The sequence below is a fragment of the Haliotis rubra genome, unplaced genomic scaffold, assembly GCF_003918875.1.
Source record: "Haliotis rubra isolate DU_JTF1 unplaced genomic scaffold, ASM391887v1 Scf102, whole genome shotgun sequence".
NCBI classification, from domain to species: Eukaryota; Metazoa; Mollusca; class Gastropoda; order Lepetellida; family Haliotidae; genus Haliotis; species Haliotis rubra.
In genome coordinates, this window is record NW_025764915.1 from 1,200,446 (window position 1) to 1,272,534 (window position 72,089).

The following is a 72,089-nucleotide window of genomic DNA, read 5'->3' on the forward strand; positions in this document are numbered from 1 at the left end:
GCGTGTGTATGTGTATGTGCGACTGCTTGTACTAGCCCAGACTTAAGCTGGTTTTATAGTGCTAGCCCACTGAGATACCATGCCGCAGTGAAGCATGAATACCCCACTCAGACACATTATACCGACTCTGAGCCGACCAGTCCTTGTTGTACCCATTAATGCCGAGCGCCAGGCAGGGACCAACAAGTACCATATTTTAACGTCTTTTGGTATGACGCGGTCGGGGATCGAACCCACGACCTTCCGCGCTTCATTTAGGGCTTTAGCATTGCAGAGAGGGCAAAGTAGTACGTAAAATAGTGTGGTTCAAGGATTGAGACAGACTAGGGGAAATAATTTGTCTCTCACACACACACACACACACACACACACACACACACACACACACACACACACACACACACACACACACACACACACACACACACACACACAAACAACCAAACAACCCCCACACACACACACACACCCCTTTTCCCCATCCCGTAAACAGTAATAACAATGTCTTCTGTGTTAAAAGTCGAGTCAGCTACTTTGAGAGATAAGGAATGTCATTTGATTGTGACGTCATTTAAACAGATGACACTCACAGTGGTCCATTATGCTTTATGCTGGAATTGCATAACAACGAGATCTGTGTACATGTATGATTTGGTATTAGCAATATGTGAAATTCAGTACAGTTATTTATATCAGAATCTGGTTTTCACTCATACTTTTCTTTGTAATTGATATCCATATAAACGAAAAGAGCAGTCATTTGATATGTGTCACGCATGTGCAACAATATCTAACGCAGTTACATTTTTAAGTATGACTGCTGAGGGGTGAACACGACGACCATTTTGAAATCCAGTCTTGCCACCGATGATATTCTTAAAGATTCTTTTAATCAGTTGTATATTCATGTACTTTTAACCATTGTTGTCAAAACTCTTTAGGAAAAGCGTCAACAGTATAATACCTTGCATTAGCTCATGTACTATGCTTCCTATGGAAGTCAAACATGTATAACCAACCCTTCACGAATATACATGATCGAGGCACTATCCTCACACTGAATTGACCGAAATTTCACACACAACGTTTTTCCAATGTCATACTCAGCTGGTGTCAGCCGAAATTGTTCTCGTGTTGATGCAAGTTCCACCATAGCAGCTCTTACATTAGCTCATGTGCGGTACGACGTCACGTGACGCGATTGGAACGAGCTGGGCGCCATATTGAAACTGACAGACATACTCCTCACAACTTCAGTGTGCTCTTACGTAGATAAAATGATCATTCAAGTAAAACTTATCTATGTGAGAGGTCAAAACACGAATCGCTGGAGTCCTTTTTTAATGAAGAAACATTAGCCATGTTTGGACTGATAGTGGTGATGGAGATACGATATACATTCGACCAACAAACAGGGGTTCCATCACGTATCTCTGATTTGATTTTCTAACTGCTTGTACAGAAAACAGGAGCTCTTTGTGGTTCAAGAGTTACCATTAATACGTGGTGATGAGGTTTTTAGGCGTTACAACTTCAATGATTTGGTAGAATAAACATGTTATTGCGATAAAGTAGTATTAAAGGCGTGGAAGTTTACAACGCTTTGTTACAACACGGGTCTGTTGTTTGTATGCCTAAGAGAAATGCAATGTTCATCCGCTGTTCTGGAATTGGTTTCAACATTTTTTTGATTTATCAATTGTTTAATAAGGTTGTACATGCTGTGTGGTTTAATACTGAAGGCAAAGTCTGTCTTGATGTTTGTCTTGTGGGAATATTGGGAACATGTTGGGAAGATGAATCTGTCCTGGTATTTCATATGTGCAAATAGTTAATCCATTATGGCTCTTGGTTTCACAGCCAACTGTCTGGTCAAATGTTGGTCCCAAACAGCGGATCAGTTTTCACACTGGACCTTCTGTCGCCAGTGTAAATAGTTTTCTGTGAACGTTACCACCGTTACATTGTGCTGGGGGAGTAGATGGGGTTATGGGGTTGCAAATATCCCAGATGTGGCGAAGATCGGACTGCTGATGGACATAACTAAATGTGACGTGGTGTATCTGTGTATATCACTGCAGCAAAATACATGTCTTTACATCCCCGATGCAAGGTATATACCGTTACATCCCTGAAGGGAGGGCGGGGTAGCTTGGTGGTCAAAGCGTTCGCTCGTCACACCGAAGACCGGATTCGATTTCCTTAAACTGTGTGAAGCCCATTTCTGGTATCCCCTGCCGTGATGTTGCCGGAATATCGCTGAAAGCGTCGTAAAACCATGCTCACTCACTCACCCACCAACTCACTCACTCACTCAATGTACATCACTGAAACAAGGTATATGCCTTTATATCACTGAAACAAGGCATATTCCTTTACATCACTGAAACAAGGCATATGCCTTTACATCACTGAAACAAGGTATATACCTTTACATCACTGAAACAAAGTATATGCCTTTACATCACTGAAAGAACATGTATGCCTTTACATCACTGAAACAAGGCATATGCCTTTACATCCCTGAAACAAGGTGTATACCTTTACATCACTGAAACAAAGTAAATGCCTTTATATCACTGAAGGAAGATACATGTACATGCCTTTACATCTCTGAAACAAGGCATATTCTTTTATATCACTGAAACAAAGTATATGCCTTTACATCACTGAAACAAAGTATATGCCTTTACATCACTGAAACAAAGTATATGCCTTTATATCACTGAAGGAAGATAAATGTATATGCCTTTACATCACTGAAACAAGGCATATGCCTTTACATCCCTGAAACAAGGTGTATACCTTTACATCACTGAAACAAAGTATATGCCTTTATATCACTGAAGGAAGATAAATGTACATGCCTTTACATCTCTGAAACAAGGCATATTCTTTTACATCCTGAAACAAAGTATATGCCTTTACATCACTGAAACAAGGTATATGCCTTTATATCACTGAAACAAGGTATATGCCTTTACATCACTGAAACAAGGCATATGCCTTTACATCCCTGAAACAAGGTGTATACCTTTACATCACTGAAACAAAGTATATGCCTTTATATCACTGAAGGAAGATAAATGTAACATGCCTTTACATCTCTGAAACAAGGCATATTCTTTTACATCACTGAAACAAGGTATATGCCTTTACATCACTGAAACAAAGTATATGCCTTTACATCTCTGAAACAAGGCATATTCTTTTACATCCTGAAACAAAGTATATGCCTTTACATCTCTGAAACAAGGTATATGCCTTTACATCACTGTATATGCCTTTACATCACTGAAGGAAACAAATGTATATGCCTTTACATCTCTGAAACAAGGCATATTCTTTTACATCACTGAAACAAAGTATATGCCTTTACATCACTGAAACAAAGTATATGCCTTTACATCTCTGAAACAAGGCATATTCTTTTACATCACTGAAACAAAGTATATGCCTTTACATCTCTGAAACAAGGTATATGCCTTTACATCACTGAAACAAAGTATATGCCTTTACATCACTGAAACAAGGTATATGCCTTTACATCACTGAAACAAGGTATATGCCTTTACATCACTGAAACAAGGCATATACCTTTACATAACTGAAACAAGGCATATGCCTTTATATCACTGAAGGAAGAAAGTGTACATGCCTTTACATCTCTGAAACAAGGCATATTCTTTTACATCACTGAAACAAAGTATATGCCTTTACATCACTGAAACAAAGTATATGCCTTTACATCTCTGAAACAAGGCATATTCTTTTACATCCTGAAACAAAGTATATGCCTTTACATCTCTGAAACAAGGTGTATGCCTTTACATCTCTACAAAAAGGCATATGCCTTAAAATCTCTGAAACAAGGCATATTCCTTTACATCACTGAAACAAGGCATATGCCTTTACATCACTGAAACAAAGTATATGCCTTTACATCTCTTAAACAAGGTGTATGCCTTTATATCACTGAAACAAGGCATATGCCTTTACATCACTGAAACAAAGTATATGCCTTTACATCTCTTAAACAAGGTGTATGCCTTTATATCACTGAAACAAGGTGTATGCCTTTATATCACTGAAGGAAGATACATGTATATGCCTTTACATCTCTGAAACAAGGTGTATGCCTTTACATCCTGAAACAAAGTGTATGCCTTTACATCTCTTAAACAAGGTGTATGCCTTTACATCCTGAAACAAAGTGTATGCCTTTACATCTCTTAAACAAGGTGTATGCCTTTACATCTCTTAAACAAAGTGTATGCCTTTACATCTCTGTAACAAAGTGTATGCCTTTACATCTCTGAAACAAGGTGTATGCCTTTACATCTCTGTAGCAAAGTGTATGCCTTTACATCTCTTAAACAAAGTGTATGCCTTTACATCTCTGAAACAAAGTGTATGCCTTTACATCTCTGTAACAAAGTATATGCCTTTACATCTCTGATACAAGGTGTATGCCTTTACATCCTGAAACAAAGTGTATGCCTTTACATCTCTGAAACAAAGTGTATGCCTTTACATCTCTGAATTATGTTATGTTTATCATTGTAGCGTGACACGTATGTGTATATCATTGCAGTATGACACGTGTGTACATATCGTCATAACAATATGCCTGTATATATCATCTTAGTAAGGAACGCGCGTTTTATATTTCAAACTCAATGGGTATAAGTGTATATCATGGCTGCTATCTGTCTGTCTATCCACCGTCTTCATAATTGAACCCATCCCCTTTTGAAATGACTTAAGACCACATTGAAGATTATTTTTTTTTGCGGAGCCAATCGGGGTTTCAGGGGGTTCGAACCCCCTGAACCCCCTCCTTTCAAAATTCCTGGATCCGCCCATGCAAATAATCCTCAGCTATTTACAACAAATATTGTCCAGTTGTCTAAAGCAACACAATTTCGCACACCGTCGTCGCACCAAACTGCATCCTCATCTACTCGCTCGTCAAACTGACATGTCCTGATATACGTGAAAAGCTGTTAAAAGCAGCGTTAAACTTACTCACTCGCGTGTTCTTAGTTGATGTCTTTACTCTTAAACATATAGGGGATTATGAAATGTAAATGTTCAGTAAGGGTTGACGACAAACATCCTGCCCGACACCAAGGTCCGTACACCGTAACACTACAACGCATCCAATAGTTTGCACGTGGCACTTTCACTTGCGCCATTCACGTGCGAATTCTTCATTTTGACTCTTTCAAAGGTCGATTAATGTCTGTGGATCATTATTTTTGACAATCTTGCTGATTCTGCTCGTCAAACAGCGATTGTTTCATTTCATGCATTTTGAGTGAGTGAGTGAGTGAGTGAGTTCCAACAATATAACGGCGGGGACACCAGAAACGGGCTTCATGTGTAGAATCGAACCCAGATCCTCGTCGTGACGAGCGAACGTGACAGAGCGAACCACTGGACTACCCCACCGCCCCTCTTTGTGTATGAACCAGCGGTACGGCGTCAGTAACGCTCAGTGTATATAGGTAGAAGTCGGCCTGCAATGGCCAATACGCTGTATGTTGCAGTCAGGGATCACCAGACAATGGAACAGGTACCAACACATTCTATATGTTGACAATCGACCTCGATCAGTGCGGTATCGAATAATCCGAAACCCGGATCTACGAAATCGAACTCAGATATCGAATCAAAGTGTTGCAAACTTTTATCGGGTACTGGAGTACGAGTAGATATCGTCTTCAATGAAGTTCATCTGCTGGACGACCACGTGCTGTGTCGCCCTCTACGCATCGTCACACTGCCAACACACGTCAACGGTGTGCACAACGTCGAAACTGGATACTGTCGCTGGGCACGTGTCATTTCTTTCAGATGAATCCTGATTCACTTTGGACTTCCTTAAATGGCGTGTTTGTGCCTGGCTACGTCAACTTGTAAGTCGATACAATGTCAACCTGAGACAGAGTTAGCTGTGGCCGGGATATGGTGTGGGACTGCCTCATTCCGACTGCAGAAACTCTACGCCATATTGTACAAGGAGCGAGTGAGTTTAGTTTTATGCAGATTTTAGCAATATTCCAGCAATGCCACGGCGGGGAACACCAGAAATAGGCTGAACACATTGTACCCATGTGGGGAATCGAACTCGGATGACGAGCGAACGCTTTAACCATTAGGCTACCCCACCGCCCCTATTGTACAAGGAAGGGTCCTGGACGTTACAGTCGGGACAATGCAAGGTGAGGGTCAGTGTTTCAGGGGTCACGTGTCAGGGTGCTAAGGCTCGTGTGCTCCATGCACGAATCTTTAACGCTCACCTTCAAATATTCATATAAATCTACATCTGGGACGTGAGAAGGAAACCTGTGGACGCCGACGACCCTGGGTCAGACGACGCACCAGGCGGTTATACAGGCTCCATCAAAGGATACAATTTTTTTGATTTTAATGATTTTTTGTGAAATCGTGGTGGTATTACACACAACAGAATAAAAATAAACTCATGTGAGAGATTGTCCATCTTACCCCAGTCGTCCTTCATCATCGTTGGCAATCATAGTATTTACTGTCATACTTCACCACTTCCCAGTTCGTTCATTATTAACATGCTATTACTAGAAATAAATATCGCTTACAAAAGTTGGAAAACTGTCAGTTAATTCCCACCATCTACTCCCATCCACTCTACTTTTCGATCACCAATGTCTTAAACGGTCCTCCCACAATAACCGATGTAGCAACCTAGCCATAACGCTATAACGTCACTGAATTATCTAATCCATGACTTAATTTTTTGATGATGATGATTCAGCATTGTTACCACGCCGTCGTATAGTACGTAGTACGTCAGGCAACAAGCAAACACTGCCTTTTTCATACTACTGGTTGGTTGGTTGGTTGTTTAACGCCCCACTCAGCAATATTCAAGCTACAAGGCGGCTGTATGTAAATAATCGAGTGATCAACATCATGAGCATCGATCTGCGCAATTGGATACGATGACATGTGTCAACCAAGTCGGCGAGACTGACCACCCGATCCCGTTAGTCGCCTCTCACGACAAGCATGGATAACTGAAGATTAATTCTTACCCGGGTATTTACAAGGTAACGGAACTGTTCAAGCGGGCCAGATTTTGTTGTCCTAGTGTGGTCATATTACGGAGGATGTTTTGTAGTCGAATGAGTGTGGTTCCGAAAAATATTACCGTTACTGTTGAACAAAAGCATTTAGTCAAAAGTCAGCGACCCTGGATGCTACTGGTAGGACAGGGCATATGCTTATGATTGTATATAGGTAGCATATGGTGTCATCACTGATTTCCAGCGGTACGTTTATACAGTTGTCACTACTGCCTTGCTTTTAACGCCTGACCGCCTCCGTGGTGTAGTGGTTAGAGCGTCCACCCGGAGAGCGGAAGGTCGCGGGTTCGATCCCCGACCGCGTCATACCAAAAGACGTTAAAATATGGTACTTGTTGGTCCCTGCCTGGCGCTCGGCATTAATGGGTACAACAAGGACTGGTCGGCTCGGAGTCAGTATACCGTGTCTGAGTGGGGTATTCATGCTTAACTGCGGCATGGTATCTCAGTGGGCAAGCACCATAAAACCAGCTTGAGTCTGGGCTAGTACAAGCAGCCGCACATACACACGCATGCACGTCGTCATATGAGAGAAATATTCTCAAGCACGACGTTAAACCCAATTTCACCTCACCTCACCTTTAGCGCCTAACATAATCTGGTGGATAACCAATGCTTACTTTCGGGTGCTGACGTTATGTGTATAACTTGTGGCCGTGACGCGTCGTCAACTTCTGAGCAATTACTGTTACTTCGACTAAGCCATTACAACAATGGCCTGGTTGAACTAGCGTACTATTATACCCGGCAAGGCTGTTCACGATAACCGTTACCAGCCATTGGTATGTTTGCTCAATGTCCATATGCCAGAACTTAAGGCTGTCTTGGATGAACGATAGCTTCATGGGTGGTCATGTGGTCTTTGCGGGTCCGATTCGTTGAAAGACCCGGAATTATGTCCCTTCGCTGACAGGATCCGCTTGTAAGTTTGAACAAATATGATCATGCGCTGATTAGCCCCAGTCTCATCATTTTCTTTCAGTCTACTACATAAAGTAAGTTGTCGCCTTGCTACGACTGAAATCCCGGCAAATGCGACATTACACTCATTCAGTCTTTCACAAATAGACATAAAGTACAAAATAGAATCGGATATCGCCACTGCCCTCCTTCCTCTTTCAAAGAACGATCAATTAATAGAAATGTAGCATAAAACGTTTCTTGAACGGATCCTTAAGGAGGTAAGAACGAGTGAATAGAATCATACCCAGGCTAGAAGAAAAAATATATGAATACAAATAACCCAATAAAAATACTCTCAAAGTGGAGTTTAGAAGAAGTCTGACACATCGTGCCTCGTCCTTAACTTGTTTACAAAATCTGAACTCTCTGGTCCCATCCTCGATGTGGAGACTGTTGCACACTCAAAGAAAAACGTGCCATACTTAAGCAAACAAGATAATTGCTAAAAAGGGGTAGTGTTTAATTGTCGGCTGCAGAACCCTGTACGCGAAGACTGACTTTTGAAAGAAGTCATAACACCTTGCGACATGGGGTGTGACAAAGACGCGTACTCTCTCAACTATTCTCTATAGAAAACGCCGAGAAAACGCGTCGACCTTACACGGTGCTCGTTTGTCGAGAACTGGTGCTGCTAATGAGGTACGAGACGCGACTCGTACAACGGAAGACTGCTTCATTAATAACTGTGTCTATATAAAGTGTATTTGTACAAAGCTGAACTTGCACGTTAGTTTCTACATTCTTACAATAAGAACACGTGTTGAATGCCCCTCCCTTGTTTGAAGAGTATTGAGTTCATCTCGCTGAGAGTGACCTCCCTTGGAAGCACCTCTTCATTCGAGAGAAGGGGAGAAAGAAAGCTTTTAATTGTCACCCTACACGATGCTAAACGACGTTGACCGAGCCTAAGTAATTGTCATCGGATAATTCAATCCAGGGCAAACCTTGTGTCACCTTGATTAGTGGGTGGGGGCTGCTGAAAGTTTTCGATTCTGAGGTGCTCCTCTTATTAGTTGGTTTTGATTCCATCGAGTTTGAAATTCAAGAGAAATGTCGACAAAGGCGGTTTAGAGGAAGAGGTTTAACATTTACACAACTCAGTCGAGGAGCCTCAAAGCCACGAAGGAAGTTCTGCTAAATATTTGACTGCATTGTAAATTTTAAGATACCTTCTATGCTGTGCTGGGAAACCATGCCTAATAAGATCATCTCTCTGTTGCCGTGGTTTGTTGGTACAATGCCTACTGGTAAATCAATAAAGATATGGACATACGGTTGGTTGATAACAGCTCCTTTGTGAAAGGGTTCTGGTGTTTTAGATGTATTTCTTGTGAAATATTTAATTAAATTATACTTTAAGATGCTTTAGAATGAAACACTGTAACATACTGCAGCGGTTTGTGTCACACGCGTTTATGACGTGTTATCAGTTAACAAATATAGGAACCTGTGCTAACCAGAACATCAGATGATAAATTTGTTTTTGTGACATTATTACATATATTTTATGTAACACGGGTTCATGACATATCGTGAATATAGCTTCCTTGAGTGGCATTTTTAGAAGTTGGAGAGTCAGATAATGACAAACATTATGGATGAACAACTACTTTATTCAGGTTGTGCGACGTTTCGATACAGATTCTTGCATCGCTGTATGGTAGATATCGTTTGACAGCGATACAAGAATCTGTATCGAAACGTTGCACCACCTGAATAAAGAAGTTGTTCATCCATAAAGTTTGTCCTTATATCATGGATATAACATTAGAGAGCGTGCAACTAGTGCACAAGAACTTTTCATCAGAACGACAGTGTTAGGAAACCGTGGTCAAAGTGCCTCTCAAACTGGAGATTTACACAGCTACAGCGTATGAGTTAGTGGACATACGATTCGTAATTGGCTACACAGATGGAACCGACGTCCTCGTGTTGTCCAACCATTGACAGACTGTCACATCACTGCAAAACGTCTTGGTGTCAAGAGCTGACGCGCTGGACCAATCGTCGTTTGGCAAACGTTATGTTATCGGATGAATCAAGTTTTACTTCCTTGGCAGGAGCAATAGAGTGGCGTAGACGGAATGGACGTTTTCGTGCCATTAAGGTTAGACAGAAAGGTTTTGGGTGACTCAGTAAAGGTGTGGGATGGGATCTCTGTGACGGGCAGAACATCTTGACATGTTATTCTCGAGCGTGTCACTGGGCACTACTACCGTGACAGCATCCTGGTGGCATACATGGTACCATTTCCTCGCCGACATGGACACCATTTTGTGTTTCAGGACAACCTGAGCACACAGGGTTTATATGGTTAATGTGTACCTCCACCAGGTGAACATAACCACCTTACCATGACCCATAGCCTTCAACACTCTGTCCAAACTTGTCACCTATCGAACATGTCCAGGGGCGGATACAGCTTTTTGAGAAAGGGGGGTGCACACTATTGAGAAAAGGAGGGGTGCACACTCAATTTTCACCTGGGTTTCAATGGTCATTGAACAAACTTTCAGCACAAAAAGGAAGGGGTGGGGGGTGCGCACCCCTTCACCCCCACCCCCACCCCACCCACCCCTCTGGATCCGCCTATGATGTCTGGGATATCCTTGGACGGCACCCACATGAACAACCACCGACCACTCTCAACGAATTGGCGCTGCATTGCAGAAAGGATGGGATGGAATGAACCAACTTGACATTGGACGTTTGATCAGGAGTCTGCCTCGTCGAATCAGTGATTGTCTTGAGAATAGAGGCCGATTTTCGCGATATTAATGAATTTCATGGTAAATGAGGTGATGGACAGGCAGGCGTTTTGGCCAATCATCTGACAAAATCTATGGTAGTCAGAATTTCAAAGACTAATGCAAATCTCACTTAGATATCCCTGTTAGTCAATTAAACTATTTATCTCATTGAAGATATAAAACATCAATAGTAGTGACACTTTTTATTAAATATCCCCAAGCTGTTATATAGTATATGGGGGCGGTGGGGTAGCCTAGTGGTTAAAGCGTTGGCTCGTCTCGCCGAAGACCCGGATTCGAATCCCCACATGGGTACAATGTGTGAAGCCCATTTCTGGTGTCCCCCGCCGTGATGTTGCTGGAATATTGCTAAAAGCGGCGTTAAAAACCAAAACTCAGTCAGTCAGTATATAGTATATGTATACAGAATAATTCATTGGTTCACAGGATTGTTTGTTAAATGATAACACTTTATCATAAGAGTAAATGAATGAATGAATGCTTGAATGAATGAATGCATGTTCTTCAGAATTTACAATATTCTGCTGTGCTGCAAATACAATATGCTAGTATTAAGATAAACATTAATGTGATCCTTAGTAACACAAGCTGTAAAGGTATAATCTATGCCATTTATGTCCGTGACGCTTTTCCTGTGACTGTCTTTCCTGCATTCATTTATGTATACAAATGAGAGCTACTGATGTACAACTGATGGAAAGAAAGGGTGATTGATATTTTCGCAGAATAGTTATGATAATCTTTCTCAAGCTTTTTAGGGGCGATGGGGTAGCCTAGTGGTTAAGGCGTTCGCTCGTCACGCCGAAGACCCGGGTTCGATTCCCCACATGGGCACAATGTGTGAATCCCATGACTGTGGCTGACAATTCCTGATTGTGTTGGAACTGAGCCCCAGAATAGGGCAAAGAAATCATTCTCTTCACAAATTTCAATTTGAACATAACTTTCAACATTCAGTTTGGTCAATGAGGAGAAGAAACCCATTTCGTTCATTTATATAACACTCACGGTGTAAAAGTACATATGTGTCCTAATCAAAAGCATGATTGCCACGTTTAGAACATTCTCAAGATGTAATAGCTCTGGAAGCTATCTGAAGCGAGTAAAGGATGCAGTATCTCAGATGAAGATAAGTGCATGCTAACTTCCAAGTAACATGTATTTTAAGTTTTGAGTGAATTGGCCTGTGTATGACCAAGTCTCGTGTAAGGATATTGCGTCACATACCACTCTTCTCCATTCAGTTTTACAAGGGAATGTTCCACTACTAATAGTGGTCGAATTGACATTTTAAGGTTATGTTAACCAGCAGTTGTTATAATTGTGTCACATATGCTGGTGCTAGTTTTGATATTATTAACATTGACTAACGCTAAGTATTAACCGACCACCTCCGTGGTGTAGTGGTTAGAGCGTCCGCCCGGAGAGCGGAAGGTCGCGGGTTCGATTCCCGACCGCGTCATACCAAAAGACGTTAAAATATGGTACTTGTTGGTCCTGCCTGGCGCTAAGCATTAATGGGAACAACAAGGACTGGTCGGCTCGGAGTCAGTATACTGTGTCTGAGTGGGGTATTCATGCTTCACTGCGGCATGGTATCTCAGTGGGCAAGCACTATAAAACCAGCTTGAGTCTGGGCTAGTACAAGCAGCCGCACATACACGTACACGCGCATGCACGTCGTCATATGAGAGAAATATTCTCAAGCACGACTTTAAACCCAAGTTCACCTCACCTCACCTAAGTATTATCACACTACATGTATCATAGCAGAGTATGTCTTCTAAGTAACCTGTCTAATAGTATGTATCCCGTCACTATATGTCTATGGTTGAATCAGTTAATGATTTGGGTCTAAAATTTGAATCACTGGCTATGAGCTTTTGAGGATTCTCTAATGGTATATTTAGCTAAGCAGCTCATAGAAACTAGTAGAGAGTATCGTTCGTGGCCGTATTTCAACGCATACAATGGGATGGCGATCATGGCTATTTGATCCTACAGATGTTGGGGTCTTGGTGCTGTGTAGGACGGTTCATCACAATACAGGTGATGTCAGAAGAGGAAGTACGGTACATATGCATTATACACATAATCATTGATGCGATGAATGACTCAGCAAATCAGTTGGATTGAAGACTTGAACAGTCATCAAGCGTGTCAGATTGGTCCATGGCGAACATGGGATTCGAACTTTGACAATAGGATCCTGGCACTTTACACCATAATGCACCGACTTAAATGTTCACTTGGCAAAGTTTGAATATATTACATTTATTTGTTAGGCTGCTGGAATGTGTTGACAGGGCGGATTTTCTAACTACAAGAGAAACTCAACATGTTGAGAATGTCCTTGACCCTAGATGATTTGTTCCCCGTATGTTCAGCCTATAATTTGAGCCTGAGGGGAGTTCAGGAGGCAAATCTAGTGTCTTAATTCAAGGACGCTAGAACCCGTGGAACGGGAGACAACTCTCAGACATAAATACAATTGTCTCTCAGACATTTTCATCACGGGATGCAGAGCAGAAGGGTTTACCTCGTTTGCCTGTGTGTCGAATGGAACTGGAGCTACATGGATGCGTCCTAAACGACTGTGAAGTCTCATCATTATATAACGGAACTGTGAAAATCCTCATTGGAACTGGGGTAGTAGGGTAGCCTAGTGGTTAAAGCGTTCGCTCGTCACGCCGAAGACCCGGGTTCGATTCCCCACGTGGGTACAATGTATGAAGCCCATTTCTGGTGTTCCCCGGCGTGATATTGCTGGAATATTGTTAAAGCAGCGTAAAACTTAACTCACTCACTCACTCACTCACTCACTCACTCATTGGAACTGACTTTCAGTATACCTTGCTTGTCGTAAGAGGCGACTGACGGGTGGTCAGGCTCGTAAGATAGATCGATGCTCATGTTGTCAATCAGGTCAATCAGGTCAGTCAGGTCCAGACTCGATCATTTACAGACAGTTGTAATATAGTTGGAAAATTGTTCAGTGCGGCGTTAAAAACAACAATTGGCATACAATTGGCATATAGCTGATATATAGCTGATATACCTACGGTTCATTTACAGCTTACATTTGATCTACATCTGACATATGTTGATATAGAGTTAACATACAGTTGATCTACGCACTGTGTGCCACTTTGGAGTTGCGGCACCTATTTTCAGTTAAGTAAGGAAAGGAGACGTGTAACTAACGGAATTAAAATGTGCCTCATACCGTGTGTAGTGCATTTTGTGTGAATCCACCAGTTCATGTAATGTCTGGAGCAGGAGACCCAGAGGCTGTGGCACATGTTGCAGGAGACATGTTGCCGTGCGACGGAATCTCCCCGGTTCCCCTGTCGCAGAAAGCAGATCGTTGATTCCTGTTTATTTAATTGCGAGGCTACTACAAATCAGCCGTATGTATTCTGATGACCGGGTGACTGATGGACGTTGAGTGTACAAGTCCTTGAAGTACCGACGCATATACACCCAAACACAATTTATTCGCTCTGATGACCCAATACGAAGCGCTAGACATAAAAGGTTTGTCTCCTCAGTTATTTTTTTTTAAACGAAACCAAACAGAACTCTGAGAAAAACTCCGTACCTCCGACCAGTTAAACACAGTGCTTTCGAACAGATCGTCAAGGTAAAATTAGGATCAATTAGTCCGAGTCCGTAGATCGCGGACCTTAGTCCGTCGATTGTGATCCTTCTTCAAGTGCATTCAAAGCCACATTCATATTCAAATTAAAAATTGTTAAGGGCAATCAATATATCTTGAAAGTCAGGCTCCGTGCGGTGTCCCAGGTTTGACGTTGTAATCAGATCGTGTTGGCTTCATTGAAATGACATGTTCAAAATAGATACCAGGAAACCAAACTTGGATGAAAAGATATCTAATGTTTAATATATGGCTTTATTTTCTACTTATATTTGTATTGGGAGACACCAAGGACGTTGGAAACAATGGGACCTTCAAATACGTCTTGCATAAGGGAGATAACTCTCGCCATCAATCGGCGTGAGAAGTTTCCGATTATGTAAAGCGAGAACAATGCTATACATTGACAGACATCCACCTGAGCGCAAATACTACTTTCCTTATTGACATAAAGTTGGACGTGAGCGCAAAATCATCACTGGTTTAAGTAGGTGGACAGAATCGAAAGTAGTCCGGCATCTTCCGGTTGATGAGGGTTTGCCGCCTATCAGCGTAGGAAAAGTATTCCGCCCTGACAATAACCCTAACAAAAACTCGACACCCAAACGATTATTTCTGTCAATAATTGCTCAATATATTTATTTTTGCCTCTTATGATTTCTTACTCGCATCTCGCACGATGAATACGCGTATTGATGTCGACAATTTACTGCAGCATTTTCGGGGGGAAATTTATTGGCAGGTTGCTGTTTAGATATAGAAAGATACTATGTAAACATGCGCTTGACACGCGCACAATAGCGCCATTCGGGGTGCATGGCGACACTATTGAATTGTTGACTCAATATCGCACAATTGACACTTTTCGTATTTTTTTAGAATCGATTCATCCAACTAAATGACACTTTTCAGATGTGGAAATACATTTTGATATTTACACGATTCTGAGGCTGGTGTCCAGCGAGTTACAATTTGCCCGCCATTATGTGTTAACCCTTGCAGTCGTGTCTGAGCAAACATGGAACTTCGTTGAATGTGGCCTTCGGAAAGTTAACGCTTTAGCAGGAAAACAGCAGAATGGCTCGACTAATTAGATGACGCCCGACATTGATTTTTAATCAATTATGTATGTTCCTGGTTCGTATATGGAACATTGTCTTAGGTCAACAATGTTTAAATTTGCAATTTTATGTTGTTTGAAAAAAATGTGTGTGTACAAATGGCTGTAGAAGAAATGGTGGAACGCCTCCTGCACAAACATGGCTCCTCTCAACATGTACACATAGCAATTAGAGGAGAAATGTGATTTAATTATCGTATTTCATCGATACAGGGGTCTTTTCTTCTAATTTCCATTAATGATGTTGTTATGAGCGAGAGGTCTAATTTCGAAAAAACATTGTCCATATTGGAAATGTGTTGTTATTCTAAATGATGACACTGTTTGTTGCTAGGTAATGGATGATAAGTCTTTTGTTACGTAAAGGTAAGAAGCGTGGTCGCCTGTTGCCATGTGAAAGTAAACTCGTCTCTTGTCATGTAAAAGTAATCTCGTCTCTTGCCATGTGAAAGTAAACTCGTCTGTTGCCATGTGAAAGTAAACTCGACTCTTGCCATGTGAAAGTAATCTCGTCTCTTGCCATGTAAAAGTAAACTCGTCTCTTGCCATGTGAAAGTAATCTCGTCTCTTGCCATGTGAAAGTAATCTCGTCTGTTGCCATGTAAAAGTAAACTCGTCTGTTGCCATGTGAAAGTAAACTCGTCTGTTGCCATGTGAAAGTAAACTCGTCTGTTGCCATGTGAAGTAATCTCGTCTCTTGCCATGTGGGGGCGGTGGGGTAGCCCAGTGGTTAAAGCGTTCGCTCGTCACGCCGAAGACCCGGGTTCGATTCCCCACATGGGTACAATTTGTGAAGCCCATTTCTGGTGTTCCCCACCGTGATATTGCTGGAATATTGCTTAAAGCGGCGTAAAACTAAACTCACTCACTCACTGTTGCCATGTGAAAGTAGGGTCATCTCTCAATAGATGAGACCCGTGACGGTTAGAATATTGATCTTCATTAACCCATGTTTGTCGTAAGAGGCGACTAACGGGATCGGGTGGTCAGGCTCGCTGACTTGGTTGCCACATGTCATCGGTTCCCAATTGCGCAGATCGATGCTCATGCTGTTGATCACTGGATTGTCTGGTCCAGACTCGATTATTTACAGACCGCCGCCATATAGCTGGAATATTGCTGAGTGTGGTGTAAAACTAAACTCACTCACTCACTCTCAATAGATGAAGTCTTCTTATGTTCATTGAAGGTTGAGTCGTCTTTTCCAGGGTGAATGTTGTGTCTTCTGTTGCTTGATGAAGGTTGTGTCATGTGTGTGTTTGTGAAGGTAGAGTCTTCGTATGTTTAGTAAAGGTAAAGGCGTCTGTCGCATGGTGAAGATGAAGTCGTCTGTGGTTTTGTGAAGATTGTATCGTCTGCCGCATGGTGAAGGTGGAGAAGTCTGTTGTTGGGTGAAGATTGTATCGTATCGTATCGTCTGATACTGTGTGAAGGTAGAGTCGTCTGTTGCTGTGTGAAGGTGGAGTCGTCTGTTGCATGGTGACGATGGAGTCTTCTATTGCGTGGTGAAGATTGTATTGTATCGTCAGTTTCTGGGTGAAGATGATCGGGTCATCCGATGCTTGGTAAATGTAGAGCCTTCTGCTGCTTGATGTCGGTATCGTCTGTTGGGTGAAGGTAGAGTCGGCTGATCCATGGTGAAGATGTGTGAATATAGCATCTTCTGTTGTTGAGTGAAAGTTGTGTCTTATCGTCTGTTGTTGGGTGAAGATTGTATCGTATCGTCTGTTGCTGGGTGAAGATTGTATCGTATCGTATCGTCTGATGCTGTGTGAAAGTAGAGTCGTCTGTTGCTGTGTGAAGGTGGAGTCGTCTGTTGCATGGTAAATCTTAAGTCTTATGTTGCTGGGTGAAGGTAGAGGTTTTGTCGTCTGTTGTTGGGTGAATGTGGAGTTGTATGTTGCATGGTGACGGTGGAGTCTTCTATTTCTGGGTGAAGATTGTATCGTGTCGTCTGTTTCTGGGTGAAGATGATCGGGTCATCCGATGCTTGGTAAATGTAGAGTCTTCTGCTGCTTGATGTCGGTATCGTCTGTTGGGTGAAGGTAGAGTCGGCTGATCCATGGTGAAGATGTGTGAATATAGCATCTTCTGTTGGTGAGTGAAAGTTGTGTCATATCGTCTGTTGCATCGTCTGTTGCTGGGTGAAGATTGTATCGTATTGTCTTTCGTGGGTAAAGATTGAATATCGTATCGTCTTTCGCAGTGAAAGTTTGTATCTTATCGTCTGTTGCTGGGTGAAGGTGGAGTCATCCGGTGTTTGGTAAAGGTAGAGTCTTTTGTTGCTTGATGAAGGTAGAGATCGTATCGTGTGTTCTTGGGTGAAGGTTGAGTTGTATGTTGCTGTGTGAATGTAGCATCTTCTGTTGCTGGGTGACGGTGGAGTCTTCTGTTTCTTGATGAAGGTAGAGATCGTATCGTGTGTTCTTGGGTGAAGGTGGAGTTGTATGTTGCTGTGTGAATGTAGCATCTTCTGTTGCTTGGTGAAGATTCTATTGTGTCGTCTGTTGCGGTGACGGTGGAGTCTTCTGTTGCCTGATGAAGGTACAGATCTAGTCATCTGTTGCATTGTGAATGTAGAATCTGCACTCTCGAAATTTAGATGTGGTAACTTCAATTTAGCAGTTGAAAGTGGGCGATACAATAAAGTTAATTACAATGAGAGATTATGTTTATTTTGTAAATTGGATGACAAAAATGTTATTGAAGATGAATTCCATGTACTCCTTAAGTGTGAACGTTTTTCTGATTTAAGGTCAAGATATATTCAGAAATATTTGACTGATTTTGATCCAAATTCCAATTTTATTAACATTATGAAAACACATAATGACTATCATAAAAGATGTCAGTATTTTTCTGTATCATGTACTTCAGCGCATTAGAAATCTTCCTCTTACACAGCACGTGCACTAAGCTATCAATACCATATGCAAATGACTGTATGATGGGCCTGTGGCCTTTTACTGAATAAACGTGTATGTCTGTCTGTCTGAATGTAGAGTTTTCTGATGCGAGGTGAAGGTAGAGATTTTATCGTCAGTGGTTGGTTGAAGGTAGAGTCGCCTGGTGCATGGTGAAGGTGGAGTCTTCTGTTGCGTGGTGAAGATTGTATTGTATCGTCTCTTGCTGAGTGAAGGTGGAGTCATCCGATGCTTTGTAAATGTAGTCTTCTGTTGCTTGATGAAGGAAGATATTCCTATCGTCTGTTGCTGGGTGAAGGAAGGTAGAGTCTTTTGTTGCTGGGTGAAGATCATATCGTCTGTTTCTGTGAGTCGTCAACTGATCGTTTGTTCGAATCCCGGGGATTCCGCTTTTTCAAGATTCATACAAAACCCAGGCTCTGTTTCCCTAAGTAAAACCGATTCAGCTTTACAGTCCAATGCAACTGATTCAGCTTGGTACAAATGATAAATGGTATGACGCCACTGAAGCGTATCTGGATATGCACACAATCGGTTAATTTCAGCTTATAGTATGATTAAAGTGCAAAGGTTAAATCAAGGTGAGAATGTCAAATGTCTGAACGTAAACAACGGCATACATGAAATGAAACCAACCACTCTCTACAAGTATACCAAATATCAACATCATTAAATTTTGAAATACACTGGCCGAGCAATGGCCGCAAGAAGTTTCACATTTTCTGCGCTCGAATTGCAAAGGTCAAATCACGGTCAAAATATATAATTTCGCAAAACGGATGATATATGTTGAACCCGGATTCTAATTACACATGTTACAAGTCTGATTACATTTGAATATGGCCTTTCTCAGTTTCTAAGAACTAATTCTCTGTAAAAAATAAATGTCATGGTTTGAACAGAAGGATTCTTGACGTAAACTGGACAGGTTTCATCGACATCATTTGGGGCTTAACGTTTCTCTTAACTTGATATATGATGGTCAAGGATGATGAAGAGTAGGTGTGTCAGTTTATAACTTTGGGTTGATATTATGAATGCTGGAATTGCCAGACATTGGGTCATCGTATCGCAATTGCGTAGATTGATGTTCATGCTTTTGATGACTGAAATGTCTGGTTCAGACTCGATTATTTGCAGACCGCAGCCATATAGCTGGAATATTGCTGAGTACGGCACAAAACAACAAACAAAATCGAAATCCAACGTCAAGCTGACACAAGCTGTGACTTACTGAAGTACTGTTCCAAACGGCCTTATACACAACTCATTAGCTCGCTCATTCACTCAGCGTAAGTAAACTGAGACTTCATTTCATGTTTCTTGTTTGTTTGTTGTTCGTTGTTTAACGTCGTATATATTCCAGCTATATGGCGGCAGTCTGTAAATAATCGAGTCTGGACCAGACAATCCAGTGATCAACAGCATGAACATCGATCTACACAAGTCAGCGATCCTGACCACCCGATCCCGTTAGTCTATCTAAGGCAAGCATGGGTTGCCGAAGACCAATTCTAACCCCTATCTTCACGGGTTGACATCCATGTCTGATGCAAAAACAAAGCTATTACTATCAATAATACAATTACTGTTATATCTCTCCCCAGTCTGTTCAATTGGATTGGCAAATATAATTAATCTGAATGTATACCTATGATCGTAGGCATAGCTTGTTTTTCACGAAAGTGTCAATGGTCATTTAATATACTTTCCGGACAGCATTCTTTCAAAAGCGCCCCCGCCACACACACGCACACATAACACACACACACGAAGCAACCCCCCTGGACTGGATCCGCCTATGCCGTGCCGGAATAACACATTTCCAAGCATAGTTATACACTTCATCAACCAGAACTGGTTCTTGAATACGGCTTGTAACCGGAAATCTGGTACCGGAAGTATGCTGGGTCCCATCTCGCATATCGCAATTTGACGCGCGCAAAGGGAGTCGGGAACCAGCTTAGTACTGGAGGTAGCGCATCGCGAGACTTACAGGCCCCATACCCGTGCTCGCGGGTTTTACCAAAGAGCCAGACCTGCATTACATGGGGTTTTACTCCCACACACTAGTGATATGACAGAAATATTGTTCAAAGCGGCGTTAAACCATTCCCTGAATATATAATCCTTAAATGATACGTTCGTCCGTCTTAATGTCACATGAAATATGTTCAAAGGCTGGTCGAATAATTATTGATTGCCAATGTGAAACAAAATATCGAAATTGCGTTCGGAAATAGAATCGTGTGGGCAGATATTGGAAATTTCTCTACTTAAATGAATTTCTTGGTGGCACATTTATGGTGAAAATATGTCAAAGGGGAATAACTCCAAAGTCTTAACCGCACAGCAATATCAAGGGCATTTAACTCTAAGCATCCTATATATACGGAGTTGCCACCCTTGAATTGTTAACAAAATGTCTTAATATCTTTAATCGATTATACGTCATAATCATTAGTTTCATAGTTCTTGTGCCGAAATATCGATCGATAAGAAGGTATTCAATTCTGTTTCGACAATCCGTTCGAGTAAAAATGTGTACTTAATACAACCAAAGATGGAAATTGGAGAAAGTCAAATATTTGGCTTTGCTGACGATGAGAGTTAAAAACACGCTTTAGCATGTACATATATTTACCGTTCTAGACACGAGGTCTTGACAAAATCTGTTGATGTTAGGCATGTCTTCATATTTCTAATATGTCATTTCCAAAAATTAAATCTCGCATTGTTGGCACTGTTGATCTGGTTGTCAATGTCGACGAGTTTATGTCGATAAGCATTATCAATTTTTCATCATCATCCTCATCATAATTATTATTATCATTGAAAACGGGGCGGTGGGGTGGCCTAGTGGTTAAATCGTTCGCTCGTCACGTCAAAGACATTCGAATCCCAACATGAGTACAATGTGTGTAACCCATTTCTGGTGTCCCCCGCCGTGATACTACTGGAATATAGCGAAAAGCGGCGTAAACCTAATCTCACTCACTATTATTGAAAACACTATGCCAACATCATTATTATTCTAAAGGACGTGCGTGTTGTTACCCCCTTTGTATCCCAGACCCAAGAAAATATCTTACAAAATCGAATCCACACAAATCTAGAAGAGTTTGGCAAGCCTATTCTCTCTGCTCTTGGTTAATCTTGCTGGGTTTTATATGGATTTGTTGCTTTTTAGTTGTAGATGTAATCTTTCTAAAATAAGATAACTTTATTTCTTGGACTAAATCTTAGTCCAGTTGTTACCCTTGCCTATGGGTCCGCATTAAGACGATACATGGACTGGTCCGCTCGGAGTCGGTATATTGTGTGGAGGTGAGGTATGCATGTTCAACCGTTCATGGTATCTCAGTGGGTTAGCACTGTAAACTCGACACCAGTCCCAACTAGTACATGCAGTCGGCTCCACACAAACATTTGTCGCACGTCGCTCATAGTGGTGAACGTTTTTAATAATAGTGAATCATCATCATCATCATCATCATCATCATTCTGGTGTCCCCCGCCGTGATGTTGCTGGAATATTGCTAAAAGCGGTGTAAAACCATACCTACTCATTCATCACCATCACCGTCATCGTCATCGTCGTCGTCATCATCATCATCATTGTCGTCGTCGACATCGTTGTCATTATCATCATCTTCACTATCATCGTTGTCGTAATCATTCTCATCGTCGTTGTCGTTATCATTGTCGTCGTCGTCGTTATCATCATCATCATTATCATCATCCTCCCACTGGTGTTTCGGGGGTCCAAGGTGCCTCATGCTAAATTGAGATGAATAACATTCGGATCAGGAGAATTACAACGAGTAACATTTGTGATTCTGTGTCTTCCTGCAGAGATATTTTTGTTCCTGATGTTAATCATTGTCTTCCAGAAACTCGACCACTTTCCCGTCACATGGCTGCAATACTGCTGAGAGCGTCGTGAAACAGTCAATCGCCATCATTAGTGATCTCACTGTCACAATATCATATTTTCATGATGGTAGTAATATATTCAGTAAGCATCATACTTATTACTGTATAACCTGGCCGCCAATCTTCTAATTAAGAAACAGGTTTCCTAAAGACCTTCAAATACACTCGTTTTTCTTGGATCATTCTTTCAATCGACAATAGTATAAATTGTAAAATCACTTTCGAGGTATCCACTCAGAGCTTACATTTTCAGATTTTCATACTGATCATATTGATAATCCATGCACTCTTCAATATTATTAATCGCGTCACACCGCCCTACGGAAATTAAGACTCGCCTTATGGAATTCATCCGCTCTTAATATTCTATCAGCGAAGTATCAACGTAACTATCGTCGCGTCGCTGCCTTCTTTGTCTGTATCGTCGCTTTGATATTCGATTCATGTCTATCAAACAACGCAATATATATGAAGGGCTATTTCTTTTCACTGAATTATTTCGAAATCCCATTTTATAAAGAAATCGAATTTCACAGACTTCGCCTGACATGTTTCACACTGTCAGGCCGTGTCTCGGATGCGGTAAAAATGATTAAAATTATTTTGCAAACAATTGAATGTAAAAGTTTTATTAATTTTTATGCAATGCCGATTTCGACAAAACCATCCAAGTCTTTCATGCCATCAAGTCCGTCTATAGTTCCATTTCATTCATATTTGATATCTTTTTCATTTTTTATTCGTTTGAAAATTTTACATACAATGACAAGCTAAATTCCCTTATTGTTTTATTTTTGTATAAAAAAATAAAGGAGGAAAGGAATTATTTCAAACATCGTGGTGCGTGAACTGAAATCTGAAATATCCTTATTAATTCCAAACTATATTTGCCACATATTTTTTAAAACGCGATTAGCCGAACCATCAGATCAAGCTGTCTGCTTAGTTTCGCCGTAGCTCTGGCATAGAAAAAATATGAATCTTGTTTTTCATATTCACTACAGGAAACTCTTATAGGATTCAAGAGAAACTTCAAAGAATTAATCTCTCTGAGAGTACATTGTATGCTTTCGCACCTTGTCTTTCCTGGGGCTTTTTCCTTTGATCGTCCCGACTTTCAAGGTAAATGATGGAAGTCATCGTTTCGACAGAGATGACAGTTTTCTCTTCAAAGGGACTGACTTCCATTAATATATTAAACCTACCTCCGCCCGAGGTCGCGAAAGTCGTTTCAGATGATGGTGGTAGTTATCCGGGTGCTAATACGCTTTTGACATTGTTCTGCAGAAATGGATTTCCTTCGTTATTTTCAGGAATTAATTAGAACCAATATACTATGTTCTAGATGCTGTTAGTAAAATTAAGTACATTTTTCTTTGGCACGATATGTTTGTAAAAGTAAGTAATATCATTTTAAATCCTAGTAGCTATTAACTGATGTAATATTATTAATTATTAATACGATCGCCCTTCTACCCCTCCCAGTACCTTGTATTCTGTTTCCTGTTTAATTTAATTAAATTCCGGCTTACCCGAGAAACTGTGAAAAAGATGAGTTTCGAAAACTTTGAAAGAAGGGTGTTTTGTGCATTAATTAAAACACACAGTTCGCGTTATGATATAAATATTATTTAGAAACCATCATTAGTGTGATTTAAGTGCCTTTCTATCACTTAACTCTTTCGTTGTGTAAAAGTAGAGCGAAAGGTACCACGTAGAAGTTTATACATAATTAATAAATTAACATTGTGGATTTGATAACATAATAGTTATGATTATTGATTTCGTTTATTCCCTTTGGCTAATATTTTACGGAGTAGAATTTTGGAAAATTAAAATATCTACTGTATTCGTGTGGTGACGATATGGTATACACAATAATATTCTTCCATATTCCTGGCGTGTCTACTGATAGAGCCTGGATCAGTGGATGCTCTGACTGTATTCTGACATAAGCCGGCTCGTGTTTTTCTGATGGAACTACTGAAATATTCAAACACTGCAAATGATTTTGGTTTGAGGAATATTAATATGTGAACTTTAGCATTAGTTGTGTGTATATTTGTGAGCGTTGCTATTAATCTAATAAATTTGCTTGGACACGAACAGTTACGCAGCTACAGAGTTTTTAAAATTCATAAAAATAAATGTAAATGCTTATAATTAAAAAAAAAGAGAGCACTTAAATTTTTTATCACAAAAATAATTTCTTCAGATTTTCACAAAATGGTCCAATACAAGAATTAATACACGGATATGATACTAGAAATAAAGAGTTTAAAGACACATTTTGTGAGTTTGATTTACATTCGTTAATAATTCTTTCGTCCCTTTGTTATTACACTATAATGTCCAAATATCACGTTCGCCTGTTGGATATCAGGTTGGAAACATTTTAAAGTACAGATCACATTACGCCACATTTTGTCGACGAGAAGATAAACACGACCGGCAGGAAGTATTGAGGTGTATGGTAAACATGATCATGTGTTTTCTCCTCGAACAATGACGTCCGCGTGACACGCGCGAGCATGAGAGATCGGAGTTCGCGACTCTTCTCATCCAATTTTTCAATCATGAATATCGCATTAGTTTTAGCAACGTAATACAATGCATGACACGACTCGTGACAATGGGGACGTGGGCACCTCGCAACGTTTTGTTACCGATGAATTTACAATGATGGAATAATCACAAAGATAATGCATGCAAATCACCTTCATATTCCGAATCCCATATGAAATTGAGCTCTTCGTTAATACTTAAATGATAATTTACATGCTTAAATACAATAAAAACGAAGTCAAAACAATAGTGAAACATACTGAAAATGTTTATGATAGACTGTTTCGAAATAATTCAAGATTATCTGCCGTTGAATAAATGAATGCTACTTTGGCTCCTGATAAAAAGTACTTCCCTCCCTTGATTGTTTCCAGTTGTTCACCACCAGGCGTCGTCCCTCACTTGGTTGACGTCCATTACAAAGATTGTGTGCAGATTAAAGCTTAAATACTCACTGGCAGTCTTTATATATTACTGAATTACATGAATGGGAGCGAGTAAATCCTCTGTTCGCCTTCCGAGCTCTTTCCTGTATGTATTAGATCTTTACCTGTCAAAATTCCGCTCTCATAATGGCGTCATGCTGAGTTTTCAAAATGGCGACCATTGTCGTCTGCGTCGGGTCGGGCTCACAGCGCGTGAGAGAGATGTCGACTACAGCATTTAGCTAGCTTGATAGACAAGTGCAGTGAAGGTTTTTGACAAGCTAGTGGCAGGTATGACAAAGCCAGATTGCCGAGGTATTGTTCATCTCTGTTCTCCACGGGTTTCCCCCCATCTCGAGGAGAAGTTTTTCCTTGTTAAAAGCAACTCAGAATAAATCATCAATGCGATTTTTCAAAATGCTCGCTAAAGACGTGTCGGTCCTAACTGTGACCTTCGGGTGGTTGCTAGGCGACAAATAAAGTACTTCATGGGCTAATTAGAAAGGCTCTTTGTTGCAAAAGGCAAGCTTCAGAGAAGTTTTACCGTCGCCGACACGAAATTTTCAAAAGCTTTAATGGCATGCTGAATCGTTGCCGCTCCGCCATTTTTCTTCCCAGCATGCCGTCGGGTGAAGGTATGTTAGTGAGTTTGGAAGAGACAGACAACGTGATAGGGACTGGGGACAGGGGTAGGGATGGACAGATGTAGCATCTATACTTGTCACCTCCTTCAGTTAAACCTGCTAACAGGGCATGAGCGCCTAATCGGGTTAGATATGCCTAACTGGGACGTACAATCCCACAGTCCCTGTCAGCGCTGAAGAAAGTTGTAATTGGCATCCCTAGAAACAATCTAATTAGAAACACCATCTTTGATTTTCTGAGCCGATGGGCGCGAGGAGAAAAAGCTCACATCTTGCTCGTAACCAGTTTTGGTCGTTAAAACGCCATCGCCAACGTCAGCTAGTCGGGTTTGCGTCCGCCGTCGGCGATGTCGCACTGGCTATGGGCATTTAAGCACTAGATGGGATTATCGGAACTCTGGTGTTTTTTTGTTGCTCATCGATGACGAGAATTCGTGTTTACTCACTAACGAGGTAACGAAAATATTGGCAAGGCTGTGTAAGCTAAGTTTAGACCCGAGATTGATAGTTAGAAATCTGTTCGCTCGGAAAATCATTCCTCTGGCAACAACACAGAGAAAAGAACACCGAAATGTGTTTTAGAGCGGAAAACAATAAACTTCACCAATCACGCTTCTTTCGAATTACTCCGAGTAAACAAAGTTCGTCTTTCCTCATTATCTGATTTCCATGTTTTTAATGTGCAGTAAATGGTCTTCAAATATGTACTGAATTTTTTAAAATATCTAACGAATATTTTCACAACTGTCTACTATGAACGAACACACTTAACGAATATTACGTTTTGTTGGACACTAGTAACATTGTAATAATTAATAACTCAATATTTTATAATTACAAGAGCAATAAAAATCCTTACAACAGAGTCGAATGCACCAATTTGAAGTAATTTATGCTTCACAAAAATGTTATTCACCACACCGATATTTTAAAACATGAACAGATTTGAGATATGAAATCGCTAATTTTAGTTTTAAGACCTGAATACATTCAATATAACTTTACTAGTCTTCATAGCAAAATTGATGAGTAGATTAAAGATGTTAAGCAACTCACTAACTCGACAAGATCAGTTCATTTTGTAATATTTAACATGAAATTTTGTACAAAGCAATGTAGTTATTTATTACTTTAGTATATATTACTCTCACTATATGTTTCATAATGACAAGTTAAAATGTCATGTGTCTTATGTTTCAAAACAAAAAGTCCCCCGATTATAAAATTATTATTTTTTCCTTTTGATTAAAGAAAAACCCAGTATCACTTACAGAATTTCACGACTTCATACCCAATTATTAATTAACAGGACACGGTTTTATCTCACTTTGAATTTCACAATTAAAAGGTATTTCATTAGAAATATCCCAATAAATTTAAGTAAACGGATGAGGAATATCACAGGTCTTTCTCTGAAAATTAAAAATAAATTCCAGGCTCTTCATTATAACTGATTTCATATTCGTAATCACAATCTTGTAAATATCACAATTATTTTTAATTATTACTTCTAATTCGCCCGTCAGCACCTGCTGTTCCCGAGAGAATAGCTGGTAAATTAACCAAGAAATTTGATTTGTTAAAAAGGCATGGGTTTGATGAGTTGTAATTAAGGACTAAATCTATGTAATTAGTCATGTGGGTAACATTACATGAGTGCCTGAGTCAGAGGGCGTTCAAAGACAACAGACTGACAGTCACAGTTGGTGATAATTACCAACCAATCAAATTTGAGCTTCTGATGGGACTTTCCTAGAAACAAATGATCCGCCAAACACACAATTTGACAATCATTTAATGAATTAATTGATGGAAACGTGTTTTGATTTTTAAAGATATAGTTACTGATTCTGCATCAATATTTGATGAAAAATTAACATGTACTCGAACCATTTAGCGATTGTGCGACTTCATCTTGTAACTACAACCATGAATTAACTCAGCACGTAAATATTATGTTAGCGAGTAATATGAAATGACCGTACTGTTGTTATTTAAACACAAATTACAGATCTTCCAATGCCGAAGAAGCATAATAAAGATATATTCACTATAATAATATATTCACTATAAAGAAGATGACATACTCTAACTGCAATTTACGACAATTTGCTATGGTTTGTTTTTGTGAATGCGCATGCGTGCAAACATGCACCTCCTGGAAACTTTGAGGAACCATGCAAATCTGCAAATCTGCAACTTAACTGTCAAGTATATTTCAAGATTAATTAAGTCTGGCATTTGGAGCGGCTCAAGGGCCATGCATAACTCGAGCAATAACCCACTTGTCTCGAGCAGCTCAACTATGCAGTGTATCTCGAACAGATCAATTGTCTTGCATATTTCGAGCAGCTCGAAAGTCATGCATATCTCGAGCAAGTTCATTTGTATGCATCAAGCAAGAGCATCGCAAAACATACTTGAAGGGATTCGACTGACATATATCCCTAATCACCTTTATCACCACGTATAAGTCGAACATTCCTTGCCGGTCACCGTGCCTTGCGCAGACGAAACATGAATTCACAGAAACAAGTATATTTGTTTCGTTAACGACGTCTAAAGTCAAGTAACAGTTCAGTAATGTATGTGTCAACGCTTCAGTTCCCTATGTTGTTTTAAGATTATTTTCTGATCAGAGTTAGCTGAACTTCTTTTGTATAGCTTCCTCATTACTTACCTTGACAAACAATGGCTTGTGAAAATATTTGACCGCAAAAATAAACCCTTTGATTTAGAACAACATAAAATAGAATACCCAGACTCTGAAATCAATAAGTAATTATTGATATTCAATCAGCTAAATTAAATATTTACACCTCTCAACAGACAAAATATCCACATCCTTCAATCTATCAAAAAGCATTTTGTAAGTATTTGTCTGCTGTTTATTCATTTTGAGAAATCCAGTCCTGAGTACGAATGATAAATTTGGCTTGACAGTGTAGTTAATGTTCAGTAACTTATTACAAATTTAACTAGGACAGTGCAACTTGCGAAGACCACCGTATATGAATACTGTTTTGACGACCTCATTGGGAACTTTCCATTGGGTGAGTTAGGGTAGTATTGTTCCCGTGTTTCCAACACTTGAAGAAAGGCATGGGTCGTTGCTCATGCTTTCAAGGGGCGATGGAGTAGCCTAGTGGTTAAAGCGTTCGCTCCTCACGCGAAAGCCCGGGTTCGATTCCCCACATGGGAACAATGCGTGAAGCCCATTTCTGGTGTCCCCGAATGATATTGCTGGAATATTGCTAAAAGCGGCGTAAAACCCAACTCAGTCATGTTTTCAACCACTAGTTTACCGTATCGGGTTATTTACAGGCCGACCTCATGGTATGGCTGATTGGGTCATTCACTTAGTGTTATTATCCATGTTTTATCTGTGCATATACAGTAAACTATGTTTATGACGAACACCCTTATAACGAACTGACGGATATAACGAACTTTTGGGTCCCGTTCACTAGTTGTGTATTTTCTTCGAAATGCGTATAACAAACTGCTGTACCGAACGAGTGAGTGAGTGAGTTTAGTTTTACGCCACTTTTAGCAATATTCCAGCAATATCAGGGTCGGGAATACCAGAAATGGGCTTCACACATTGTACCCGTGTGAGGAATCGAACAAGGTCTTCGGTGTGACATGTACAGAACTAAATTAGTGGTCCACTGAGTTCGTAATGACGTAGTTTATTTACTTTAATACTTACCGGGGTATACAGTATCATGGAACTGACCTTAGGCTCAGATTGGACCCGTATTATCATTTTGTGACAAGTGGAAGCGTGTTTCTAGTGAACGGTTTATTTGAGGTATTTATGCTATTTTACATATTTTAACATATGTCCTTAAGTTTTATCATTATAAATTTGTAAATTTGAATGAAAGACGTTAATTTCTTTCAAAATTATTTTCATTTTCCAAGAATTTAAAATGTCCGCGCTATGAGTCTCTTATGGACTTCAGGGATCGGATTATTTTTGCTCGTCAGCAAAATTGCCTTTGTTCCCGATCTAATAATTAGCATCAAAGAGTTTAAAATGAAACGATACAGCGATTCTTTATATTCTTCAAAAGAGTTTCTGGGATCTATCGATCATGATTTTGATATTTTCATGGATGATTAGTCCCTAGGGAAATATCATCAATGCCAGACCGGAAGTACTCAGAGAGTGATTGATGGATAGTTTGAATACTCAAAAAACCGAAGCCACTTGTTGGTAGTGTCCCACCCTCCTGGGCACATATGAAAATTAAATGAAAGTTCCGTTGTCTCAAAGCATAATTAGTAGCTTAATTGTAAAAATGTACGTGTGTCACATTTCAAACTGTTTTCAATTCCCAATCGTGATATTTTCGATGTGGTTATATCGTAATCCGGTAAGTCCTCTTGTTCGAGAGGTGAGAGCCGATACGACAACCTTGTGGTTAAAGTGTTTGCTCGTCACGCCGAAGACCCGGGTTCGATTTCCCACATTGGTACAATGTGTGAAGCCCATTTCTGATGTCCACCGCCGTGATATTGCTACAAGCGGCTTAAAACCATCCTCACTCACACACTGTTTAATGGGCGGTGAGGTAGCCTAGTGATTAAAGTGCTCGCTCGTCACGCCAAAGACCCGGGTTCGATTTCCCATTGGGTACAATGTGTGGAGTCCATTTCTGGTGTCCCCAATTATTACATTGATAAAAGCGGCGTAAAATCATCTTGACTCACATACTGTTTGAGAGGTGAGGTTAAACGAGGTTGAACGTCGCTTTCAGGTTTAAATAGCGGCGTGCGGGCATGCGAACTTATGCCGGTTTTACAAACAAGCGTTACGAGCAATCGTAAGTATATAGTTCATTATAGACTTGTCTACATGTAAGTGAGCACAGTTACACGCCGCATTAAGCAATATTGCAGCAATCCCAGAAATACGCTGAACACACTTAACCTATGTGGAGAATCGAACCCTGGCCATCGGCGTGTGTCTAGCGAACGTTTTATCTCTGGGCTCACCCTTCGCCAATTACATGAGAAGAGTGTCAGTTTCTCGTCACTCTAATGTTAACGCATAGGCTTTGAAGTCGAGCGGTTACCTTTTTTTTCACAGTACGAATTGTGAACCTATCTATCTGCATCTACAATAAATGAATGAATGAATCATGAACGAATGAATAAATAACTGTAGTTTTCTTAATAAATGACTGACTGACTGACTAAATAAATAAATATTGCTTCGTATGGAAATGTGTCTCCGACATTCGTCCCATTGATCTTTCCTTCAAGAACATATGGCCTGCATGTCTTATAAATGTATTCTTAAATATCCAGACCAAAGCATTTGCTACACAACTGTTTAAAACAAAGGAGCTGAAAATTCACAAAATAACTAACATGAAACATTTGGCTTGTTCGAGTATATCGATTACAAAAACTAATCAAGACAACTTCACAGATTTCGCAAAAGTCAGTGTTTTTTACTCTTTTCCCACGACAAAACAAACCCCGGTCCCCCTAAGAGCAGCCACTGACATCCAGTCACGCCCATGTCCTCAAATAGTTAGCTTCCGATACCTTTTCTCAACGTCCCTGCCAATATCCCCCAACCCCGGGGATCTGTGCTCGACAGGCACCCCGCCCCTCGCTTCACGCCGCCTGCTTCAGACCCATCACAGACCGCCGTGCCATGACCAACCTTCATCCCTCGCCTCAGTTTTAACAAGACGGCTGCAACCACGTTGATTAAGTGCGCCGTTACTGAAGATTCAGAACGTTCGAGGCCGGTCTTTCTGAAAGATGACACACACAAAAAATGCGAAAAAAAAAAAAATAGGCAATCTTTCTACCACAGTGCCAGAAACTATTTTGTTAAGATACAGGCATGGGCTTGATTGTCATCAAAGGACGTCAACGTTGGAGAAGGTCGGCAGCGTGGTCTGAACGACATTACCGCGGCAGCTGTCAATTAACTTGAGAATGAAGCAACGAAAGGCTTGAGTGACTTAGAGAGGAGATCTACCACTGAGTTATGTGCGCCATTTCTTGTCCAATCTCCACCCTAACAACATACGTGATGGAAACATCGAACAATGATTAAAATATCCAAACTGCAGCCATATTTGCATCCTCTGAGCTGAGACTGGGGATTATCACGAGAAACCACGGAGCTTGCGTCATAGCTCCACCTCTAATCCTCTGACCTCTTCCGCTCCTTCAAACCATCAACCTCCATAATCGATGGAGAACCCGGGGGTGAAAGTGGGCCACGAGGGGGGTGGGGCGTTGATGGAGAGGAGATGGCATAATGACGCGTGCTTGTTGCCGGAAGACACCCTCGTAAAACACATTGCTTCTTTGGCACATCGAGATCTTACAAAACCTCTTCAAGCAGAAAATGTCTCATTTATTCTAGAAATTCGAAAGGTTTCCCTGCGCAAGTGTGCATAGTTGTTGCATATTTTGCGCATGACATGACATGCGCACAACGCTTGATAGAACGGATAGAGATGTGCCCCACGTCTACATGAGCGGATTTCTTTTATGGTTGCTAAATGCTAGTTTTGTTTTGTTGAACAAAACTGAACAACAAGGTCATCGGGGGAAAAACAAGCCATCAATTAAATTTTAACGGATGTATCAAATCAAACGTATTAATTCGAACACTGAAACTATGTTAGAAAACTATGATTCTTCCAGGGAAGAGTAAATGCACTACGCAATTCTATACGTCATCACAATGTGCTTCTGAACAGGGCTGCTTACACCACCCACAGCGCTGTGAGCATTGTGTGTCCTAGACCCATGAGAAAAATAAATAAACCATACCCAACTCCAGTCTAGAATGACTTGGTATGTCTAGGTAGCCTTAACTCTGACATTCAGTATAGGTCTGGGCCCCATACGGGTATATTTAACATTTTAAAACTTTATTTCTGAGAGTAAATGTTAGACTACGGAATAAGCCATGGGAGGTACCATGAATGCCTTTCCAATATGCTGACGTCATACACCAGGTTTATTCGACCTTGACCTTTAAATACTGACCTGTCAACTGCAGTTTGTGAAAATACGGTCTCACGTCGAGCTGTGTTAGCGTCTAGAAGTTTTGTTGGTGGGCTTTTAAAAAACTGTCATTATTTTCAGACGTCTGTCAACGAAGCAGTGGCAGACATGCGCCAATCGCTCCAAAATCATGAAAAACCTGGAATATGAAATCGAGTCTGTACCGGCGGCAGGAAACGACATCCAGCGGAAACCTTTGCGAGTACGTGTCTGGAATATTGATGTTATTGAGACAATGTATAGTATAAATGGGAAGGTTAAGCAAATTATGATACAGTCCTACGTATGATTACTATGAAATGACCATACAATAACCATTGAAGGTTGCACGAAATTCGTTTATTCCAGTCAACTAACACTCCGAAGAGTAATATGTCCGTGTTTAATATAATCTACATAAAGTGTCGAAAATTGTTGCATGGCTGTTTACGAAATTGAGTTAGCTAACCTTAACACAAAGTTAAATCGTGTTGAAATGAATCCTACATTGAGAGAGTGAAGTAAAAACTGACACAATTCACCAAATTGGAAATTGATCAATGGTTACTTAAATTATTTCGATTAAATATATTTAGAAACTGTGTTTATCTCAACGTCTATCTCTTGGGATTGCAAGCATTATGGCTGGATATGACAAACTTCGGGCCAAACCAGAAGAGGAGCCCGTTGAATGCATTTTAGTGTGCGTTTAGTTAAGTCAGTGTATGATGTTGTCAGTAAAATGCACACACATAACAAGAGGAAACTGAACTGGAATAAACCCATTCTGTCCCAGGTAGAATGGGCTCAGAGATTTGTCTGCCCTACATAAAGAGATCAGAGAGTAAAGAGTGAGGCCGTCTCAAATGTTTCAGAATAAGATCTATGAATGAAGTTCAGAACTCTCCACGAGGCTGCATTACAAGAAGTATGACCTGACCTGAACCAATCTTCATCAGTATTGCAGTATTCCAACAATACTGCAATATTCCAACAGCTCCAGCTTACATTTCACAAAATCGAGCATGCAGGATCCTGAAGAGCGCCATACTGCTCAGAAGATGTTCGTTCAGAGTTACAACATTTAAGAACTCGGTATGTCTTTCAGGTTTATGGCAAAATGTGAAGGTCATTTCCAGATCTGATACATCAGTGACAAAAAATGACATCCGATGCAACAGGGCCTGTAAGTCTCGCGAGGCGCTACTTCCGGTACTAAGCGGGTTCCTGGCTCCATTATGCGATATGTGGCACGGGGCCCAGCTTACTTCCGGTACCAGATTTCCGGTACCAGCGTATATTCAGGAACCCGTTCTGGTGCCAAATTGTGCCACCGCCAAATATGAATTTACAAGACCGGACTGAGTGTAAAATCATGCTCTGCTGTCACAGTTGTTGACAGTTGAAATTTGTTAATCCTGCAAGGAATATCGGTTCCTTACTGTCAACTGACAACCATAACCATTTGAAAAGGTATGAAACGTTGTTTATCACCGGAAGTACAAATGTCTCGCGAAGTGCCGTGACCTACTTACGGGCCCTATTCCGCCACTGACTTTTACATTACTATGATATAAACGCGAGTTTTGGGGGAATCAGCTCGCTTGGCAAGAGGTTCCACTATATAAGCCCACACAAGACCTAAGTAAATATACGAGGAGTTTATTAGACAGTCACCGAATGAATAGGCCTATACATAATCAGTTAATAACAGAAATGTTTACAATGAATTATTTGAGTATGTTCACCATCAGTTATCAAATAACATATGTAAGAAGAATATTAGGTAAAGGTTACATGTAGATTCGTTACACACGATGAGCATCATTGTACGCAATTGGGATACGATGACATGTGTCAACCAAGTCAGCGAGCCTGACCACCCGATCCCGTTAGTAGCCTCTTACGGCAAGCATGGGTTACTGAAGATCAATTCTAACCCGGATCTTCACGGGTATAGAAATACATGAATGTTCAACATTGCCCTGAACGTAGTGCCAAGGGTCGTAACATATAGTTAAGGTACAATAGATTAAACATAAGACATAATAGCATAAAGATTTTAACAAAGTAAGAGAAAGTAAAGTTTCTTACCTGAGTGAATAAATGTGTGTTTAGTAGACAGCCACAGAATGACTTGTGACTGTCGTCCGTATTATATCTTTATTCCAACTTACCCGTAAAGGTTCGGGTTAGAATATTGATCTTCAGTAACCCATGCTTGTCGTAAGAGGCGACTAACGGGATCGGGTGGTCAGGCTCGCTGACTTCGTTGACACATGTCATCGGTTCCCCATTGTGCAGATCGATGCTTATGCTGTTGATCACTGGATTGTCTGGTCCAGACTCAATTATTTACAGACAGCCGCCATATAGCTGGAAATATTGCTTGCTGCGGCGTAAAACTAAACTCATTTCTCACGTATTCCAACTAACACAGATAATCGCATTAACTGATTAAACTCACGATAAAGTTGTTGTTGTGAACTCAAGCTTATATCGTTGGATTGATCGAAGCATCGATGATAAACGTGTCTGGTGGATGACCAGTTGCGAGTATGCCACGCGTGATTTGACCAACGTGGAATATGAACATACAATACACATAAACGCATCGCACCTTGGCTCTGTTAGCTTGCTAGATACTGGTCTGATACCTTGTCCGATGGTCGTTATCAGTGTGACCCTTGGCAGGTTTAAGATAGTGGAACTTGGTCACTAGTCTGATATATTTCCAATTTCCAATCACGTATAATGTCATAAAATATTTGTGAAACTTTGTCCATTGTCCCCATGTTAATGATACGTTCCGTTGTTATTTTTCAGTGAGTGAGTGAGTTTGATTTTACGCCGCTTTTAGCAATATTCCAGCAATATCACGGCGGGGGACACCAGAAATGGGCTTCACACATTTTACCCATGTGGGGAATCGAACCCTGGCCTTGGGCGTGACGCTTTACCCACAGGGCTACCCCACCGCTCCTTGTTATTTTTCAGATGAACAATTGACTAGACTTTGCTTGTGTTTATGATCGGTGCCGGGTCGGGATACCTGGTATCATCAGTATTCGATCTGATTTCAAAACTCATGATATAGTTTTTGGTGGAGCCTGCTTGTGGCATCCTCGATAATTTCCAGGGTATACGTTACGATCACTCTCCACTATACCCTGGATGCATCCACGGCTTGGCCCGATGATTTTATTACTTCCCTTGGCTGGCTTTTTATCCAATCAGGTGTCTACGCTGGGAAGTTGAGCGAACCAATCACAACTCACTACGCTTCTTAAATTATCTAACCGTTTAAACTTGGCAACACAATTGATGCAGAGGTACTCTGAAAGAGGTAGAAAGAGTTCTTTTATATATTTTTTGAAAGTTTCAGATCTGTCAATTTGTCTGTATTATTTCCTCAAAAATCTGAGTGGCACTGCGAACAATCCTTCGCGACTGCGGCCGCTATCTTTGTTGACACTGGCAAGCTCGGATGTAACGGCGGCTTAGCTGACTGGCTACTGTGAGAATGCGGAGCCAGCAAAGGGAGGTAATATAATCATCGGGCCAAGCCGTGGATGCATCCAGGGTATAGTGGAGAGTGATCGTAACGTATACTTTGGAGATTATCGAGGATGCCTTGTGGGTGTGGAAAAGATTTTGTCTTTTTTCTCATTCTTCTATTACGTGGGACGGTGGGAGAAGCCTAATGGTTAAAACGTCCGCTCGTCACGCAGAAGACTCGGATTCGATTCCCTACATGAGTACAATGTGTGAAGCCCATTTCTGGTGTTCCCCCGACGTGATATTGCTAAACTAAAAACTATAAACTCACAACTCACTTATGTCCATGAAGGCATAAAGGACCATTTCATCTAAAGCATCCCACATACGGGTCCCTGAAGCCATCTCTTCCAACGATGAAACCCGCACGTTGTTTTGGGAGTAACAATTTCGTTAAAACTGTCTATAAAAATCAATCTGACAGTATCGTGATATCAAATAACAACATCGTTCTCTTATAGTCGGGATAGTACAGATATTCAAAAATAAATAGCGGTTTAATTGGTCAATGAAAACTTTCACAATAGTCTTGTATGCATGATATTTTAATGTGAAGCCCAATGCATCATTTCTCAGCGCCATTCTCAAACACAAAATGCTTCCAACTGCATTTAACCCGAAGGCGTTGTGCGGAAGCTTGTACCGTACATGTGGCATACAGTCGGTCTATTGTGAGCCTACAGATACGAGTACAACAGCCTGCCTCTCACCGCACGTGCCAATGCTCGGAGTTTGCACGTGCATGTCGGAAGAAAACTGGAAATTGCAGAGATTTTTAGGAAATGCTCGTTCAGATATGTCAAAATGGGGGTTACCGGTAAATTGTGTTCATGCCTCATTACTTTATGCGAAAGCGTTAATTTGATAATGTGGAAATTCGAGTTGTACTCATTGAAATTGAAACACTATGTGGCCAAGACTGGTTTCCTTTCGACTAATGTTATATATAATTAAGCCTATGTATAAACGTGAATCGAAGGGGAGTGCTTGATGATGTTTTCCAGTCGACCGCTTTTAAGGTGAGAATTAGATTTTGTGAGTGACATGGAAACAGTCTTACTTTCTGTTGTCACATTACGAATGACTTGGCTAGGGTATAAAACCAAGCGCGAGACTGACGTGTGAGCCTATTTAATATTTCTCATTATCCCAAAGGCTTTAAATGTATCATTAAGGGAGAATTGTCGAGTCCGAAAAAAGAAATTATGTTAGCAGACTCCGCCAAACCTGATATTAAGGCTCCTCCAATGTGCCAAATCAAACTAGTTGTTAAGAATGTAGTACGTACCATTTCCCGAACATCTCCGGATATTGACGAAGTTTAGTGAATTACCAATTGTGACATTGACAAGTCAATCGGTTTGGTATTTACATGGATGTCAACACGAGCTTCAACCGCCGTTGTTATCGGAGCAATAAGTGCCATATGTAACATTTGTCTGGCTTCGGGGAAATTAGTCTAATTATATAGTTGGTATGCAGGCGAATGTTTTCATTTCAATCTTTGACTTTTCAAACATTCTGTGTTTTGGTGGAGCCGGGCAGACACCATGCTGTGAGCGGGACAAAATATTACAACAATTTCCGAGCAGCACGTGCATCTCTTCGTAATTGTAGTTGTCAAATAACAGCTTGAAAAAAATACTTGGTATTGAGCAACATGTTCTCACTTTAAACCTGATTTGACATAAAATATTCTGAAAAAACGCAAACTACTTTACTTTTGGTAAGGTCAGAACAATGTCAAGATTACAAATAGGTGCTTCGTTTAATTTTCTTAACCGGTTATTGAAATAAAAAATAAAACAATAGTTTGCCGTGATGATGTTCAAAGCATAAGCATATGATTTTACTGATAACATCAACGTTTTTAAAACAAAAACATATATAGGCTATCAAAATCTCATCCGGAAGAGCGTTTTTATGGATGTCAACTTCTTATGTTCCTCATAAGAAAGAAGTCGACATCCATAAAAGCTCTCTTCCTTATGTATAAATCTTCTAAATGCCATTCAAAGACCCAAAGTTTCATGAGTGGATAAGTCTATATAAGTTAAATGCTTGAGTGAGTGAGTTTGGTTTTTGCAGTATTCCGCAATACTAAGGTTTGGACACCAGGTGTCCGTTCTGGTGTTGTGCCTGTATTTATGACAAGGCAACCAGGTTGGTGTCTGTACTTTCTGTTAAAACTCGATTATTTCGTCACATCACTGAGGACAGTGTTAAACAACGCAATTTCACGGTCATTGTAAATAAGATTCGCCAAGATAATGATGACTTAAGTAGTGTTCGAGGGTTTCACCAAAAGTGATAAATATTTGTCAGAAATATCATTTCGCGTCTTCATCCCTAAATAGGATAGCCTACTAAAGTCCCGGATTCGATCCCTCAGATGGGTACGACATGTGAAGCCCATTTCTGGTGTCCCCCGCCGTGATATTGTTGGATGGTTGCTAAACGCGGCGTAAAACTAAACTCACTCACACATCCCAAAATAACCATACCGGCAATGGCGTAGGCCCATCTCACTCACTCACTCACCGTCCTGATATTGCTGCTCTGTCGTTTAAAAGAAACGCTCACTCACTCCAAACCTGTAAGGAGTGCCAAATTAAAATAAATTCAATTCCGTTTTAATTTATTCAGTAAAAATCCTCCGCCGTCAAATATGTCTGATTTAACAGTTCTAACCAAATTACTGGCCCTTCCTCGGTATAAGTACTATTGAATTGGCCCCTACACTCGATTAGTACCACTGCAGTTAATTTGGATTAATCCAGAAATGATGACAGAACTTCTCGGCTTTCCTGAAGGCTTGATCACATCCGTACAAAATATTACTCTTGTTGCAAACGGTCATAATTTAACTAAAAATTCATAGCGATTAATCTTGGTTCCCCATTCCCGAGGCATGCCCATAGAAAGGTCCTCAGTGTAAAATTACCTAACATTGTCACCTTTGGGCGGTTTTAGTAATCGGACTAATTTTAAGTAGCAAAACTTTCTCAAACTTCTATGTAATTAGCGTTCGCAAACACGTTTGTCAACCCTCAGCCACGACATTTTATCCTATTTGTGAGAATTCTCAGATTCTGTCAATAAATGGCCATTAGAAGCTCATACGGAGCTAAATGAATCTAGCTAAAATAGTCCGTTCACAAGCAAGTGCGACAGATGGTCGGCCAAAAACTGATAAAATCTTTGTCAGTGGCATTTCTCCTTTCCGCCCTCTTTCGACCCAACCAAGCTCTTTGCAGGGTGTTTTTCGAGTTCCCGTATCTATTAGACAAAATAAATTCTTGTTTGGATATTATTCACTTACTAACAGCTTTGGCCCTTCCCCACAGGCGCTGGGCGGTCGCGCTGCTGCCGTAAAGTTGATTCATATTTGCGACATTCAGATCGGATTACGGCAGTCGGTTAAAATGGCGTCTTAACAAATAAACAAGCACCTGTGCACACATATTTGTGCAACCTGAGATAGGTGAAGAATTAAAGTAAGAAAAACGTTGCTACTATCAAAATATATAAGACGGCTTCATATTTAAAGGAGGGCTAGAGGCTACCTCGCTGTTCATCTCTGTTTATCTCGCGAGATCGTGGCTCGCGCGGCGAGAGTTAACGTTACATGTTTTGCACGTGAGATGATGTTATGTGACGTCAGATAAACAAACCAGGCATATCCCAATGGGGAATGTTATTGCTGAGAAACACGATCATACTACTGGTTATCAAGAGTGTGCAAAGATGACAAGCCAATTTCCATTTTTATTTTGATAACAGCTTTGTTTGACACTCTGTCTTTCTCGGAATCATTGAAAAAAGCCCCAAATAATGGGTACCCATTCTCCAGAAATGGAAACCCGATCATTTTTTAGTTCGTTCTCCATTCGTCTTGTACAGATTAAGACTGTTTAGGGCAAGTTAGGGTCTATTTAAAAAAACACTGCATATTCCCGCCATTTCAAGATTATATTTTCACGGAGGTTTTTAGAATTTAAAGGGAGACAGTGCTGCACGATCTTGCGCCCACTTTCAGCTGAGGTCTCGACTATATAATCAGGGCCATGTGTGAAACGGGAACTTTGTAGCTCTGTAAATGGGGAATAGCTTATTACAAGACGGATGTTCAGTAGGGACCCGCTTTTCTGAACCCCAAATACCTGTAAAACTCACTTACTGGGCCCTAGTGACGTGACACGGATAACGTAAAATGCTTCCTTTCTCTTAAAATTCGATTTCTGTGTCAGATAGATGACTTCCAATTACCAACATGTTAAAATGCGCATTTTAGCGATCGAGGCTGGATTATACGTGAAAAATACACGTTTCGGTGGCGCTTACATGACTTGAATCAAACTTCAGTTGGGTCTGTGTCTTGGATTGGGCGTAGTTGCTCTTTAAAGAGTAGCCACTATTTGTGTTCTTCAAGATGAAGTAATTAGTGTTTTAGGATATTGAAACTGGCTACTTGTTTCCTTGTAGATTTATTTTAATAAACTATTTGAGTTAAACACAAAGCGGTATTTGAACAACTTGAATCAGACATAGTTTGCCAACTGTTCTAAACGTAGTCTCCCGTTAAAGGCCCAATCATTTCTCAGCAACTGTTATTTTAGCTGCATTGATCGTTAACGGGGTTTTGCTACTACCGTGGATCATATTGAGTTTTGGATTATGATAGTTCGGGGAAGTACTGAAAATTATTAAACATGTATTTTCATTATTGGCTTTTTTGCAACGACATACTGCCTTTTGTTTCGAAATGATGTTCGCCAAATGTTATAGTGATACATGATACTCACTCACTTACCTTAGAAACAATAGATATGCATGTCATACGTATTTGATCGAAAATAAGCTTATGGTAATATTTCAGGAGCGAATCATGATCCGTCAAAACAAATCTCACATTTCGGTATGCTTAACTTCAAAACAATGTGTTATGCTTTAGAAGCCACGGCCTGTGTACTAGGCAATGCCCATGACATGAAACAGGACCTTAGCCTATTGTTTTGCCATTTTAAATACACTAATATTTGTTTAACTCGACCTCCTCGAACAAAAAAACAACAGTCGCCCATAGTTCGAGACAAGGTTAGCTATTATACTGGAACGTATTTGTTCAAATAGAGTAAATATAGATATACGCCACTTCAAGCTCTATTCCAGTCTCTTTTGTTCCTTGTAAGACAAACGATCCCTTGGGTCTTCGGTGTGACGAGCGAACGCTTTAACCACTGGGCTACCCCACCGCCCCATCGACTATGCAGATTGTAAAAGCTGCTATATGGACCAAGTGAGTGAGTGAGATTGGTTTTACGCTTAGCATTTTTAGCATATTCCAGCAATATCACGAAGGGGACACCAGAAATGGGCTTCACAGATTGTACCCATGTGTGGAATCTAACCCAGGTCTTCGGCGTGACGAGCTAACGCTTTAACCACTAGACTATACCCCACCGCCCCTATATGGATCAAGTAACCAGGCTAGCTATTCTAGCTAGTTCGAGGCCGTACGAATTTCTTAAGCCCATTCTTAACACATTGGCTACGATCAAAGTTAAGAATTCTTAGGGCTACGAACGTTTCGAGAATAAGGGCCCTGGGTCAGTAACTTGACTGTTTGCGTGACGTCATACTCCCATAGCCTGGATAGTGTTCAGAATGTCGATCACTGACTCGCCTAATCCAGACCCGATATTAACAGGACAACGTCACTGAACGTTGCTGAACGCCGCGCGGCGTTAAGCAACAAACAAAAAACTACGGGCGCTGTGTTAAAATTGAAGATTACCCTAATCTGTTTTGAACTCGAATAACTCACGTTATAAAACAACAGAATGAAACAAACATAAAAAAACAAATACTTTTTTATCATAGAAAAATACTTTTTCTTTTACCTCTTCACGTAAGCTAACTCGATAGCATTAAAATAACTACAAAGAACATTATTCTAACAACAAGATCATCATTCTACCTAGCCTTCCATTTGTGCGAGCCACTATTTTTTTCTGTTTCGTATTACATTTTCGAATACAGGCTAGCAGAAAATTAATGAAAGGCTAAAAAGCTAGTTATGTTTGATGTGAGGAAAATGCTTTCATAATGACCTTCTTTAATCCATCAGGCTCACGTGCGCCGTGCCTTTAACAAATTTGTCACCGACACATATGATACTTCTATAATTAAAGCTAATAGGAAATCGAAAGTAAACAAATGGAGACTCTCTCAATAACCAAGCACGCTGCATGGTGAGCTACTTTCAGTCTATTGAGATCATCTATTACCAGTTGATGAAGACAGGCTCAAATTCCTATGCACCTCCATGATCAAAGATGTTCTTTCCAGACAAAATATCCCTACACACGCGAAGCATCTTTAAGAGGCCATTGCCACGGAACGCTCAGGTATGTTTCAAGATTGGCCAGGTAGGAGAATGCATGAAGTAATTACCAGTAGACGTGTATTAATAATATGGCTTTTATGGTCGTCGTGGTCGACGTTGCATCCTCGGGGGTTTCTTCCGTTTGGTTAAGATCTCGTACGTCTTTGGTGTCGTTGTTTTACAGGTGCTTGATCTGTGAATTGGAATTGTATCTTTTTGTTATAAATCACATTAATACAGGCTCGAAGTGGGGAAGTTGGGAAGGGTGGCAGGGTGTTGTCCTTTCTTACCGATTATCTTTTGTATTCAATAAATTTTCAGAAGGAGGATTCTGTTCACCCTTCTCCTGCCATTGTCCGGAATTTACAGAATTTGCTGCGAATACTCTGAAGGATCATTCTTGCCATATAGATGGAATATTGCTGAGTGCGGCGTAAAATTAAATTCACTACTTAAGGATCATTATGATTATACAATTTTGTTCTGAATCTGTGCACTTGACTCCCTCCCTCCGGACACGCACCATTCACGCACACACGCACACGCACACGTCTCAAAGGAAGGGGCCTATAATATGGTCAAGGAACAAATATTGATATCAGGTCTATTTATGTCTAGTGTGGTACCTTCATAAATTATTGGGGGGTGGGGTGGGGGTCACATAAATGTAAGTCACAAAACCCTCCCACATACATAAGTAACATCTGCTAAAAGCAAAATGGATTATACTATTCCTGCTGTATCATGAGCATGTGTTTAAGACTCACTATCAAAATAGTAGTGACACCGAGTGTTCGCGAAAACATCCCCGAGCCATCATAAACACATGCAAAGGAGAGTCAAGTGTTCAACTAAAGAATAAAAACATTATATCTGTCACTGATGCGTCTAATTGTACGCTAGATTACTAATAGTATGTGATGTCACAAATACTTCATTGTTCTCAAAAGTCGGCTTGCGGTGGGGTAGCCTAGTGGTCAAAGAGGTCGATAGTCAGGAAAGAAGATGTGTGAGGCCCATTCATTGTATCCTCTACTGTGATATTGCAGGAAATATTGCTAAAAGCGGCGTGAAACCAAACTCACTCACTCTAATTTGGGAACTATGCTTGTCTCGAACAACCGATGACACGATCTACTGTAAGACAAGTTTGTGATACTTCAGTGTACTCATCTGTTGATGTAGTTTGACGGGATCGATACAAGAACAAATAAAGGAGATGTTTTTTTGCACAGACCTGGAGTGTCCACGCAGTGACGTCATGGAACTCCTACACTGCTACTACATATTCGACGGCGTTTACAGTACAAGATCTGATTTTCCAAGTAGCAATCTGAACATGGTTGTCCCTGATCAATAGCACGCATTATTTGCTCTGTGTGTAGACTAACGCTTAGCCTCTAAATATATAATACTTTTGATGGAAACAAATAATTCCTTTTAAATTGAAAAGGAGCCCCAGTGGGTTGGAAGAACCTGAGGAAATATGAACTTGCTTCAGTTAGGGCTTTAGCACTGCTGAAAGAGCTGGGCAATAGTGGAAATAACGTGTTTCAAGGACTGTGAGACAGACGAAGGACAACAGTGCATGGGAAAGACGTCAGACATGGTTTCACTGTGTGCCAGTGGCGGTTTCACTGTACTGAGTTGCGTCCCTTGGGCACGTCAGACTTGGTTTCACTGTACAGAGTTGCGTCCCTTGGGCACGTCAGACTTAGGCGGAAGGGTAAATAAGGGACGGACTGGTCCGGTGTTGTGAGCACACTGTCCTTGTGCTATGTCACATAAGCGGAATCAAACCGAACACGAGAGTTGTCTTTCCCTGGTATCCATTCCCAGGACACCCCACACCGATCATGGATGATCATTGTTGGTCCAAGACCAGGCAGACACAACTGGAAGTAGGCGTTTGAGACAGATGACATGAACAGAACGGAATCCATTGCATATATAAATATGATTTTGATATAATTGATAATTGTCGAAATGCGCACAGTTTTTCGGTTTTTGACAAGTTTTCGAAATTAGCAATTTGGCCAGATAAGCAATTTCGCAAAATACGCAATACGCACCTAAAATCCCAGTTTACCAAAATAACAAATGTGAATCATGCGATGGCATTTGGCGATTTGTGTGATGAGTAATTCGTCGAGAACTGCAGTTTTCGAAATAGATATTTGTCAAGATGTAAAAAATACCGAATTACGTTCGTACTCAACTTATTATCAGTGCCTTTTGTAAATTAGGAGTCATTGGTAACACGACATTAAAAATATTTATTAGTCAATCCCTTTTATACCATTAACTACGCAGTATTGTGTGGTGAGCTCGGGGTTTATTTGATTTCATTTGCACTGAATCATCAAAACACATCATCACGCCCTTAAAGCACTTCGTTAAACTGGACAATGCCGATACTGGCATGCTAGGCATCTGACCATCGGCTGACCCAAACGTCACTGGGCCTTTTAGTTATGACATATAATCGATAAATTGCATTTCAAATATCATTAAATAAATAAAGTCGACACTAATCACGTTGTCACATTAATGAGCCGCGCATTAGCACCCGTTCGAAGTAAATGTAACCAGTTTAAGAGTGTACCGTTCCCAGTCAATGTACATGCACTTAACTTTCTTCGGTAAACACAAATATCGATGTTCTTAAAGTTTGTATTTGAGTCTGGCGATCCTTTCCCGGAGCATTTCGAGTGATTAGCATTCATCTAATGCGATTTGATTTCCAACACGTTGTCAGACAGTGGAATAGTCATGGAAATATTTAAACCGGTTTTATGAACTTGCTTTGTTGACGCACCGTCTCAACATCTCATCACTGATATTATCGGTTAGACACTTAACCGTTAAATCTGAATGCGTATATATGCGAATTAATCATCATTTGTTCCAGATAATGACATTTTACGCGTTTAAGACTCTACAATAGCATCATTATTGATAAAATCTAACAATAACATGTTTCTAAATAACCTTGTTTGCAACACGAATTACCCATATACATCGTAATCGCTCTTTATCGCAGCCGTAATGTTTAATTGCAAGTAATTAACATTTATTATATTGATGATATCTGCGATACTTCGTCAGCAGATGGGATCTAAAATTAACCGAATTCAAAGTGGAATAGTGTCATATAAAATGTCGAGTGTTGAAAACAAAATAGGATAAATCTGAATTTAAGGAGGTACTGTACGGGATAATTCAGTCGTATCATACAGATGGACAAATTCATAAATTTATTATAACCACCAACGGAACAATGTGTCTCTAATTATCTCGTCACGTGCAAACGGGTTGATGAACACGGACTAATTGGTTCAAACGCGCCTCTCGCTCTGAAACGTAAGTGCGCGAGATTTGCAAAGAGATTAGTCGGCCATGCTAACAAACTCCGTGCCCTGCCTTCCTCTTTGCTTTGGGGATTAATGGACGGTTTATAAATTCATTAGGCAAATTAACGACAAAAGGTGATTTGTAAAGGATTTAAAGGGTGAAGTCAAAGTACACAAGAATCGGATCTGGTGTTGATCTGAAGTCTTCATTGAAGACATATGTAAGGGGAGATAACTATTCAAAAACAAAAAGGCTCGGATTTCTTGCAATGTTTACTCTCGGTAGTATCGATGTACCTGCTAAGCTGACAAGAGTGTAATTAGTGGTAGTCGTGTAATAGAAATGGATACTTTGTTTTGTTTGGCGTCATCGACGTTGCGGTGTTTATAAATGGGTCAGTCTGTTCCAGCAAGTCCTAAGTACGTTCGAGGCATCTCAGTATGGTTTGACTGGTTAACGGACCAAAGTTACCTATTAGAATGCGTGAAGTGTGTCCCATGGTTCTTAGGATCCACTGGTCTGGGGTTCAAATCCAACATTCGTACTGATAAAAAGGTGAAGGAGGAGAAGCAGCAGGAGGAGGAAGTGAGTGAGTGAGTATGGTTTTACGCCGCTTTTAGCAATATTCCAGCAATATCACGGCGGGGGACACCAGAAATGGGCTTCACACATTGTACCCATGTAGATAATCGAACCCGGGTCTTCAGCGTTACGAGTGGACGCTTTAACCAGTAGGCGACACCACCGCCCCAGGAGGAGGAAGAATCGGCCATGTAAATTGGACTAACTTTTCACAACAGGTACTTGCTTAAAGCACTCCATCTTTACTACCCGAGTAAATGGATCAGTGTTAACTGGATTTTCATTCCTGACTCCCTGGGAAGTATACATGAACATTGGTTGGTAGCATCATATCTGAGAACCTTATGAACGTCTTTGAAAGACCCCTACTTCAGTGATGAAAAGGGCGCTATAGTGGCCAAACAGGATACGTGTTAACACCTCTAGGAGGCCGGAATCTTATGAGTACGAATCCCATATCCCTCCTGAGAACGGTTGTCAAAACCACACCCAAACGCGTGAGCTACGTCAAAATAGAAAGCACACTTCATCACACCAAGCCGAACAGTTCTGATATTGGTGAAATGCTTCTCGAAGCATCCACGATTTCCAAATGTTTTATGCCGCCATTTTTTCATGATGCATGTACATGCACTGGATCATGGCGTCACCATCTCGTCCATCTTAGTTCACACTATTACGGACCGCCTCCGTGGTGTAGTGGTTAGAGCGTCCGCCCGAGAGCGGAAGGTCGCGGGTTCGATCCCCGGCCGCGTCATACCAAAAGACGTTAAAATATGGTACTTGTTGGTCCCTGCCTGGCGCTCAGCATTAATGGGTACAACAAGGACTGGTCGGCTCGGAGTCAGTATAATGTGTCTGAGTGGGATAGTCATGCTTCACTGCGGCATGGCATCTCAGTGGGCTAGCACTATAAAATCAGCTTCAGTCTGGGCTAGTACAAGAAGCCGCACATACACATACACACGCATGCACGTCGTCATATGAGCGAAATATTCTCAAGTACGACGTTAAACCCCATTTCACCTCACCTCAAACTATTACTCGTCATGAGAGTATGTGCTTGTCTGCGTCTTGCTACGGTAATCCGGACCAAGGTTGGTTGGTTGCTTGGTTGTTTAACGCCTAACCCAGCAATAGTCCAGCTGTATGGCGGCTGTTTGTAAACAATCGAGTCTGGACCAAACAATCCAGTGATCAACAACATGAGCATCCATATACACAGTTGGGATACGATGACATGTGTCAACCAAGACAGCGAGCCTGACCATCTGATCCCGTTAGTCGCCTCTTACGACAAGGATGGGTTACTGAAGACCAATTCTAACCCGGACCTTCATAGGTCAATCCGAACCATGGGCTGATATTGGAGGATGGGCTCAAAGCAGCTTTAAAACAAACTCCCTTGAGCTGAAAGAAAACATGTAACACTCCAAAACGTCTCCTATAAGATTTGTACATTCAGAGCGCTTTCATGTTGGTCATTTTCTTGCCTGGCTGAACTTGAAGTTGTTGCGGTACACTACTGGTCAGAGATAAGTCAACCCTTCTTTGTCCGTTTGTGGAGCGGCGAGCAATCCTTCAAATACTGTGTTACACATTTGATCTCGCAGGACAAGAAACCATACGCTACCGTGGTGTAACATACATGTAGATACATGCAACTGTGTTTGGACTGTCATAGACTAAGAATTATATATTTTACCGTAACACACACAGAGAGGTGGATGAATAGGTGAGGTGAAATGGGGTTTAACGTCGTGCTTGAGAATATTTCGCTCATATGACGACGTGCAATGTGTGTATGTGTGGCTACTTGTACTAACCCAGGCTTGAGCTGGTTTTATAGTGCTTGCTCACTGAGATACCATGCCGCAGTGAAGCATGAATACCCCACATGAATACACATTATACTGACTCCTGGCCGACCAGTCCTTGATGTACCCATTATTGCCGAGCGCCAGGCAGGGACCAGCAAGTACCATATTTTAACGTCTTTTGGTATGACGAGGCCGGGGATCTAATCCGCGACCTTCCGCTCTCCGGGTGGACGCTGTAACCACTCCACCCCGGAGGCGGTTTGGATGAATAGGAGAGAGGGGTGAAATTGGGAAGGATCAATAATGAAATCGAGAAAACATTCTTATGGATGTGTAAGAGATAAAGATGAAGGTTAGAGGGAAAGAAGAGGCGAGAAGGGATGAAAAGAAGATTGTAGTGCGAGTCGATGAAGAGAATACACCGAGAGAGGTCCGACACACCATCAAACTGCGTAAATCTTCTTAAACTCTGATTTCCCACACAGAAATGACTGCTGTTTGGGAAAAGGCTCATTCCAATGTTCTACAACCTAATAGTGGTAGCCTAGTGGTTAAAACGTTCGCTCGTCATGCTACAGATCCGGGTTCTATTCCCCATATGGGTACAATGTGTAAAGCCCATTTCTGGTGTCCCCGTCGTGATAGTGCTGGAATATTGCTAAACGCGGCGTAATACTTAAACTCAACTCACTCACTCACTCTGTTTGTCAATGACACCTTTTTCCACGCCGATGAACTCGCATTGTGAAGGTTAAACCGACGATTCTGCGCGTCGGAAGGTATATGTTCACCAACAACTGGATATTTACATTAGAGATTAAAGCCTGCAAGAAATCAAACACGGAGCCTTCAAACGGACCAAAGATCAGGGAAGTTCTCCAACTCATGCCCCTTTCAGTCAGTAATCAGGACCTGTTTGTCCCATTTGGAGAGTGTCATCTTTTCACTGTGAACAACAGAGTTCTTTACCTAAGGGATTTAGTTGTGTAACGTCAAGCCTTGTGTTGGTCTCAAGAAAGGACTTTTCCACACCTGTAGCAGAAATGACACGATCACGTGACCACAATTGGTTGTCATGTGATCAGACCACCATTTTGTAAATAACGTTGGTTATGGACTTGATAACAAAGCCACACATGCGTATGAAAGCATCAAAGGGGAGACAACCCTCTTGAACCCACTTACGAGGATGAACAAGATTCACTTAGAGAATCGTGTTTGATGGCGACCGTAGAGTGTATTTGTAGTGGTTTTCCACAGGAATACATTCTGTAAGGACCCCGTTCAGGCTTACTGGCAGAACAACTCTTGACATACTGAATGTTTACATAAGATATGACAATTTGTCGATTTGACATCGTTAGTTCTACATTTATCTGCTTCCCAAGTACATTACCAGTGAAAACATACTTGAAGAAATGTACTTTACTCTCGAATACCTCATTTAGGGCAATCGTTTGATCTTTGTTCGTAGGGAGCGGTAACCGAACACCACCCATTTATGTAACAACGCCAAGCCTTTAATTAGTCTCTCGAAATGGAATCACCTGTACTACAACTAATATTGGTGTAAACCGTCGTCTAAAAAGGTTTTTCTTGAATGCCATGACATTACGGTGCCACTTGCATGTAGAATTAAGTTTGAGAAAATTTAATTTTACAAAATAGTACTTGCGTTTAGGTTCCTTGTTAACGTACGTTTGCGTAACTTCAAACAGAGTGAGATTTTAAATAACGCAAACATCAAATTAAGGGCTGAGGATGATGCTGCAGTGATTGAAATTCTGGTTTGGTATTTGTGTTTGGATATTATTGTAGAATATATTTGTTTGCTAGTGATTAGTTAAATTCCATGTAAAGGTGAGGTGAGGTGAAATTGGGTTTAACGTCGTGCTTGAGAATATTTCGCTCATATGACGACGTGCATGCGTGTGCATGTGTATGTGCGGCTGCTTGTACTAGCCCAGACTGAAGCTGGTTTTATAGTGCTAGCCCACTGAGATACCATGCCGCAGTTAAGCATGAATACCCCACTCAGACACATTATACTGACTCCGAGCCGACCAGTCCTTGTTGTACCCATTAATGCCGAGCGCCAGGCAGGGACCAACAAATACCATATTTTATCGTCTTTTGGTATGACGTGGTCTGGGATCGAACCCGCGACCTTCCGCTCTCCGGGCAGACGCTCTAACCACTACACCACGGAGGCGGTTAAATTACATTTAAAAATACATACACACGAGAAATGTAATTAACGAAACTAAGGACGAAAATCACAGTTACAGATAAAGGCCGTATAATAAACCTTGGACTACAGTTTGTCCAAATGACCATGAAACAAATTCATCCAGTGCAACCCATGCGTGTCCATAATTTTTTTTATTCATTTAAGATATTTTTACATCTGTTTGATTTGAATATTTTCACTTAATCTATTTTTCACTGAATAGTTTCAGATGAGTGAGTTTAAATCTATTGTCCCATTGGCAATATTTCGGCCATATCGTAACTAAAACAGGTAACACGTTAACAATAGATTAGAGTATAAAATCTGTTTACAAAGGATCGTTTGAGAGAAAATATTCTACTTTATCAGCCATAACTGGGTTAAACAGGAGATATTGCTTGTGCGAGATCATACAAGATCTCCTATAATAGAAGATATCATTTTGACAGTAGATATTGTACAATGCCCTGACAATGCTATGACGTCATGAACTTGATGGCGTCACAATGTTCTGACATCGCTGCACTGCAGGAGTTCAGAGATGTACATTTTTCATTGAAAACTAAAGAAGAGTGATGTTTTTATGATAAATATAATCTCACCCTCGTGTCTACTGATATCAATTATATCAAAACTCGTTGATAAAGGTAAAAATATCATCGGCAAGCCTCGGATATTTATAAACTCGTGTTGATATATTTGATATCAGTAGACACTTGGGTGAGATTCTCTATCTATCCCACGCCTCACTGTGATGCTACCCGTGAAGATCCGGGTTAGACATGATCTTCAGAAACTCATGCCTGTTTTAAGAGACGACTAACAGGGCCGGGTGTTCAGGCTTTCTGGCTGGGTTGATGCATGACATCGTACACATGTAGCGTAGATCGATGCTCATGATATCTATCACTGGATTGTCTGGTCCAGACTCGCTTATTTACAAACAGAGGCCATACAGCTGGTGGTGCGGAGTAAAGCAACAAACAGACTTACTGCAGTCATTTAGCTCTGAATAGAATCCAGATTTTCCACAGGTCAGAATGTACCACCTCACTTGTACTCCTTGTCAGGTTAAACGTAGTTGCTCGTTTCTATCAAAATTATATATTTTCTTAGATGAAGCGTTTGTCTCGCCTGGGAGGTCCAGTCACTATTAAGAACTCCGCGCCCTACGATAGCGCACCTGTTCTCTAATCTGCACGTGCTTGAGGGTGGGTCTATTATCAAGCATTTCAAAATCGGCCAGGTTTTATGGACTCCTCTTCCGACAATCCTGTCCACTTGAAACAACAAATATTACTCATAAAGTTGTATGTGCAACGGCTGAGTGTGAACATTGAGGGGGGAGCGTTATGGCGGAAATGAGGAAAGAGCAAGTCTCCGTGTTTGGTTGCAATGTTGATACATTGTACATACATTTGTAGATCATTTGGAGCACGATGATTCTTTCCGTTATGAAATGCAAAGTTGGCCGTTATTTTCTTGACATTATTTTCCCGTAAAGATAGGATTTGATTTTATAGCTTCAAATTTATGTCTTTGGTTTTCATTAACGATGATGCCGAATTAGCATGCATGGTCGCGTCCGCTTTGCAATAACCGTTAATCTATAGCTACTTCTTCGTCTCCGAGACAGAGTGTATTATTATGAAACAAAGCCTTATTTGTATCCGGCCTATGTTACCTCGAAACTCGTGATCATTCAACCATCATCACCATCATAATCATGGTTTAGGGTTTTAACAGATTTGATTGTGAGGCTTTGGTTTTCGTAGACTGTGTGTCCAAATCATGTAAAAATATATAATCCAAACCTGGTGCAGTGAACTCGATGTGTCCATTTCCGGTTGTGTCGAACTCACTTTCCCAGATTTATACTACTATCATTTTCACCCGGATGAAATTGCAAATTGAATGGGCATATCTTTCAAAAGTTTCAGAAAATTTACCCTTGTTAATTGGTAGCTGAATACACCGTCATCATTTTCATCAGCAGAATCATTATCGTCAACATTATCACCATCATCAACACCATCATTAGCATCTCCTCTGTCCCATTGTCTTGAATTCTATTACATGCTGGAACAAGCATCAGATGGCTTCATCAGGTGATACATCATCTGTAATTGTGACGGTAAGTTGTCAGTGTCACTGAACGCCACTACGGACAAAACCTTCTGTACACAGTTACCAACGAGGTGATAATTGGGCTGGATGACGTAATGGCTCGCAGGCATCTCAGCGCCACTTCTGACGTGACGTCGCCAACGTCGACTTGACCACCTCCGACTGGACGCAAGCTGAGCAGGAAGTGTCACTCAGACGATGTAATATTGTTTTTAGATACACATCATTAGTGTGCTCATTCGTCACTAGGGGCGCCAGGTGTTTCAACAAACCGCTACGTAAACCGGTTCCACGTTTGGAATCCGCTGCTGAAGATCCGCATCATCTATCCTGATATACAAATACAACAGACACACAAAACCAGTTTATGTTAGTTTTGAACGCTTTGTCTTAATCTAAATGAATGCGAAACAGAAGCTTTGTAGTGAGACTTATTACTTCAATTTAGGACACCGTGTTCCCGGCAGGGGTCGCTGTGATCTGGCGATAGGGGCGCTGATTACGTCACTAATCCCCAGGATCTACAATGAAGAATTTGTTCCTCGGCGCGGATTAGCAACGCCAGGCAGCGCACCTGAATACCTGTATCGTTACTCTGTGAGTGATAATGAATTTACTGCGGGCCTTATACCAGTTTACTGTCAATTATGTAATTGTTACGATGATGAGCATAACGAGTCGTTATTGAAGCCATGATGGCGGAGTTAGGCGGACTTAGTGTCATAACATGCTGACGCAGCACAATAGAGAAGTCAGATACACATCAGGTATTCAGTTCTGTACCAGAAAGTTATGTAAATGCTTTTGTTACTGTTAATGTGTACTGAAATCGGATTTTGTTATTGTTTATTTATTGAAAGTTGTTCTGTCGCTGTCTGGGTGAATGTAGCGTACATTTATTGTGAAACAGACTACCAGTTTATAATGGCACTGATTGAAAGTAGCAAAGTATGATTTTAGTTGGATGACCCCAGTTGACAAAACTAGAATTCAATGACAAAACCGAATCTCGATGCCAGTCAAGACAACACAGTCTAACACCAGAGACCATATAATAGATTATATAATAGACTATTATATGGCCTCTGCTAACACTTTGTCTTTGAATATAGATACTTTTTATAGAAACAAATAATTAATTTTATGTTGAAAAAGAGCCCCAGTGAGACGGGAGATTCAGCTCCAAACCTGAGGAAATGTTGACATGCGTCATGCTACAACATCTTGGACGACGTTTAAACTACAAGATCTGATTTTCCCAGTAGCAATCTGAGCATGGTTGTCCCTGATCAATAGCACGCAGTATATGCCCTGTTTGTAGACTAACGCGTTACCTCTAAATATATAATACTTTTGATAGAAACAAATAATTCCTTTTAAATTGAAATGGAGCCCCAGTGAGTTGGGCTTTAGCACTGCTGAAAGGGCTGGGCAATAGTGGAAATAACGTGTTTCAAGGAATGTGAGACAGACGAAGGACAACAGTGCATGGGAAAGACGTCAGACTTGGTTTCACTGTGTGCCAGTGGCGGTTTCACTGTACTGAGTTGCGTCCCTTGGGCACGTCAGACTTGGTTTCACTGTACAGAGTTGCATCCCTTGGGCACGTCAGAGACCAGTGCTTGTGGTTTCAAATCCTCCTCTCTAGGTTTTTAGCACCATACCCGTGATCATTACTTACCAAAGTGGTGAACGTGCGGGGCACGCATCACTTCTGCTGGAGCGTTACTGAAGCGGCGTTAAACCATTGTCTCTCATTCGTCTCTACAGGGAGTGTCCATACCTCCTTACTCACTAGCACCTACTTTAATTGATCTGATTGTACGTTGACTTGTTTGACAGGGTGACGTCATAACCCAAATATGGAGTTCAGTGTTCATGGTACTGATCACTGGATTATCTGTCCAGACTTGATTCTTTACACCCCCCTTCGTGCGCATTGCAGGGTTCAGAGCCAGACAAGAAACAAACATGTACTCTTTGATATGATAACTGCAAGCACAGCAGGTGCTATCCTTGTGAACACCTGGTGTCATCGCTGATCCATTCATTAAATTTCCACCACCCGTTTGTTTCTTACACCCAATGAATAGTAAAGGAGTTTATTCCGGGGCCTTGATGCTTTTGAATGTAGTTTATTCACTACCTGTACACTTATGTTGAACACCCACTAACTGCAAATCTCTGTAACTGCAACGTTATCAACCAAGAACCGTTTCAGTGGAGTAATAAGTAAATATGTGTGTTGATTCATGCTACCTTGCACTCCATCGTAAAACACAACAAGCTCTGCTATTCCAACATACAAGTGTAAGCACCGAGAACGTGCTTTAGTTGACACGGAGCCGTGAGTGGAACAGATTCCATTAATGGAATATGGCTTCCTTGACATGTCCTGCCAGTGTTCAGTATGGCATTATCCAATCACCGTTGACACGGGATTAAAACAGAATGCCTTGTTCGGCTTCCAAGTACGTAAAGGAATTTACCTATTTCTACTTCCCACGATTATTTGCGATACAAGTCAGGATATTTTCTGTGGATTCACCAGGTTCTTATCATCAACGAAGGGCGACAATTTGCTGTGTTTTTGCTATTTTATTGTTTAACGCCGCAATAGTCCAGCTATATGGCGGCGGTCTGTAAATAATCGAGTCTGATCCAGACAATTCAGTGACCAACAGCATGAGCATCGATCAATTGGGATACGATGACATGTGTCAACCAAGACAGCGAGTCTGACCACCCGATCCCGTTGGTCGCCTCTTAGACATGCATGGTCACTGAAGACCAAATATTTTATCCCGGTAACAATTTTCTGTGAGTGTGCATAGTTTGGACATCGTGCGTCTCCTGGCTGCCGGGGTCTGCAGATTGTTGGTTCGAATCCCAGATTTCCATAGTTAGGATCATGTCTCTGCGACCACACCCTTGTTTGTGGTTTCTTCAGGCCCCGATTTCCCGAAACAAACTTAAGTCTGAGTTTTGACTTAAGTTAGAGTTTTTACTCAAATTTGAGAAAATGTATTTCCCAGAATGAACTGAAATCGATATTAAACTCAAACATAGTAGACAATTTGAGTTTGGTGGACTGATTACTTAAGTTGTTTGGGCTTTTTTATCTTAAAAATGCAGCTGAGTTCAAAATTCAGCTGTTTCAAATTGTCAAACTCAGTTTGAAATTTGAGTAAAACTTAAAGTTTGTTTCGAGAATTAAAATGTTGTCACGAACGAACAGCTAGCTGGGTGTCGGGCGACCTACCTAGGTAGTATAGATGGAGGACAATAGCAGTGATATACAAACGGATATGTAATTGTACAGATGAGCAGATGACGTAGTCCTGGTTGCAGATAACTGCTACTTGCTGAAGTATGCTAGCATCGGAAGACTGTACCAAGATAGACTGAGATTTGATGAGACGTGACGTGACATGATTTGAGACGTTATGGGACGTCACGAAACGTGACGGGACAAGATTTAATAATAATAATAGTATTATGAGTATTTATTCCGCGCTGGATTCCATACAAAAAATGTATGCTCAAAGTGCTACATATAAAGGTGATTGGAGTGCTACAAGACATAAAACATTTGTACATTAAATAGTTTAAACTTTTGAGGGATATGTTTGTTAATCACTGTAGTATCTTCTGAAGAGGAATGTTTTAAGGCACATATGAATGAATCAAGGGATGTTGTTAGTCTGAGTTCAGTGGCAGATGGTTCCATAGTGTTGGAGCTCCATAACTAAAGGAGCGGCAAAACTAAAGACTTCTGGTTTACGTCTTGGGATGACTAATAGATGTTGATCGGCTGATTGTAAGGCTCTCGATGGAACATGTTTGGTCACCAACTCATTGATGTAGTCGGGAGCAGTTTCATGATAGCACTGGTGGGCTAGATTCAGGGTTTTATACTCCACTCTGGCTCTTATGGGCAGCCAGTGTAAGGCTCGTAAAACTGGGGAGATATGTTCTCTCTTGGACACTTTTTTGACAATGCCAGCTGCTGAGTTTTGTACTCTTGTAGTTTTGAGATGAGTTTATCTGGTGATCCGTAGTAGACACTGTTGCAATCATCTAACTTCGATAGCACTAGGGATCTAACAAGTGCACGAGCACGACGCATGGCGTTATGGGACGTCATGAAAAGTGACGGGACAAGATTTGACGTTATTGGACGTCATGAATTAGACGTGACAAGATTTGACGTTATTGGACGTCATGAATTGTGACGGGACAAGATTTGACGTTATGGGACGTCGTGAAACGTGACGGGACATGATTTGACGTTATTGTACGTCATGAATTGTGACGGGACAAGATTTGAAGTTATGGAACGTCATGCAACTTGACGAGACATGATTTCACGTTACTAGACATGAGGGGAGACCATGAGACGTGACGGGACATGATTTAACGTTATGGAACATAATCTGACGTGATGAAACGTGATGATCATGGTGTTACGGTGAGATGAACATATGTCACCATTTGCCTTATGCGTTGCTGTGTGTGCTGCACCTGTAAAGTGTTTCAGGAGTACTTTAACAATGTCGGTCTCGATGTTAGACATATTGCTCCATGATGATGGAGTGGCTGCACATACTGACACACATACTCTTTTAGCTATGGTTTTTCTCCTTTTTTGTAAATGTCTGCAATAACGACATGCTAAATCTGGTAAACTTCAAGCAGACTATCACTACCGCGCATGTCATTTGTTAATTAAGTGTATATTCTTATCTTTCCAGGTATCTGTGAATAACTAAGTCGACCACAACTTCAAGATGGCGATGAACCGCGGTCCGCACGTGCGTGACCTATTCATTGGACAATCGGCTGGTGGCTTTGAGTATGAAGGTAAAAAGAAATACAATTTGAACGGCAAAGGAAAAGGTGGAGGTTTCTCCCAACTGGGAGCCTACAAACCTAAAATACTAGCCAGTGATGGGAGTGCAAATATTCCGATTGACAACAGCACAAAGCCTGAACACAGTGATAGAGACAAAGTAGGAAAGGTGAACAAAGCTTTCATCATCGGTGACAAGGATATTCCGATGAAAATTGAACCATCTGAGAACATTTATTCAGAAATACAGGAAACCTTCATTACTTCGTCTTCGGATGCTGGCGACCAGTTCAGCTCCAACCCCGTCTTCAAAGACTCTTCGACGTCAGCAACGCTACACCATGGAAACGTGTACAGAGAACAGAGGTCCCAGTCCAGACAGAGCGTTCCCGTGGAGAAGATTGGCGGCGTCGATATCCCAGCTCCTGATTACGAAGAGGAAGAAATGACTCTGGACTTTGAGGGCGATGACAAAGTACACGACAAGAGAAGAGACAGTATTTATAAGGAGTTTCCAGGGGAGGACTTCTCCCGGTACCTTTCAGACGACGAGGAGGACTATGAGTTCGATCGCCCCATGTACACAGTTAGATCCAAACCGCCAGTTTCGCGGAGGGTCCTTCAGAAGAAGGATAGCAGCAAGTCTCGGACAGAGGCGTGGAGGGGCGAGAAACCGAAGCGAGACTCAACAAAATCGTTGTTCAAACAAAATGCGAAGAACACCGGCAAGACGACCTTGAGGTATTATAGCGTTAACGATACCAAGTTGGGTATCGGGCTTGATGGCACAGCCAGAAAACCACAGAAGAAGTCAATACGTGACGGTGTACCATATGAGTCCTCGTACGAATCCTTCTTGCAGGCGCGGAACGGCGGTCCACGATGGGGAAGTCTCGAGAGCTCGAGCAGCGACAGTGGACACGAAACTGGAGATGACTTTAAACGTGGTCCAAAAGGTAATAATACCGGCACTTTCTGGAAAAAACTCACGATAAAGTTCAAGAAAACTGGATATAATCTTAAACACTGAAGATGTGTGTGATTCGTTGGGTTCAGGGAGTGAACCTTACAACTTGAACCTCGTCGTGACTGATTCCATACTGCACCTCTACCTCCGTGTCGTCGTGCATGTACAGCAATGTGCACTGGAGTGGATGTTGTTGTTGTTGTCGCATGTACAACTTGAACCTCGTCGTGACTGATTCCATACTGCACCTCTACCTCCGTGTCGTCGTGCATGTACAGCAAGTTGCACTGGAGTGGAGTGGGTGTTGTTGTTGTTGTCGCATGTACAACTGAACTGTTGACCATTCCAATGTGGACAGTGGAAGTCAGTGTGCTGTACATGAGGGATCGTGTTGTAGAAACTAAGTACTACATGTGACTGCTTGAAGGAATGGCGCTAGCCGTACGTCCTGTCTCAAAAGTAAAGTTGCGATACATCAGTGCCGGGCAGATCCAATCGTTACAGCTGTTTCTACATTGATGTTGAATAACCACATTATACCACCTAGTATGTGACTGTCGTTGGATATTATGCATTTAAATCCACGCTTTTAAGTAATTACATGTTTCAATGCTGTCATGACACAGCCTTAATCAATTTCAGCAATAGGTTGATGAGACTGCTCCCTCAGACAGCCAGATACCATGGTCACAATGAACATATAAGCAGCATTATTTCATACGTTAAAACTAGCATTCAGAATACATTGGTTCATATTTGTCATTAGCGTGCAGCCTAGCAGGGTAGGGTGGGTGGGGGTTTAATGCTTAGACAAGGCAGTAGATACGCAGGCCTTCTCTACAGGTAATGTCCGAGTTATTTTTTAAAGAATGATCCAATACTTTATTTTCTGGAAATTTAATTACTACCTACAAAATCAACATGTCTGATATTCCTTGATACAATGAAAACGATGTTAACAAGTACCAGCATTTCTGTACAGCTCCTACTTGGCCGTGTGTCCTCAACCCCCGTCTTCGGCGTCATGGTATACCATGTCATGGTATAACTTGTCATATCAGTCATTGCATATGTAAATAATGTGATGCATATTCATGAAGGTCACACTAACACGAACATTTGTTCACCGTGAACTTAACTCAAATACTATCAAAGCTGCGAGTGTATGATAGCGCGTGAATGCGGCGTAAAAATACTTCACTCATGACAGTCGCATAGGCGCCCATGTGTACGTCATCAGGTGTGCCGTTTGAAACTTCATGTGAAATATATATTAATTAAGGAATATAGTTCGCTCTTACCACCATGTATAGTGTAATAAAGCACACTTTCGCCCTGAACTTTTATAGTTAAAGTTCGAGGGCGCTTGCGTCCGACTGCTTTAACGTTATAATAGTTCAGGGCGAAGGTGTGCGTTATTACACTAGACATGGTGGTAGAGCGAACTGTATTTCTTTTCTAAGATGCCAAATTTCATTCTTTCTAAGGATAATTACGATTAATTTAAGGCAGAAAACAAACGCACGGTGTCAGTGACCTAAATTAAGAATCCTCGCACAGGGCTAACTGGCGAGCTGTTCTATTGATGTGTCTGCCCCCCTACGTCAAGACCAACGTTACAAGAAAAAAACAAATGATAACAGTTTGATGACGGTTTACGTTCGGATTAAATACCTTCTCTAAATTATTTTAATTACATCTATGATTAACGTAAACCATATTGGGCAATATGAACGTCGCATTTCTACTACCAACGTAAGTTTAGATCAGTACATCCAGATGAAGCTGAGTGGTCAAGCGACATTCCACATTTCATTGTGGGAATGTAAACATTGCGAACGTTACCGTGTCGCTGAAAACTTGTGAATCGAATTGAGACATTTTAACCGTCGGAAAACATAAACGTAATGATTGCACCAGTGATGTTAGCTGCGTGAAGCAACTGCAAACCAAGAAACGGGATGCAACGGAGTAGTTTACTGTAGAAGGCTTTACGAAGCGATGACAACTGACATGCATCGTGACGTCGCTTACAATGTGACGTAACGCAAAATTATTTCGATTACGAGGGGGCAGACTAGAATGGCGCAGTGACGCCAATACATTGTGACGCAATGCAAAAAGTGCACATTATCGTCTGATTAAAGTACTGTCGGCGCCTTTGATCTTTCACCGAAGCATCTTAGAATGAAAAATAATAACGAACGTTTCAAGAAATTATGTATAATCATGTTTGGTGCCGTGTTCAATAACATTTCTATAACAAACCGGTCAGTGTGTCCACACATGGAGGGTTCGCTACACGTCCACACTTCCATCAGATGTATGCTCAGAATCCAGACATGTCTCACACCTCATCTTACTGTTTTCTGTGCGTACACATTTTATGATGAGAAGTGATCTGAGAGAGCCAGGCATACGTTTTGCTTTTGAAAGTAGTCGATTACATATGTATTGATTTATGTATTTGTTCGTTAATTAATTTTGTATGTTTGTCAGACTTGAGGGTCCTGATCAGTACTGTCAACGTAGTGCACGCCCGAGCAGCATGTGTTTAACACCTGCCCCAGGTGTTGGGTCGTGGGGGCACCAATGCCAGATGAAAGCATATCACGCCACTTGTCACCTTTCGTTTTCGGCCAACTAGTGACATCGGCACCTCCCTGGCATTTAGCAGCACTTGCTATTCCTTTTGAACACAATTCTCTTGGTAAAAACCTAGCTAAGAACGAAGTATGTAATATGTATAGTAATGTGTACTAGTGGTCAAACATTGTGTGAGGCTACTGCCACGAACACTACATTCCTACGCAAGTCATGTTGGGCTATTGTTGGGAGACATTGCATGGAGGATGTTATAATATCATTGTTATTATGTTTGTTTCTCATATTTATATGTTGTCGTGTGTGTAAATAATGTATATTGTACCATGCAATAAAAGTATCTTTTCTATCCAGCCAGTTGTATTATTCCGAATATGCTCTGTAGAACATATAATGTGGTAATACTAATAATAATATAATAAGAAGAAAGTCTACAGGTTGGTTATGCCGACGGGACGTGCCTGGTCCGGTGACTCCGGTGAGATAAGCCGGTGAGGTGTATGTCCACATTACACAAACCTCATTCTCACAATATGTCACGTGAACATCGAAATAGAATAACACTATCTGACTGTTCTCTAGCAGCACAGACAATGTTTAGCGTCTTTCTTTCTTGTTCCATAACAGCCATCGGTTTGTGTGTGTGACTGTAACTATAAATGCTATTATGCGAGTGTTAATGATCGGTAAGCAGCGAATAGTTCTACAGCTGGGGTAGTGTTCAAAGGTATTTTTAGTTACTTGAATGTTCAGTTACTCGGACTAGCCTGACATCATACATGTCAAACACTGGAGGAATATAGGCTAGATCACTATACAGAATTATGTCCCTTTTTCGGACCCCAAGTGGCCCAAATGATGATTCTTTCTGAGGACCATTTGCTACATCTGTCTACAGTAGATCAAGAAACCGACCTCCATGTACCTGCTATAAGTTTAGGTAGATATTTTTCTTCCGAAATGTCAGAACAATTCCATGTTATCTTCCAACAGATAGTCAAATTGCAAGCCATCAAGCGTAAATTGCGTATGTAATTTAGGTTGTGTTCAGCCGTATAGAAATCTCCATGTTATGCACCAGTTACACCCTCGACATTCTTACTGCGAGTGTATCTGTCTTTACATTCGCCCACCCTGATTACTGTATATACTGTTGGTTCACTTCATCTTCCCTTACATTCGTCCACCCTAATTACTGTATGTCCTGTTGGTTCACTTCATCGTTCCCCTGTACAGCCAGTACCGCTTATTGAGCTGTGTGAGGCACGGACGTCAAACTATACAATGTAGGTTACATCTATATACACTGAAAACATAGCCAGCTTTGCTTAGTGTGAAAACGCCCGCTTCCATTACATAACGGTAGCCTGAGTGCTCGGCAAACACTGACTCCGACTACCCCAACTTCCCGCAGTATAGATAGAAGTAATATCTCTGGGACCCTGATGGGTGAGTAATTGTGGCTGTACAAAGCAAGTTGAGACTTAGTCATTACGCATATTGGAGGATAGAGATTACAACATAAGAGTTTCAACATTAATTCACTCGGGACAGGATTCCGATATTCCTAGTTTCCAGGGGCTTATATTTATATTACCCGTCTTGTTCTGGACATTGGTGTTTCCTGATTTCTGATGGATTCAGCTCTGTTGTTGAAATGACGTCACATAGTGTCGTTTGTTACGTCATCTACAATCAGATGCCATGTTCAGTCACTGACGACATGGCATGGCATCATGTCACATTTGACCTGTCGAAGACAATAGAACGAGCTAATCGATAAACATAAAGCAATAACGTACAGTTAGAGAGAATTACTGAAAATATACTGAAATTAGTTAGAAATGCATCACCCTATTATCATTGATCATGGAATATTCAAAACTAGGCAGAAGGCAACCACTTATGCCTAATCCTTTGTCTTTTGAACAATTTAATATGTTTTGAAACACAACAATACATGTTAAAAACGAATTTTGAAGTAATTTGACTGTGACAGATAAATGTGATGCACACAGAGAAGCACGTGCTTCCATGTGTGATCACGTGACCCACCATTTTTTGAAAATCACCTTTTCACGTGCAAATCGGGTGAAAATGCATAGAATGTGTGCGTTTGACAAATCATTCAACTGTGTACCTAAATCACACCTTCATTTTGAACAGCACTAAATTGTTGACTTTGCATAACATTGGGCACCAGACGCACCGCGTTTATCAGCGGTTGGGGGAGAAAGAGGTGTTAGGTTTCTCAAACTTGATTTGTCTACAGGTCAAGTGGCCAAAAGGTTGAATTGTCACAATTCAAAAATCGTCAGGTTGTAACAGTGCCTGGCACAACACGTGATCGACCACGCCCGAGGTGTTCACTATACCGTGCAGTATCGGTGAAAGTGTGCCGAATGTAACGGGGATGCTGACGCATGATCCAAACGTGACGTGTTGTGTTCTTGGCGTGAAAGAATCAGAAGTATCAGACTCCCGTGGGTGTTAAGAAAGACAACCACGTGTCATAATGACCCCCGTCATTGTTATCATTAATTTAATGTTGCAATAAATGATCAATGACTGCCTTTGCGCTTTTGTGTGTTTCAATCTTAATTGACAATTTCAGTGTCAATTGGGACAAGTTCTTTCTTTTCATTTATCAGGGAGATAAAACGTGTTATTCTGGTAATGCCTAATGGTTTTTATTATATCTATACCCATGAAGTAATGGGTTATATAGCTCCGGGGAGTGAGACAATATGGCAGTTTAAACCTACAATTACCTCCATTACACAACATATCTCTCCAAAACGATGGAACGGGAAGCTCATATCTTTCGTTTATTGGCGACCTACAGTCATTGGACAGAAGTATTCGTCACTGTGCATAACAACCAAATAACGAAAACTGAATTAATGAAAATTATTACAGCTACACTAAAATAACATGCAAGTCTATGAGAATTTTGCCGACTGACGAATACTGATGTCCCATGACTGTAGCTTCGTGTATTTGCGACTTTATCTCGTGTACTGGCGCCCTACTTTCAAATATTGGCGCCCTATTACTGACCAGGTCCTAACGCTGAATCCAAGCAGTAATACCTCCATTACCGAAATGCAGAAACAAAAACTCACAATGTTTTCAACTATTTAATACATGTCAAATGTCCCTTTAGCACCTGTCGCGTCCACTCAGACACATTATACTGACTCCGAGCCGACCAGTCCATGTTGTACCCATTAATGCCGAGCGCCAGGCAGGGACCAACAAGTACCATATTTTAACGTCTTTTGGTATGACGCGGTCGGGGATCGAACCCGCGACCTTCCGCTCTCCGGGCGGACGCCCTAACCACTACACCACGGAGGCGGTCCCCACAACGAAGTGTACAGTTTAAGCATTTGAACATTTGACGTCTCTCGAGGTCAGCGGTGTCGGAGACGTGAGGTGTTGGTGAGCTAGTTGCCGATGTGACATTTGTTGGTCTTTCCCTCCAGGCAGCATCATCGACAGTCTTTACCATGCCTCTTGTACCTCTATTATATACAGCAATTACTTATTCAATACATGTAACGACCTCCATATTCACTGATATTTTGATAAGGGATTATTAGAAAGTGAGTTTGGCCATACACCACTTACAGCAATATTCCAGCAGTATCCTGGCAGGGGACACAAGGTGCCTGTGTGGGGAATCGAACCCGAGCATCCGGTGAGAGCAGACACTATAACCACTAGGCTACCTCGCCGCCCATGGAAGTGATTGATAATCCTTAAATACAGAGCACACATATCCCATAATACCAGTGCCCATTTGTAATCAAATTAAACGGATCATGTTGTTCAGTATATGGTTATTGCAAATACAATTACACATATGCTTACGCACGAATAGCTGTCGATCTGTGACCTGTTCTTTCGGCCATCAGCTGCTCATCCAAACCGCTCTCATACAGGCGTGCAGCCGTTATAGCCCAAATCCTTCAAACCCGGCCCTGGCGCAGAGCCTCTTCACCACCCTAGACAGAACGTGTCTCCCTGTAGGAGCGACAGAGTACCACTCTGAAAGTGTAATCCACTAAGAAAGTGTAATCCCAAATATTACATATGTTACAGAGTACCACTGGTTAGGCTTAGGATACTTGAGTGGACGAAGGTAAAAAGTCTTCACAACCCACCGGCCTGCAGTCAAGTTGTACATACATTTCATACAAGCAGCACTGTAGCCGTCTTCATGTTTTTTAAATATTGAATATTTTTTTTAAAACAATATGAATTATTTTTGGGGGGGTTAATTTAAGGTTTTAAGTAATTACCATGTTATTCACTCACCTCAATGACATGTGCTTTTGGTGTCTAACGGGCAGGGTTCTCATCATTGACATCCTCTGAACTGACCTTAGGAGACAACCATTTATGTTTGAGCCCTCCTGAATTCGTTTTTGAAACCCCTTCTGGGTATACGAATTGTTTTTGTTGTTTCTTGTAACAACACAGAAGTTTGAAACTTCGCCTACTTTAAGAGGTGTCCCTCGGAGTCTTCGTCCCTCCCTCTAACTGTTCCTGTAACCTGTCTAACTGACCATCGGGAAGTGTCACTGGAGGTCTTGGAGTGGTGTGACTCCTGTGTCTGCACAGAGCGCTGTCAAGAGTCGTGTAGGATGGACGAGTGGCTGCATCGTCTTGACCGTACTTCAGAACTTCTGACAAGTTCCAACAAGTGGGGTGTCACTCTTTAAGAACACTAAGTTCCTCTCTACCTAGAAAATAAAAGCTTATCCCATTCAAATAAAAATGGGGTTTCAAGCAATTTCTCCGGTGTCTCCGCCCCAAGCAACCCCGCCTCCCACAGCTCACCCTCCTCTTCTGGTGTGATGACGTTAGCTCACCGTCTATGCATGCCAATACCAGTCTGGGCCAGTGATTTCATTATAGCGTCAAGAATGGTTCTCAAACCCCTAAGAGCAAAAAAAAATCGGTGGCCACTTTGGCGCATGAATCTCTGCATCGAAATATACGAATCTCGTGAATTGTATTGCCGTTATACTTACCTCCCCTTTGGCTCCTTATTTCTGTGACAAACAGACTCAGCTTTCAATTTAGATCTTCATCATAAATACTTGATAATTTGCTGCCTAACTCCGATTCAAACCCATCCCTTTCACGTTGTCATGAATCGAACATCCGCATTGCCCACCGCACTTTCTGTATTTGTATTTTTACAAGGTTTTCCAAGCTTTGATGTTCAGAAACTGAGAGGTTTGAAAGGTAGTTGTTTGATCATTTTCTTTTTCAATCTGCTGAGAAGCAAGCATCAGTTCATCATCTGCTGAACTATTCATTTGGTCAAATTCCCGTTCTAGGTTTTGCGACCCACGCAGCAGTTCCTCATCCGAAGACCTTCCAACTGCACCTGTATGATTGTTGTCCCCTTGCAGAGGGATACCAAAATTAACACTCCAAATACTTCTTTTCAAAGGTTCTTCAAAATCAGAATTAATGTCACTTTCATTTAAAGTTGTAGCTTTGGAAAATGTATTTTGAGTGACAAAGACATCGCATAAAGAACCCATTCGCCTGACATGGTTGAAAACAACTGGTGAAATGGAAGCAGTAAAATATTTTCGTTTATTTTGCACCCTTCCAACACGCTTTCTCGTGCACAGCAGAACGTGTTCATAACGTGTGTATAGTGCATACCGTGTTATCCAGATGTTGGACACCAATAACAATATTGCTGTGTTCGGGTGCACGAGTTACGAAACTAGGGCGCCAACATGGATGATTTTAGGTTTAAGCGCAATAAACTCCCCAGACTCGACAATATTCGCGCGGCTAATGGGGTGCTCGGTCTAACGGTCTCAGACTCAACCAGCAGCCGCGCGAATATTGACGAGTCTTCGGAGTTTATTCCTTCCATAATGACTAGCTATTTCAGTGCCTGTATGTCACTGTGTCACTATGGCTTCTCACGTGACGTGAGCGTTGGTCAGTATCTACAGTAAGTAACGGATGAGGAAGCGTGTTAGTTTAGTGTGATTCGCATATACCAACAGTAGGCCTATATCTGTTATATCACAAGTTTGTTATACCAGAGAATTATGGTGGCTGATTAGGGCCATCTCGTCTCGAGCTATCGCTCTCTCGTCTCGTGATATCGTTTTATTGCTTTCCCGCGGCCGAATTTTAAGGCCCTAAACAGCTACCATAGAGAATGACTCAGTGGCATTATAACGAATGAATAACCGTTATGAATAATCCTGTCTTTCAAGAATGTGAGTCGATGTAGTTTTAGATAATACATTCCGGTATTCCAGTGACCTCGGTCTTCCCTGGGTTGGACTGCCTCCACGTTCTGAACTTCCGTTGATTCAGACACGTCTAATATTTCCCTTGGTCCAGTCTTGTGTACTGAGTGAGGGAGGGAGTGTGGAACAAGCAACTTTAGATATATTTCTTTGGTTGTTGAAAGCGTTTTTATGTGTGTTCCTTTCACCAACTGTTGCAGTCCAGTTCCTCTGTTATGAACGTGAGAAACATGGGCCTGTGACACTTATCTGCCAATGGTTCGACTGAAATTATAGTATGACCAGAAATTATTGAGAATTTTAGGAATATGTTTAATTGGATTTCTAGTATAAACAACCTTCACCAGCTATCAAGTGCTTGGTTTCATTCAAGAGAGACAACTCCGTTAATCCTTTTTCATTAGTTTGTGAAGAGTTATCCCTCTTGTTTACTTGCTAGCAGACGACATTTTCAGTGATCCTCAGTATGGATGATTTAGATAAGAGGAAGTTGATTTTAGAGTATTATAACAAGGACATCAGATCAGCTAAAGTGATTTCAAGTAGAACAGGGATCCATTTGTGCACTGTTTATCGTGTTTTGAAAAATATTGCAAATGGATATGGCATTGAGCACCAGGGAGGCGCAGGTAGGCCCAGAAAATTGACTGTCGGTGACAGGAGGCGGCTTGGTATTCTTGTTCCTACAAACAAACGAAGGAGTTTAGAAAACTTAAGGCTGGATATGATTGATAGAGGAACTGTGGCTGTCTGTAAGGAGACAATTAGTACTGAGCTGCATGCAATGGGTTGGCAGAAAAGTCGAGGAATTCCATCACCGATCATGAAACCTGAACAAAAGAAGCGAATGTTGAACTGGTGCTTACAGCAAAGAAATTTTAACTGGGACAATGTGATTTTCTCAGATGAAAGTTCTGTGTGGCTGTTTCCTAATACACTAAAATCCTGGACCAAACAAACTGAAAAACCTTTGTATCAGCGCCCAAAGTACAGTCCGAAATTTAACGTGTGGGGTGGCATATCTGTGTTAGGGGCAACGCCCCTCTGTGTATTTGAAGGTAATATGAACAGTGAGCGGTACACAGATATTCTCGAGGGACATGTACTTCCATCTGCTCACGTGTTCTATGGAAAATTTTGGATTTTCCAGCAGGACAACGACACAAAACATCGTTCAAAGCATTCACAGGCCTGGTTTCGGACCAAAAATATGACATTATTAGATTGGCCAAGCTATAGCCCTGACCTAAATCCAATAGAAAATGTTTGGGGACTTATGAAGGAAAGTGTCAAAAGAAAAATCTGACAAATATTGCTGAAATAAAAGAAGAGGTGGTCCGATATTGGGACAGCATGGACCACGACTTTCTAACTTCTTTGATCAGTAGTATGCCCCGCCGCATTGAAGCCTGCATTGCTGCCCATGGTGACTTGACAAAATACTAACTGTTCACCTGTCTTTGAATCTGGAGTTATATTCTGCTAATATTCACATTTAATACGTGAGTAATGAATGGAAAAAAAATATTACAATCTTAAATTCTCAATAATTTCTGGTTGTACTGTATACGCCTGAGAAATGTTAAGCACCAAAAAGCCCTTCATATACTTCTATCATACACATCTCCAAGTGCTCATCAATGGTTCATGGGTGAAGGAGTTTGCTTCCACGTGGAGATGTATCCCTGTCAATCCTTATATATATATAATACAGTTCGTGCTCAAGATATGTTCGTAAGGGTAACTTTTGTCGTTGGGTATATATTACCAGACACCGGCAATTAAGCATGTTTGTGTAGCGACGGGTGATCGAGGTTGGAATGTCAATATTGGATAACTTGTCTCTTTGTTATCAATGTTTTCACAGAAGCTTTCCTCTGTATGACATGTCTAGCTGCTCAGGACACGATAATCAGTAAACAAAATCAGTAGTTTAGGATCTGTGAACTTCCACTTACCGCACCTTATTTCGTTAAACATAACAGTGGAACGTGAATTCGGCATTTGGGATTCAACAAGCACTCAGTACTTCTTTGTGGGCTTACGTCTGAGTCATTGCTGATGAAATATTAACTCAAATAAAAAGAATTGTTTTTTCCATTAGCTCTTATTCATCAGAAATGTCTTTTTATCGAAAAATACAGTATGAATATGCATCCTAACTCTTGGTCGCAGCGAGGCCCACATAGAGTCCGGCCAGAAGCTGTAAGAGACAACCCCACACAGGTGATGTACACTGTATACCTTACCTGGACCATGTGACTTCAACTGCCGCTGTGTTGTGAACGTCACCCCAAGCCACTACAGGCTGGAGCGTTATATAGTGATGTTTGGCCAGTCCCGGGACACACCAGGTCAGGCAGGACAGCGTTAGTTACTTACACTGGAACCATCTCTTCCCAGCACTCACGCGCGCTCACGTGTATTTTCCGAACTAAAGGGCCAGGCTATTCTCGCAGAACGGGTCATTTTAACATGGAAAACATGTTAATGGGACTTCTTGCTTCCATAAATTGTATGTTAAATCATATTTTTTAATTTTTTAAAATTAACTAAATCTATAGTGAGTGAGTGAAAGGTTTGAGTCACACTGATAGTATTACAGCTATAACGAGGCTTCACTAAATTTATAAAAGTGTCCAATGTGATCTTCATGGACTCGACCAAAGCCATGACTATGGGCTGTTCCCAACACCTGCGACCTGGCTTTACACATTTGCTACATGTTTTCTCATAAAAACACTCAATCTCGGTAAGTGGACACTGACGGATGGTGTGAAAGATTTCAAGATCCCTGTCAAGTCTGTCATCCTTCACTCACCCTGACCATGGCGGGGACTCGGGATTGTCCACAACACACAGACATCTAACTTGTTCCTTGTTGCCTCGCGACCGTCCATCAGCCGGCGACACAAGCCTGCCCTTGTCTGAGGGTCGTGTGTGGATCACGCTCCTGTTTACCGTCTCCACATGCCACATAGTTCCTTAAGCCACAATGCATTGTTTGAAATTATGAAGCCATGTTCAGGGTGTGTTTGGGCGCTCAGTACTTGGACACGGTTTGTAATCATCGTTCGTGATTTGTCCGTCTGTCTTCTGTTGAGACTGAGTGTGTTAATCAATGCTGTGTTACGCTGGAGTTTGGTTGTTGTTGTTGTTGTTGTTGCTGGAGTTTGGTTGTTGTTGTTGTTGTTGCTGGAGTTTGGTTGTTGTTGATGATGATGATGATGATGTTTAACACTACACTCTGTTGTTTCAGACATACCACGGCGGGGCGTATAGAATCGAGTCTGAGCCAGACAGTCAAGTGATTGACATCATGAGCATCGAACTACGCCACTGCGATGACATGCGGCAATCAAATCAGCGAACTTGACTAGTCTATTCAGGAGACAAGCATTGGTTGCTAAAGACCAATTCTAACCCGGATCTTCACGCATGGAGACAAGCATGGGTAACTGAGGACAAATTCTAACCCAGATCTCCACGGATGGAGACAAGCATGGGTTGCTGAAGATCATTTCTAACCCGGATGTCCACGGATAGAGACAAGCATGGGTTGCTGGAGGCCAACTCTAACCCGAATCTCCACGGATGGAGACAACCGTGGGTTGCTGAAGATCAATTCTAATCTGGATCTTCACGAGCTGAGACAACTGTGGGTAGTTGAAGACCAATTCTAACCCGGATCTTCACGCATGGAGACAAGCGTGGATTACTGACGATCAATTCTAACCCAGATCTCCACGGATGGAGACAAGCGTGGATTACTGACGATCAATTCTAACCCAGATCTCAACGGATGGAGACAAGCGTGGGTTACTGACGATCAATTCTAACCCAGATCTCCACGGATGGAGACAAGCGTGGGTTACTGACGAGCAATTCTAACCCAGATCTCCACGGATGGAGACAAGCGTGGGTTACTGACGAGCAATTCTAACCCAGATCTCCACGGATGGAGACAAGCGTGGGTTACTGACGAGCAATTCTATAACCGGATCTACAGAGGGAAGACAAGCGTGGGTTACTGACGATCAATTCTAACCCAGATCTCCACGGATGGAGACAAGCGTGGGTTACTGACGAGCAATTCTAACCCAGATCTCCACGGATGGAGACAAGCGTGGGTTACTGACGGCA